Below are 72,089 nucleotides of genomic sequence, written 5' to 3'. Positions count from 1 at the left end.
CACGTTACCTCATACATCCTTCTTTCCCTCCACATCAACTATACTTTTCCCTTTCTTAGGTACCAACCCTTCAGCTTCTAGAATGTATAAGTCACTGCATGCTACCCATGCCAGCACCAAATCAAATACTGGGTTATCTTGTAGAAAAGGATTTGATGGAATGTTGGCCTACTGCTCTATGGATTAAGATATGGCTTAAGGTTATTAAATCTACTTGAGCAGCAAATACTACACAACCTCTTTTCTTTGTTTACCACTGTTTATTATTTGCTCCCATTACTCTAAAATCGTTTTCTTCAATGTCAATCCCCTCTTGTTGGTCCTGTTCATGCTCAAATGCTGATTTGAAACATATGCTGTTTGTATGTCCTTCCATTTTCCAGTTTTGGAAACTGGTATTGCAGCAAATTAATAAGATTTTCAAGGTCGAGATTCCGTTTTTCTTAACAGATGTTTTCCTGGACAGTTTAGCTCCTCAGTGACTTCATTTCATTCCAAGTCATAAGCTGATAGATTTATTATTAGCTGTTGCTTTCCATTTAATATTGTCCAATTGGAAACAAGCTCATAATGTTACTTTTCAATCTTGGTGGAACACTTCGGGCCTTATTATGACAACGGCAGTCCATCGAACTTGTGCAGTCATACCGCATTGGCACCACCACAAGCGTCAGGGATCAGAGATGTTACAGTGGTCTTGAGGGCGCAATATGCTTGGCAGGCCGCTGTGGACCCACCAAGCATATTGCGAGTTTCACATTTTTCATGGCAGTGCGACGGGGGCCCCTTGTGCCTCTCAGCCATAGGGGGAATGCAGGGAGGCATATATTGTGCTCCACTGTCTGTATGCACCGCCAGTTCCTGCAGGGCATGGACTTGACAGTCCAAGCCCTGCAGGAACTGCATCTCCCGCTCCCATTGCAGTGCCTTTTTTGAAAGGCACCACACTGGGACCACCAAAGAACTGTCCGTCAGAGACTTCAAATGTCGTACTTTGGCAGGTGTTTTTTATGGTTTTGGCATTCTCGGAGCGGGTTGGCGGCCCGCTCCGAGACCGCCAAAGTCATAATAAGGCATTATATGTTTTCATCATAGATTGCACACAAACAATATCTCTCCTATGTCGTTGGCTATAAAGAGAGATCTGTTATGGCTTCCCATGACTGCTTATTTATCCCACTCTAGTTCACTTGTAAAAAAAACACATTATTGTCTGCTGAAGTAAAGTCACCCCCTTGAACGCATTCATCTGCCTTTTTAAATTTATATTATTACATTATATAGTGTTACAAGTATGTATAAGTAATATTTGCTTTTCTCTTTTTTCATGCTGTCCGCAATTTCTATTGTTAATATTTATTTATCTTTCTTGCGTAGTTATATATATATATTCTTATTTCTCCCCGCTTTCCCCCCTCATGCACCTTAGACAGTTACATGTTTTTTTACAGCGTAACATGTATTTTTCTCCATACTCATATATATTTTAATAGGATTATACTTGCTGTGTATTGTATTTTATACTTTAAACGCTTGCCATATTTGAATATCTTTGCTTATTATGTGCTGTTCATTGTTCAGAATAAACTAAAAAAAACACACAAAAAAGAAAGATAAGCAGTGGTTTTCCCCTTGAAGAACACTGCACCATAATTAAAGGTTTACTATGGATCTAATATGCGAGCGGGATCTTGATTGTAAGCGTACCCGCAGTTCGCGCAAGAAGTGGGTGGAGGCGGCCAAACCCCAGAGACTAATGATAAAATCTATGATATTAACAGGTGACATATAATATCATAAATGTTTAACTTTATTTATTTTTGGATATTATGTATTTCAGACTGGAAACCCAGACAGATATTTATAAGGAGATGGCGCAACGCTGTACACAATTTAGTAGTGTTGTGCTGCGTCATTTCAAAAAACCCAGGGGGCAAGAGTACACTGTACCCCTGTGTTTTCCCCTGCACTGGTGCTAAAAAAAGCTGCATAGCATCAACTCAGGCACACTTCCACCATGGTGAAAAGGTGTCTATGTGGCAGGGTGGATTGTTTATGCAGGAAGAGTTGCCTTCTTGCGCATAAACATCTTTAAAAGCAATTTGCTCTTTCTATGTGTGCTGCAGAATAAGCACACACAGAGCAAAAACCGGAAGAAATAAAAGTATTTCTCCTTGTTGCGCCATTCTAGCGCCTTCTATTTAGTGGCGCAGCTTTTGGCACTGCCTCAGATTTACAGAACGCCCACAGCATCACCCATTGCACACCCCTTTCACGCAGATACCTGCATGAAAGAAGATTATATTTACAAAGCGGCGCTAAACCAAGCAAATCGGCTTGACGCCGCTTTGTAAATATGGAGGAGGGCATTATGCCACCGGAAGGTCGTAAAAAGTGAAGTTCTAGTGGTGCAATGCCTTTGTACATATGACCCTCTGGGCCAAATATTTTTATAAAACGAAAGCAGCGCAGCACCCAAAGAGGCTGCGCTGCGTTGCATGACAGAGAGGGAGCAGGAGAGAGTCATATCTACAGAAACATGGCACTCTCCTCCCCTCTCCATAGCGCCGGTGCTGATTTCAGCTGCCGAGTGCCATGCACACACCTTAGCGCCATATCCCTAGGGTGTGTGGGTGTGAGTTTATCATTGTTTTTGTACAGGAAGGGTGCCCTTCCTGTTCAAAATACAGTTAAAACGTTTTTCCCACTTTGTCTGTGTGCTGCACAGTCCGGCATGAATGCAAAGTCAAAAAAGAAAGGAGAAATAAAAGCATTTCACCTGTTAGCTCCTCCTTTGAAGTGGCGTTAACGTTTGGTGTTAACCCCTGTCTACAATTCTATTTCAGGACAGGAGGCTCCGATTATGCTAGTCTCATTTCTTTATTGAAATGCCCAGCAGCCAAGTAAAAAACCACATTACCCAGAAACACTTGGGTGATAACCATAGAGTCTGTACTATAATTATGCATGTAGACAATCCCACTTCCTCTTTCTTTGCTGCTCCGCAGCCAGTTAAGTGCTCTTACCTTACTCTTGTTATTGTTACTGTTGCTTATTGCTGCTGCAATTCCTGCATTGTGTATGCTTTGTATTGCGCTCTGCTTGCGCTTTTCGCCGCGTTTATTTGTTTGTTCGGTTCCGCTTTCCGTGAGCGGCGTGACGCGGCTGGGAGCGAGTGTTCTCCTCCCGGGGGCTGGGCGCTTTGTGCCTGTGTCCGGTTTAGGTTGTGGAGTGGAGATTAAGGGTCCCGACTGTCTCGCGCTGCTCGCGCGAGCTGTCCCGCTTGTTGGAAGGCAGCCGGTGTCCGTGCATGCGCGTTGCTGTACTTCCGGCGCTCCGTGTGTTTCCCTTCACGGAGCTTCACTGAAGGACGTCTTTATCAGCATTAACGCCCACAGCCTCCACATTTGACCCTTTTGACGCCGGAATCTCTCAAAAGTCTCCGGCTGTAATAATTTGCATAGGCTTTGCCTAGAGTGACAATTTTTTGTGTGGCAGCGAGCCCTCCCTCCACTCTTTATTGTTCTTTCAGTGGTTTACTCTGCTGTTTGGCTTGCTGTGAGGGTTTTTTCACTCCCCTGTGACCTTTGCCTTTGGCATTCCTTATTTCTCCTTCCTCATTTTGTGGGCATACTTCACGTTACACGTGCATTATGAGTGACTATTATTATGAGGAGGAAGGTGAGTTTGAAGAAGAGGCTCCTGAATCCCTGGAGCAAGATCTTGTGGAGGCATTAGATAGAGGAGTCCAGCACTCCATGAACAAAGCCCTAGTGCGTGCTATTACGCCTCTGAAGCGGCACTTAACCAAGTATGCCCAACAGCAGGGTTGGGTCCCTGCGGCCAAAAAATCTTCTTCTTCATCTCCTAGTAATCCGCATGCTTCGGACTTTAGGAAGTTGGCGCAATCTTTGTCTTCTGCCAAACCTGCTACTATTGTAGAGGATGATGAGAGTGAGGAACAGCAATCCTCTTCATCTTCAGATCCCGCGCCTCCCCCTCCAAAGAAGAAGAAATGTAAGGAGCATTTCGTTGATGCACCATCTCACCCTCCAGTTCTCACTTTCGAGCCTGCGGACATTGTCCATCCCCAGTCCACTGCATGGTTACCGTCCCCAGCCGTGACGGAATATGTTCAACAACATATACGTCAGCCATTCGAGAAGGAGGTACGTGCCCGCCTCCGTTCTGAATGCCCCCGACCTGACCTAGCAGATCACCTGGCTGAGACTCCTGAGGTGGATCCCACCATGATAACGTATTTGCGCAAATTTGCGAAGGATCCAAAAAAGGGTCTTGACAGGTCCTGGCGTGCCTGCCAAGACAAGGTGTTAGATCTCTTGGGGCCACTCACCAAGATGTTAGATCTTGGTTTTCTGTCGAAGAGTACCTCCAGGATGGTTGACCCTGATGAACTCATTGAATGGGCTCAACGCGCCATTTGCCAGTTGGGCAATGCCAACTGTGCGCTTTCTAGCGAGCTGCGCCGTTCCATCCTGCTCAAGCTGGACCCTAAGCTGGCTGAACTGGCGACTTCTGAGTCGGGCCCTGCTGCCCAGGGTCTGCTTTTTGGGCAACCCTTCTTAAAAGAACTGACCAATTTCGTGAATACTTTCAGTGGCCTGGATAAGGCCCAGGCATCTCTTCGCAGGACATTTCGTCCGGTTTTCACCAGGGCCGGAAGAAGTAGGGGACGTTCCTCCGGCCGTGGTCATCAACAGCCCTCCCAAAGGGGGTATCAGTCCCAATGAGGAGGACAGCAGGATTCGGGTTACACCCAGCACTCCAATTTCTATCCATCGAGAAAAGGCCGTGGCCAGTATAAACAAGCATTTACAATGCAATGGTCTCGGCATCATTAAAGGTGGAGCTATTGGCATTGCTCATGACATTTCTTTTTTTTCTTTAAATCATAAATAGATGGCATTGTCATTTACATTGCCAATACACAGCACTCTGCACTCAACAGCACACACCACTCTGCACCTGCACTCACTGCTCTGCACACTCACTCTGCACTCACTACTCTGCACTCACTACTCTGCACTCACTACTCTGCACTCACTACTCTGCACTCACTACTCTGCACTCACTACTCTGCACTCACTACTCTGCACTCACTACTCTGCACTCACTACTCTGCACTCACTACTCTGCACTCACTATTCACTACTCTGCACTCACTACTCTGCACTCACTACTCTGCACTCACAACTCTGCACTCACTACTCACTACTCTGCACTCACTACTCTGCACTCACTACTCTGCACTCACTACTCTGCACTCACTACTCTGCACTCACTACTCACTACTCTGCACTCACTACTCTGCACTCACTACTCTGCACTCACTACTCTGCACTCACTACTCACTACTCACTACTCTGCACTCACTACTCACTACTCACTACTCTGCACTCACTACTCCCTACTCTGCACTCACTACTCTGTACTCACTACTCTGCACTCACTACTCTGCACTCACTACTCACTACTCACTACTCTGCACTCACTACTCACTACTCTGCACTCACTACTCTGCACTCACTACTCACTACTCTGCACTCACTACTCACTACTCACTACTCTGCACTCACTACTCTCTACTCTGCACTCACTACTCACTACTCTGCACTCACTACCTACTACTCACTACTCTGCACTCACTACTCTGCACTCACTACTCACTACTCTGCACTCACTACTCTGCACTCACTACTCACTACTCTGCACTCACTACTCACTACTCACTACTCTGCACTCACTACTCACTACTCTGCACTCACTACTCTGCACTCACTACTCTGCACTCACTACTCTGCACTCACTACTCTGCACTCACTACTCACTACTCTGCACTCACTACTCACTACTCTGCACTCACTACTCACTACTCTGCACTCACTACTCTGCACTCACTACTCACTACTCTGCACTCACTACTCTGCACTCACTACTCTGCACTCACTACTCACTACTCTGCACTCACTACTCACTACTCTGAACTCACTACTCACTACTCTGCACTCACTACTCACTACTCTGCACTCACTACTCACTACTCTGCACTCACTACTCTGCACTCACTACTCACTACTCTGCACTCACTACTCACTACTCTGCACTCTACACTCACTACTCACTACTCTGCACTCTGCACTCACTACTCACTACTCTGCACTCACTACTCACTACTCTGCACTCACTACTCTGCACTCACTACTCACTACTCTGCACTCACTACTCTGCACTCACTACTCACTACTCTGCACTCACTACTCACTACTCACTACTCTGCACTCACTACTCTGCAATTTGCACTCACTACTCTGCAACCACTACTCACTACTCACTACTCTGCACTCACTACTCACTACTCTGCACTCACTACTCACTACTCTGCACTCACTACTCACTACTCTGCACTCACTACTCACTACTCTGCACTCACTACTCTGCAATGTGCACTCACTACTCACTACTCTGCACTCACTACTCTGCACTCACTACTCTGCACTCACTACTCACTACTCTGCACTCACTACTCACTACTCTGCACTCACTACTCTGCACTCACTACTCTGCACTCACTACTCTGCACTCACCACTCACTACTCTGCACTCACTACTCACTACTCTGCACTCACTACTCTGCACTCACTACTCACTACTCTGCACTCACTACTCACTACTCTGCACTCACTACTCTGCACTCAATACTCTGCACTCACTACTCTGCACTCACTACTCACTACTCTGCACTCACTACTCACTACTCTGCACTCACTACTCACTACTCTGCACTCACTACTCACTACTCTGCACTCACTATGCTGCACTCACTACTCACTACTCTGCACTCACTACTCTGCACTCACTACTCACTACTCTGCACTCACTACTCTGCACTCACTACTCACTACTTTGCACTCACTACTCACTACTCTGCACTCACTACTCTGCACTCACTACTCTGCACTCACTACTCTGCACTCACTACTCACTACTCTGCACTCACTACTCACTACTCTGCACTCACTACTCACTACTCACTACTCTGCACCCACTACTCTGCACTCACTACTCTGCAACCACTACTCACTACTTTGCACCCACTACTCTGCACTCACTACTCTGCACTCACTACTCTGCACTCACTACTCTGCACTCACTACTCTGCACTCACTACCACTCACTACTCTGCACTCACTACTCACTACTCTGCACTCACTACTCACTACTCTGCACTCACTACTCACTACTCTGCACTCACTACTCACTACTCTGCACTCACTACTCACTACTCTGCACTCACTACTCACTACTTTGCACTCACTACTCACTACTCTGCACTCACTACTCTGCACTCACTACTCACTACTCTGCACTCACTACTCACTACTCTGCACTCACTACTCACTACTCACTACTCTGCACCCACTACTCTGCACTCACTACTCTGCAACCACTACTCACTACTCTGCACTCACTACTCACTACTCACTACTCTGCACTCACTACTCTGCAATTTGCACTCACTACTCTGCAACCACTACTCACTACTCACTACTCTGCACTCACTACTCACTACTCTGCACTCACTACTCACTACTCTGCACTCACTACTCACTACTCTGCACTCACTACTCACTACTCTGCACTCACTACTCTGCAATGTGCACTCACTACTCACTACTCTGCACTCACTACTCTGCACTCACTACTCTGCACTCACTACTCACTACTCTGCACTCACTACTCACTACTCTGCACTCACTACTCTGCACTCACTACTCTGCACTCACTACTCTGCACTCACCACTCACTACTCTGCACTCACTACTCACTACTCTGCACTCACTACTCTGCACTCACTACTCACTACTCTGCACTCACTACTCACTACTCTGCACTCACTACTCTGCACTCAATACTCTGCACTCACTACTCTGCACTCACTACTCACTACTCTGCACTCACTACTCACTACTCTGCACTCACTACTCACTACTCTGCACTCACTACTCACTACTCTGCACTCACTATGCTGCACTCACTACTCACTACTCTGCACTCACTACTCTGCACTCACTACTCACTACTCTGCACTCACTACTCTGCACTCACTACTCACTACTTTGCACTCACTACTCACTACTCTGCACTCACTACTCTGCACTCACTACTCTGCACTCACTACTCACTACTCTGCACTCACTACTCACTACTCTGCACTCACTACTCACTACTCACTACTCTGCACCCACTACTCTGCACTCACTACTCTGCAACCACTACTCACTACTTTGCACCCACTACTCTGCACTCACTACTCTGCACTCACTACTCTGCACTCACTACTCTGCACTCACTACTCTGCACTCACTACCACTCACTACTCTGCACTCACTACTCACTACTCTGCACTCACTACTCACTACTCTGCACTCACTACTCACTACTCTGCACTCACTACTCACTACTCTGCACTCACTACTCACTACTCTGCACTCACTACTCACTACTTTGCACTCACTACTCACTACTCTGCACTCACTACTCTGCACTCACTACTCACTACTCTGCACTCACTACTCACTACTCTGCACTCACTACTCACTACTCACTACTCTGCACCCACTACTCTGCACTCACTACTCTGCAACCACTACTCACTACTCTGCAACCACCACTCACTACTCTGCACTCACTACTCTGCACTCACTACTCTGCACTCACTACTCTGCACTCACTACTCTGCACTCACTACTCTGCACTCACTACTCTGCACTCACTACCACTCACTACTCTGCACTCACTGCTCACTACTCTGCACTCACTACTCACTACTCTGCACTCACTACTCACTACTCTGCACTCTGCACTCACTACTCACTACTCTGCACTCACTACTCTGCACTCACTACTCACTACTCACTACTCTGCACTCTGCACTCACTACTCTGCACTCACTACTCACTACTCTGCACTCACTACTCTGCACTCACTACTCACTACTCTGCACTCACTACTCACTACTCTGCACTCACTACTCACTACTCTGCACTCACTACTCTGCACTCACTACTCACTACTCTGCACTCACTACTCTGCACTCACTACTCACTACTCTGCACTCACTACTCACTACTCTGCACTCACTACTCACTACTCTGCACTCACTACTCACTACTCTGCACTCACTACTCTGCACTCACTACTCACTACTCTGCACTCACTACTCTGCACTCACTACTCACTACTCTGCACTCACTACTCACTACTCTGCACTCACTACTCACTACTCTGCACTCACTACTCACTACTCTGCACTCACTACTCACTACTTTGCACTCACTACTCACTACTCTGCACTCACTACTCTGCACTCACTACTCACTACTCTGCACTCACTACTCACTACTCTGCACTCACTACTCACTACTCACTACTCTGCACCCACTACTCTGCACTCACTACTCTGCAACCACTACTCACTACTCTGCAACCACCACTCACTACTCTGCACTCACTACTCTGCACTCACTACTCTGCACTCACTACTCTGCACTCACTACTCTGCACTCACTACTCTGCACTCACTACTCTGCACTCACTACTCTGCACTCACTACTCACTACTCTGCACTCACTACTCACTACTCTGCACTCACTACTCACTACTCTGCACTCACTACTCACTACTCTGCACTCTGCACTCACTACTCACTACTCACTACTCTGCACTCTGCACTCACTACTCACTACTCACTACTCTGCACTCACTCACTACTCTGCACTCACTACTCACTACTCTGCACTCACTACTCACTACTCTGCACTCTGCACTCACTACTCACTACTCACTACTCACTACTCTGCACTCTGCACTCACTACTCACTAAGCACTACTCTGCACTCACTCACTACTCTGCACTCACTACTCACTACTCTACACTCACTACTCTGCACTCACTACTCACTATTCTGCACTCACTACTCACTACTCTGTTCTCACTACTCACTACTCTGCACTCATTACTCTGCAATTTGCACTCACTACTCTGCAACCACTACTCACTACTCTGCACTCACTACTCACTACTCTGCACTCACTACTCTGCACTCACTACTCTGCAATGTGCACTCACTACTCACTACTCTGCACTCACTACTCTGCACTCACTACTCTGCACTCACTACTCTGCACTCACTACTCACTACTCTGCACTCACTACTCTGCACTCACTACTCTGCACTCACTACTCTGCACTCACTACTCACTACTCTGCACTCACTACTCTGCACTCACTACTCTGCAATGTGCACTCACTACTCACTACTCTGCACTCACTACTCTGCACTCACTACTCTGCACTCACTACTCTGCACTCACTACTCACTACTCTGCACTCACTACTCTGCACTCACTACTCTGCACTCACTACTCTGCACTCACTACTCTGCACTCACTACTCACTACTCTGCACTCACTACTCTGAACTCACTACTCACTACTCTGCACTCACTACTCACTACTCTGCACTCACTCACTACTCACTACTCTGCACTCACTACTCACTACTCTGCACTCACTACTCTGCACTCACTACTCACTACTCTGCACTCACTACTCTGCACTCAATACTCTGCACTCACTACTCTGCACTCACTACTCACTACTCTGCACTCACTACTCTGCACTCACTACTCACTACTCTGCACTCACTACTCACTACTCTGCACTCACTATGCTGCACTCACTACTCACTACTCTGCACTCACTACTCTGCACTCACTACTCACTACTCTGCACTCACTACTCTGCACTAACTACACACTACTTTGCACTCACTACACACTACTCTGCACTCACTACTCTGCACTCACTACTCTGCACTCACTACTCACTACTCTGCACTCACTACTCACTACTCTGCACTCACTACTCTGCACCCACTACTCTGCACTCACTACTCTGCACTCACTACTCTGCACCCACTACTCTGCACTCACTACTCTGCACTCACTACTCTGCACTCACTACTCTGCACTCACTACTCTGCAATGTGCACTCACTACTCACTACTCTGCAACCACTACTCACTACTCTGCACTCACTACTCTGCACTCACTACTCTGCACTCACTACTCTGCACTCACTACTCTGCACTCACTACCACTCACTACTCTGCACTCACTACTCACTACTCACTACTCTGCACTCACTACTCACTACTCTGCACTCTGCACTCACTACTCACTACTCTGCACTATGCACTCACTACTCACTACTCACTACTCTGCACTCACTCACTACTCTGCACTCACTACTCTGCACTCACTACTCTGCACTCACTACTCACTACTCTGCACTCACTACTCACTACTCTGCACTCACTACTCACTACTCTGCACTCACTACTCACTACTCACTACTCTGCACTCACTACTCCGCACTCACTTCTCAGCAATGTGCACTCACTACTCACTACTCTGCAACCACTACTCACTACTCTGCACTCACTACTCTGCACTCACTACTCACTACTCTGCACTCAATACTCTGCAATGTGCACTCACTACTCTGCACTCACTACTCTGCACTCACTACTCTGCACTCACTACTCACTACTCTGCACTCACTACTCTGCACTCTGCACTCACTACTCTGCACTCACTACTCTGCACTCACTACTCACTACTCTGCACTCACTACTCACCACTCACTACTCTGCACTCACTACTCACCACTCACTACTCTGCACTCACTACTCACCACTCACTACTCTGAACTCACTACTCACTACTCTGAACTCACTACTCACTACTCTGCACTCACTACTCTGCACTCAATACTCTGCACTCACTACTCTGCACTCAATACTCTGCACTCACTACTCTGCACTCACTACTCTGCACTCACTACTCACTACTCACTACTCACTACTCACTACTCTGAACTCACTACTCACTACTCTGCACTCACTACTCTGCACTCAATACTCTGCACTCACTACTCTGCACTCACTACTCTGCACTCACTACTCTGCACTCACTACTCACCACTCACTACTCTGAACTCACTACTCACTACTCTGAACTCACTACTCACTACTCTGCACTCACTACTCTGCACTCAATACTCTGCACTCACTACTCTGCACTCAATACTCTGCACTCACTACTCTGCACTCACTACTCTGCACTCACTACTCACTACTCACTACTCACTACTCACTACTCACTACTCTGCACTCACTACTCACTATTCACTACTCTGCACTCACTACTCTGCACTCACTACTCTGCACTCACTACTCTGCACTCACTACTCTGCACTCACTACTCTGCACTCACTACTCTGCACTCTGCACTCACTACTCACACTCTGCACTCACTACTCCGCACTCACTACTCACACTCTGCACTCACTACTCACACTCTGCACTCACTACTCTGCACTCACTACTCTGCACTCTGCACTCACACTCTGCACTCACACTCTGCACTCAACTCTGCATGCTGCATTCACACTCTGCACACTCACTCTGCACTCACTACTTCACACTCTGCACTCACACTCTGCTCACTCACTCTGCACTCACTACTACTCACTCTGCACTCACTACTTCACAGTCTGCACTCACACTCTGCACTCACTACTTCACACTCTGCACTCTGCGCACTCTGAACTGTGCGCACTCTGCACTCACACTATAATAATCCTTATGCAGAATTCCTCTAAAGTATGTGCAGCTTGGGTTTTTCCTATAGGCGCCAAAGAGTCAATGATAGGAAAAGAGGGCAGAGAGTGCTAACCCCATCTCCCCACCCACAGACAACAAAAAATTATCTTCTGAGTTGCTTTGTTCTAATAATATGAATAAGGAATTTAAAGTATATGTATGGGCGAGTGGAAGGTGATCTATCGTATTCAATATATTTTAACACAATTGGTGTTCATGGTTACCTTTACAAACGTGAGATGAAGATGATGCTCACTTTTTAGTTATATAAAGATATTTTGTCGAGTACATTCAAGTTCAACCCACTGGCTGTAAGCAACAAGCTGAGGATCAATGGGCGCGAAACAGCGTGGTGGGCGCGCACGAGACGCAGCGTGGGCGTGCACATCACCTGAAGATCCCTGGAGAAGACACCGAGTCTGCCTGCTGCCATGACTGACCCGCTGAGAGGGAAAGAGCCCGGTGAGTGGGGGTCGAGGGGGGGCGGCAGAGAGGGAGTCGGCAGAGAGGGAGGGTGTGTGTGTGTGTGTGTGTGTGTGCATGCGTGCATGCGTGAGTGTGTGCTAGGGTGAAGAGCAAGAGATGTGCACGGCTCCAGGAGGCTCGGCGTGCGCGTCCACGAGATGCAATCGGCGCTCGTTCACCGCTCTGGCTCCGTTGAGAGTGAACTCAGTCACAATAGGTCTCGAAGCCGAGACCTAAAAAGGACGTTCCGGTGGCTCCTCCGGAGGATATCACGATTCCGCCACTTCAGGTGAGAATTCTTCCTGCATGCAGTGTTGTTCTGAGGGGCAGGATCCGCCATTTTCTAGACAATTGGCGATCAATCTCCAGCGATGCATGGGTGCTGGAGACGGTTCAGGGCTTCAAACTAGAATTCTATCACCCAGTCCGTCAGTCCCATCCTCCTTTTCCCCTCTGTTTCTCAAAACAAAGTCAAGAGTTCATCACAGAGGAACTCAGATCTCTGCCGTTGAAAGGGGCAATTGTGCCGACAGTGCGCCATCCTCAGGGTTTTGCCAGCTCAGTCTTCCTGGTGGAGAAGAAGGGAGGGGGATCGAGGTTAGTTCTCAATCTGAAGGAGTTCAATGCGGGAATAGTTTACCGTCACTTCAAGATGGAGGGCATCCATCTGTTGCGAGATCTCCTGAGGGAACGGGATTGGATGGTCCGTCTGGACCTCAAAGATGCTTACCTCTCTGTACCAATTTTCCCGCCCCATTGCCGCTTTCTGCAGTTTCAGTGGCTGGGGACTTGGTATCAGTATCAAGTTCTTCCCTTCGGCCTTTCATCAGCACCATGGTGCTTCACGAAACTGTTACGTCCGGCTGTGGAGTCCCTCCGCAGTCGCGGGAACCGTTTGATCATCTATTTGGACGACATCCTCCTTCTGGCGGATTGCCCGGTCAGGCTGATGATGCATCTGGAGTGGACTGTTGATCTTCTTCAGTCTCTCGGGTTTTTGGTGAACGTTCCAAAATCTGTGCTACTTCCTACACAAGTGATAGATTTCTTGGGGTTCCAGATCAACTCCCTCACTTGTCAACTACTGTTGCCTCGTCAAAAGATACGGTACATCAAACGGGAATTGAATTCCGTTATCTCGAGTCCGACAGTGTCATTGAGATCGTTAGCTCGAGTTGTCGGTCTTTTGGCGTCTTCACTGCAAGCGATCTTTCCCGCTCCACTGCACTACCGTGCTTTGCAGCGTCTGAAGATTCAGCATCTTCAGCGGGGTCTTCGTTATTCAGACCACATTACTCTCTCGGAGGAGGCGAAGTCGGAAATGAAGTGGTGGCTGGATCACATGGAGGCCTGGAACGGCAGGGCTCTTTTCGGATCCTCTCCGGAGATTGTGATCGAGTCGGATGCCAGTCGTTGGGGCTGGGGGGCCCGCTGCGGCCCGATCTCGACGGAGGCGGATGGTCTCCACAGGAACTTTCACTCCACATAAATTGTTTGGAGTTACTGGCGGGATCGTTCGCGATCAAGTGTCTGTCTCCTCTTCAGTCATGCTGCTGCATACTTCTCCGGATGGACAATGTATCAGCAGTCCGGTACATCAACAAGCTGGGAGGGACTCGTTCGAGGTTGTTGGCGGAGATTGCCAAGGAGTTTTGGCATTATTGTCTTCACAACAAGATCACAGTTATTGCGGAATACCTTCCGGGTTGTCGCAATCTTGTGGCGGATTGGAACTCCAGGTATCTGAAGGACTTCAGCGACTGGAGACTCCATCCGCGTGTGTTCCGCCAACTCCTCCGGGCTTGGGGCCCTTGTCAGATCGACCTCTTTGCGTCCCGGCTCAATACCCAACTTCCCCGGTTCTTCAGTTGGAGACCGGATCCGGATGCTCTGGCGACGGATGCTTTCCTTCAACCGTGGCCGTCCTCCCTATGTTATGCGTTTCCCCCGTTTATGATGATCCCCAGGGTTCTGGTCTATGCGACACGCTTTCAGGCGGAGTTAATTCTGATTACTCCTCTGTGGCGGGCTCAACCGTGGTTCCCTGTTCTCCTGGAAATGGCTTGCGCATTGCCATTTCTTCTGCCTCAGAAACGGAATCTCCTGTTAGATCCGCTTCAGAATCCGCATCCCCTGGTTCAGTCAGGCTCTCTCCTTCTCCTGGCGTGGCGGATTTCGGGGAACGTTGGGCGGTGTCAGGCCTTCTGCGGACGCTACCAGATTCCTCAGCAACGCCTGGGCCCCAGCTACTCACAAACGTTACAGAGGTTCATGGAAACGTTGGAGTGATTGGTGTGCTCAACGGCAAGTTGATCCGACATCAGCTGATGTCTCTTTGATTGTCAATTTTTTGGCTTCTATGTCTTCATCTTCTGGTTTGGCGTACCGTACAGTCAACAATTTCCGTTCTGCAATTTCGGCGGGCCATCTTCCTATTGATGGAAGACCTGTGGGGGAACATCCTCTGGTGTCTAAAATCCTTAAAGGTATTCGAATGGCTGTTCCTCCACGTCCCAAATATGTTTCTTTATGGGACGTTTCGGTTGTTTTACGTTTTTTGGAGGCCTAGCCGATCAATTCTTTGCTATCTCGTAAACAACTCTCGGCCAAACTTACCATGTTGCTGTGTTTGCTTTCCTGCAAACGGATTTCAGACGTTCGTGCATTAGATCTTGCTGGACGCAGTTTCACTCCTGAAGGGGTTACATTTCGCCTTTCCAGGCGCACCGAAACTAATACTGAGATTATTTCTTACCCTTCTTTTCCGGCTCGTCCCAACCTTTGTGTTGTCCAATGCCTTAAGGATTATGAGGTGAGTACTTCGCTTCTTCGCTCTGATATGCAAGGTCAATTGTTGATTGCATTGCAAAAGCCCTTCCGCCCGTTACTCCTGCTACTTTAGCTCGCGGGGTACGGTGGCTTATGGGGGAGGCGGGCATTGATGTTTCTGTATTCGGTGCTCATTCTGCTCGTGGGGCCATGGCCTCTAAAGTAAGCGTGGGCGGAAAATCCGTTCCGCTCGCGGATTTTGCGGATTTTCGGGAAATCCGCAATCCGCGAGATTTGCGGATTTCCCGCAAAATCCGCAAATTCGCACGCAGCGGATTTTTTTGGCGGCGCGCGGCGTTGGTGATACAATTTTTGCGGCGCGCGGCGTTTATCATCGTTTGCCGAGTTGTTTTTTTCGATAGTTTGCGAGTGCTGCGCCATTTTGGATCTTGCTGTGTGATCCCGCGGGAATTGGCGAGCGCGATTACGTCATCGCGGCTTGCCAGCGATAGCTTGTCAACGCGAGTACGGCGAGATCACGTCTCGCGGTACTTCGCAATTGCGAGATTTGAGATGCGGCGAGCGAAAATATAAATTTGCAATTCTGCGCAAGAAATCCACCAGCAAGCAGCATAAACCTTCTAGAAATGATGATTTTTATGTGAATAACTCCTTAGTTTGACATTTGCCTGCACTTTTTTAGCGAGGAGTCCATTTTGGGGAGGGGGGCAGGGGGGTGGGAGGAAGGAAGTGCCCCATAGTCTTCAACTTCCTGTTCCTGTTCAGCAGGCTCCTCCCAGTGCTTTGTCCATCTCCTGGTCACTTTTCATTTGGATGTGGACCTGGAAGGATTACTTTTTGTGGATGCTGCTGGATCTTTGGATTTGAGGCCTTTTTGACTTTCTTTGGATCACTGTTGGATTAGAAATTTTACAAGTAAGTTTGTTTGGGGCATTACAGTTGCTGCAACTAAAATTTTGGGATTTTCGATTTTTGGGCTGTTTTGGGGCCTTTTGCCCAGTGGTGGGTGGACTGATTCTTTCTGTGGGTTGTCTTGAACTTAAACATCATGGAGGCCATAGATGAATTGGGATTGTGCTGATTTTTCTGTGTTTTTCGATTTTTTTTTTGTTGTAAAATTTTGTGTTTTTCGATTTTTGACCTGTTGTTGGGGCCTTGACCAGGGGTAGTGAGTGGTGCATGGGCCTAGTCTTTCTGTGGGCTGTCTTGAATTTAAACATCATGGAGGCCATGGATGGAATGGGATTGTGCTGATTTTGCAGTGTTTTTCGATTTTTGGGCCTGTACTTGTGGCCTTTTCACCAGGGGTATTTGAGTCTAGCATGGGCCTAGTCTTTCTGTGGGCTGTCTTGAATTTAAACATCATGGAGGCCATGGATGGAATGGGATTGTGCTGATTTTGCAGTGTTTTTCGATTTTTGGGGGTGTTCATGGGGAGGGACATGCCATGTGGCTGGTGGCCATTTTGAGTGCAGCTACACGCACTGGCCATGTGCTGGCAGGCAAGTGGCCATTTTGAATGCAGGCTTTGTTGTTAGGCCTCCAACCATTTTGCCTACTTTTCAACCTTTATTTATGCCCAGGGGTAGTGAGTCTTGCATGGGCCTAGTATTTCTGTGGGTTGTCTTGAATTTAAACATCATGGAGGCCATGGATTGAATGGGATTGTGCTGATTTTGCAGTGTTTTTCGATTTTTGGGCCTGTACTTGTGGCCTTTTCACCAGGGGTATTTGAGTCTAGCATGGGCCTAGTCTTTCTGTGGGCTGTCTTGAATTTAAACATCATGGAGGCCATGGATGGAATGGGATTGTGCTGATTTTGCAGTGTTTTTCGATTTTTGGGCCTGTACTTGTGGCCTTTTCACCAGGGGTATTTGAGTCTAGCATGGGCCTAGTCTTTCTGTGGGCTGTCTTGAATTTAAACATCATGGAGGCCATGGATGGAATGGGATTGTGCTGATTTTGCAGTGTTTTTCGATTTTTGGGCCTGTACTTGTGGCCTTTTCACCAGGGGTATTTGAGTCTAGCATGGGCCTAGTCTTTCTGTGGGCTGTCTTGAATTTAAACATCATGGAGGCCATGGATTGAATGGGATTGTGCTGATTTTGCAGTGTTTTTCGATTTTTGGGTGTGTTCATGGGGAGGGACATGCCATGTGGCTGGTGGCCATTTTGAGTGCAGCTACAGGCACTGGCCATGTGCTGGCAGGCAAGTGGCCATTTTGAATGCAGGCTTTGTTGTTAGGCCTCCAACCATTTTGCCTACTTTTCAACCTTTATTTATGCCCAGGGGTACTAGTGAGTCTTGCATGGGCCTAGTCTTTCTGTGGGTTGTCTTGAATTTAAACATTATGGAGGGCATGGATGGATTGGGATTGTGCTGATTTTGCAGTGTTTTTCGATTTTTTTTGTGCTCTATAACTGAACTGATGTTCCTCTGTCTTCCATTTTTTTTAGGTGCATAAGACTCAAGAGAACCACCAGTGCCAGGAAGAAGTCCTGCAGCGGTGTGTGTGTGCAGCATAACGTCACGCGACGTCACGTCTGGCCTCAGACAACTCTACAATTCGTGCAACTGCGGCCTGCTCTCTGACCTGCTCTGAAGAAGATGGCCCCGCCCCCAAAGAAAGTTCTCCGTAGCTCCTCTAGCAAGAAAGTTGCTAGTAAGGAGCAGAAGAAGCAAGGTACCAAGGAGGCTGGTGTGCCACCCGCCACGTTTTTTGGGAGCAAAAAAAAAAGTACGCCTGCTGCAGCAGGTTCTGCTGGGGACCAAGCTGGGAGCAGCACCCCTGCTCCATTGGGTTCAGTGCCTCCACCACCACGCCAACTTAAGTCAAAGCCCTTGAGTGCTTCAGAGGCAGTCAGTGTACTTCTCCAATCACCATCGACCAGTGATGTTGGCTCATCGCAAGAAAGTAGCAGCAATGTCCCTGAATCAACACAGCCGCAACAACAACACCATGTGCAAGTACACGCCCAAGTACATGTGGAAGGAGAGGCAGCAAAAGGAGATGCGCAAGCAAAGGTGCATGGAGGTTCACAAGTGCCCACAATAGTTGTTCCTCCCGAAGTAGGGGCACATCAGGAAATCGACAATGAAGCCGAGGTATCATTGGAAGCCACTCCTCCTGATGATCATTCATTGTCTTCCACATCCCTAGCAAGGAAAAGATCAAGGGGGGTGTCTACATCTTCTTCAAGCCCACCTCCTTCTGATGAAACAGATCCAGCTTGGGAACCACAACTGCGGTCTGACAGTGAGGCACACCATGATCTGACACCGGAACCTAAGCGTAAAAGGAAGGTCGTCCAAAAACTCAAACCTATGGAGTGTGATGAGGCTCAACAAGAAGTGACAGATACTGCTGGTGATGAAGCCTCTCACGATGACGACGAGCCAGTCATCACAAAGGTCACTGCAGCCCCACCGGGCATGCAGCAAAGAGACATTTTGACCTTATCCCGAGAAGCTGCTGAGCGTGATGATGATGTCGGCGAGGAGGCAATGGAAATGGAATCATTAGATTTGGAGTTAAGTAGTACACCAAAACCTACCGCTTCCATATTTCTTCGCAAGAAGGTACCCACCTCGTCCTCGACCTCAATTCGTGGTGGTGAAAGTGCAAAACGTACTGAAGTTCGGCAATCCACATCCTCCACTTCATCTGTCATTAGCAGCAGGACCACCACCACCAGTATCGCCGCCTCCTCCGGCCCCCGAAGACATTTCAAGTCTCCAGTTTGGGACTTCTTTAGTGTTTGCCCAAAAAAGGAAAACGTAGCCATTTGTAGCCTTTGTAAGCTTTGATTTAGTCGTGGTAAGCTTGGTTCTAACTATGGTACCGGAGGCCAGAGAGGTCATCTTGAGAGAAGGCACGCTGTCGAATGGTTTCCGCACCTAGAGGCGGTCAAGAAAGCCGGAATTGCACGTAATGAAAACGTTGATTTGTCATCTGCTGATGACGAGGAGGTAGAAGAAGACGATTCAAACACTTCACTTACACCCAGTTCCCATGTCAGCAGCACACCCCATGGGAGCCACACTAAGAGTGTGGGAGAGAGTGAGACATCAATGCGGAAAAGTTCATCAGCGAGCGTAACTGGGTCGAAGAGATCATCATCATCCCGTAAATCATTGGTCCAGGGCAACATTAAAAAGATGTTGTTTACAGAAGCGCAATATGAACGCAACCACCCAATGACCCGTCTGTATAACACTAAGCTGGCTAAAATGCTAGCTCTGGACCTTCTCCCTTTTTCTTTTGTAGAAGGGGTTGGTTTTCTAGAATTAGTGACAGCGCTCTGCCCTAAATGGAAGGTTCCTAGCCGGTTCTATTTTACCCGAGTTGCGGTTCCAGCACTACATGAAGATGTTCTGAAGGTGATTGGGGCAGCTTTGCAGAAGAGTGCTGTTCACACTATACATCTGACAACAGACATGTGGACCAGTGGCGCAGGCGCTGATTACATGTGCATCACTGCACACTGGGTCTCTTTTTCAGGGGCTAAAGCAAAGCTAAACTCAGGTGTTGACACTAACATTGTTTTTAAAGGTGCTCGGAAACATGCAACACTAGCCATGTTTGGTTTGGAGAAACGTCACACAGCAGAAAACATTTTGGATGTCTTTAACACAAAGGTCCTTAACTGTCTGTCCCCACTAAAACGCAAGGTTGGTTATGTTTCCACGGACAATGGCTCCAATATAGTTAAGGCCATGAGGGACGGTTACTATTTCAGAGTGCCGTGTTTGGCGCACTGTATAAACCTGGTTGTCCAAAAATTCTTGGGTAATAAACGCAGTGCAGCGTACAGTGTATTGGAGAACTGCCGAAAAATTTGCAAGCATTTCAGGCATTCTTTTAAGGCCCGCAAGCAGCTGAGGAGCATGCTATATCAATGTCAAATGCCAGTGAAAGCACTCATCCAGGAGGTGGTAACACGTTGGAACTCAACCTTCTACATGCTTGAGCGTCTGTATGAGAAGTATACGCAACTCGATCAATATTTCTTGAAAGAGGGTATAGAGGAGCTGAGGATGGGTGGGCCGCAATGGAACATAGTTGAAAGCCTAACACGCATGCTTCGTCCTTTTGAGGTCTTCACGCGTGCAGTCAGCAAGGAGGACTCTAATTTGGGAAAAGCTATCCCATTGTTGTACATGCTGGAGGACCAACTGAAGGAGGTGTGTTCTGTGTTTGGAAAAGATGACAAAAAGAAAGACTCTTTGCTTCTGGCTGAGCAATTATTAGAGCTCCTACAAGGTGATGAACGTCTTAAAAAGATCCACTCAGAACAGCATTACATTTGTGCTACTATTCTGGATCCACGCTACAAAAAGGCGCTGGCAGGCAGAGCATTCTTTCCTTTTGGTGATGAAGATGTTACAAAGTACAAACGTTGGCTAGCCTTGTCAGCCAAGAAGTTTGAAACAGAACGGCTGGAAATTGAAGGAAATGGCAGTACATCAGCAGGCCATCCCCAGTCAAAACAATCCACTTCTGCACCTGTGGCTGTGGCACAAGTGACCTCTCAGCCGTTAAAGACACCGGCAACCGGATCATCTGCACGAAAGACAACAGAAACATTGGAGGCTGAAGAGGATTGGCTAGCTCTGCGTGGGTTTGGTTCTCAAAAGGTCAGAGGCACAGCAAGAGCTACGCAAAGTGGAGGAACCTTGGAGGAGGACCTTGAGTCGATGGTGAAGGACTATCTGAATGACTCCACAGAGGTCTATGTTAATTCTGACCCATTGGCGTATTGGCATGGGAAAAAAGAATTGTGGCCACAGCTCACCAACCTGGCTTTAAACTACTTGTCTTGCCCACTCACAAGTGTGTCTTCTGAACGGGTTTTCAGTGCGGCTGGTGGGATTGTAACTCCCAAACGGAGCCGCCTCTCGCCCAAAAATGTGGAGAGGTTAACAATGATCAAGATGAATCAGCACCTCATACCACCAGATATAAGAGTACGAGAGAGCGTGCCGGATGAAGAGGAGGTGGCCAGCACCATAGATGAGGGAATTTCTACTCTGTCAGGTGGCACTGACCTCACCCTGGCTGAATTCGCAGAGTATGATGACGAAGCCTTATTCTTATTCCTGGACCGTGATACCGACTTCGAGCCCTGAAAATGAGACAACGAATCAATAACTTTCTTTTTCATCCTTATTCACTTTTATTCCTGTGTGTCTGTCTTTCTTTGTTGTGCACAGTTAATATAATTCAAACTTTAATCAGATAATCACAAAAACAAGCCCATCAGCAGAACTGTCTTCACTTGTTTGCTAATTTATTTGAAGGTGCCGCAGTCTGCATTCCTCAGGTTCACAAGTTCAGAAGAACATGCTCCTCTATCCTCCTCCTCCAGACTCCTATTTCCATCAAAGCAGAGGGCTGGTTTACGCCCAATGAAGAAAGACTCAGCACTTGTGGGGGTGTTGTTCTACCTCTTTGCAGGTGAGTTGACGGGTCTGGGGCCATTGCTGGGAAGCACTAAAAGTGGTTTGTGCCAAATCCGAGGCGGAAAATTTTTTGTGTTTTTGATGACTTGCTTGCCTTTGAGGTGCTCTTAGGGGGGGTTCCGTCTGTTTGTGGGTGCGTTTCGTGGTCTGAGAGCATTGCTGGGACACTCTAATCTTGATTGCATTTGCTTTTCAGGAAATCCGTCGTGCCAACCCCGACTTATGGCCTAGCTACGCAGCGCGTTTGGACCGAAGGCCCAGAAATGTTGCAAGTATGAGATTTTGCTTTTGGCCTGTTTGGGGGTGTTATGCTTCTTGGCGGGTGGGTTGACGGGTCTTGGGGCATTCCTGGGAAGGTCTAATACCGGGTAGAAGTGGTTGGGACAAAATCCAGGCCGATTTTTTTTTTGGCTATTTCTGACATTTTGCTCTATGTAGCGTTTTCGGGGGCCTGTTTGGGGGGCTTCCTGGTGTTTGCGGGTGAGTTTCGTGGTCTGGGAGCACTGCTGGGACACTCTAATCTTGATTGCATTTGCTTTTCAGGAAATCCGTCGTGCCAACCCCGACTTATGGCCTAGCTACGCAGCGCGTTTGGACCGAAGGCCCAGAAATGTTGCAAGTATGAGATTTTGCTTTTGGCCTGTTTGGGGGTGTTATGCTTCTTGGCGGGTGGGTTGACGGGTCTTGGGGCATTCCTGGGAAGGTCTAATACCGGGTAGAAGTGGTTGGGACAAAATCCAGGCCGATTTTTTTTTTGGCTATTTCTGACATTTTGCTCTATGTAGCGTTTTCGGGGGCCTGTTTGGGGGGCTTCCTGGTGTTTGTGGGTGAGTTTCGTGGTCTGGGAGCACTGCTGGCTATATATACTTTACTTTGCAAGAGGTTTGAAGCAAATCCATGGTGGCAGAGGGGACTTAGGGCCTAGCTGCAGAGCGCGCGCGGAGTGATTTGGGAAATTTGTGAAAAATTGACTAAGTCCCCATTTTTGTACTTTTGCTCTTTGGCTGTTTGGGGGTCTTCTACTCGTCTTCTCCTGGGTTGACGGCTCTGGGGCCATTGCTGGGAAGCTCTAATACCGGATAAAAGTGTTTTGGACCAAATCCCAGGCGGAATTTTTTTTGTGTTTTTGATGACTTGCTTGCCTTTGAGGTGCTCTTAGGGGGGCTTCCTGGTGTTTGCGGGTGAGTTTCGTGGTCTGGGAGCACTGCTGGGACACTCTAATCTTGATTGCATTTGCTTTTCAGGAAATCCGTCGTGCCAACCCCGACTTATGGCCTAGCTACGCAGCGCGTTTGGACCGAAGGCCCAGAAATATTGCAAGTATGAGATTTTGCTTTTGGCCTGTTTGGGGGTGTTATGCTTCTTGGCGGGTGGGTTGACGGGTCTTGGGGCATTCCTGGGAAGGTCTAATACCGGGTAGAAGTGGTTGGGACAAAATCCAGGCCGATTTTTTTTTGGCTATTTCTGACATTTTGCTCTATGTAGCGTTTTCGGGGGCCTGTTTGGGGGGCTTCCTGGTGTTTGCGGGTGAGTTTCGTGGTCTGGGAGCACTGCTGGGACACTCTAATCATGATTGCATTTGCTTTTCAGGAAATCCGTCGTGCCAACCCCGACTTATGGCCTAGCTACGCAGCGCGTTTGGACCGAAGGCCCAGAAATATTGCAAGTATGAGATTTTGCTTTTGGCCTGTTTGGGGGTGTTACGCTTCTTGGCGGGTGGGTTGCCGGGTCTTGGGGCATTCCTGGGAAGGTCTAATACCGGGTAGAAGTGGTTGGGACAAAATCCGCGCGGAAAAGCCTTTAGTTTTGGCACTTTTTGTAACTTAGGGTTCGTTAGGGTTAGCCCTAGCAGCAGGATTGCATGTGTTTCGGGGTGTTCTAGATTTTTCAAACTGAGTTCTGGGGTCTTAGAGCACTCGTGAGAATGTGTAATTTTGGTTGCAAGTCATTTGAAGAAAATCCATGGTGGGAAAGGGGGGATTTGGCATAGTTAAAGAAAGCCTTTGCCACTATTCTTAACTTAGGGTTCGTTAGGGTTAGCAGTATTTCTATTGCATGTGTTTGAGTGGGGGGGATTTCGAGTCTTGGAGCGATGCTGGCTATGGCTACTTTTGCTTGGTTGCTTGCAAGTGGTTTGAATGCAATCCACGGTGGGTAATGGGTAATTAGGGTACTTCGGCCTACTTTTACTTTCAAAGTAAGTTTTGTCACCAGTTTTCTGCTAGGCCTCGTTTTTTGAGATTTGATTGGGGGTCTTCTACATTTTTGCGACTGGCTTTAGTAAGGGTCTGGGTGGGAGCACTGCTAGGAAGATCTAATTTTGTTCTAAAACACAGTTTACAGTACACCTAGCTTGAGGGGCAAGATCCGCTACATTAATTTGCCCATACTTATTTATCCTTCAAAAGGTGACTCAGAGTACGCACTTTCAAAAACATTGTACTGTCTACTAGGAAAAACAAATTGTGACTTTTTGCACTCCACAGCCTACATACCTTATATTTATTTATCAGTGGTGTTGTAATATTATATCACTTCCTGTTTTTCGTTGAATAATTACAGGCCGGGTTTCAGTCTCTGCAATGGGGAAAAAAGGATGGAGTCAGGCTTCACAGTAGCGAGCCACAATTCAGCATCAGGCAGGCAGTGGACAGGGTGTCTTCTGGTGACCAACATCGATGGACGAAGCGTCGGCTGCAATGGAGGAGTGCCGCTAATAGGAGGATTTTTTTTCTGCGGGCAACTTACTTACCACTTCCAACAGGACCACTACAACCACATAGATACAGTATCCCTTGCCTTTTTCTCTGACTGTGACTGCATTTCTTGCCTCTCTCTCGGCTTCTACATTGTCCCTTAACACATCACTTAGTCCACTCCACTATCACATCTGCACCACACATAGTCATTTGTAAGTGCTCCTACGTAATTCGCAAGTCGCAGCACGCCCCAGCCCGTAGAGGACTGGGATGGCCCCAATGATGAAGCATGTCACCAAGGGGCAACCCTGGTGAGTGAGGGGACACCTAGAAAAAAAGCAATTTCTCCTTTTCTATCTACTATACCTTCTGTCAGGTTACGCAGCCCCTAAGCGCCTACCGTACTATGAAACTACATTTCCCATGAGTAGGCGGGAGACTTGCAGACTATTTAGTGAGACTATATGAGAGTACCCTTGTATGTTAGGACAGCACTTCACTGATGCCTGTCTTGTCTTCTGTTACAGGTATCCTTTCCCTGCTGACCCTACCTTTACCCATCCCACATTTTTTATTTTAGTTTGTTATTTTTCTCCCCCGCCTAATGCCTCGAACACCCTGTGTTTACACTTCTGGGTGTTGGTGACATTTGGAGGTGGAACCATATTTGCATCGACTGGATCACGGGGAGTAAACCTGACACCTTCCAGACCAATCCCATTGAGTGTTGTTGTGAATGGATTTATAGTGACCAGCAAGGCTCTCGGGTATCTGGCTACAGAGACCTTATGTTGAATATAGTTATCAATATTTCCACCCACGCCCTGTACTGTCGCATTCTTTCTTCCACAGTTGTCGAAAGTACTACTTACTTTTAACTGACATGCATGCAGTAGTGTATGCACTTTCAAAGATTGATGGATAGGTTTGTACCCAAAGATTTGTTTATGTTCACAATTGTTCGTCCATGCTGTGCTACTTTTTCTTGTCTCCCAAAACCTTTCCCAAAAACCCCCGTACCCATCCATTTTTCAAACCCTAACCCTCTTCCCCCGGGCTGTGTGGTTTTGATTGATGTGTGACTAAATTACAGCAATAAATCCACACACTTGCTGGGGAGGATAAGGTGATAGCAACAGGCTGGTGAAGAAATCCGAGGATATATTCTTACTCTGCTTGACAAAGACCCATGGCTAATGTCAAAGAACTTCAACCGAATTAGTTATACTTTAACATTTGTTAGGCTACAACGTGGCACTGTTCTAGTGTACTTCTGTCACCTGCTATATTCTGTATTGTACCTTTGTATTGCTCAGGAGGACAAACCAGATTTCATTTTCTTTTTTTTCATAGGCAAGCAACTGCCACTGTGTCACACCACTAGTACCACCGCTATGAGGAAATTTTATCCGCCCAGGATTGCCAACCTTATTTGCTGTTTCCCGTGGAGCCAGCCCTGGGCGTAGCCCTACTTGCAAACAGAAATTACAGGTAAGATAGGCGTTTGGTTGGAGGTAGTATAATGGAGTATTAGGAGAGACGAGAGATTTGATTGACGGTAGTACTACTAAAGTCCTAGGACTATTCAGGAAAACAAACTTACTGTTATGTTAAACCCCCACCCACCAGACTCAAAAGCAGTAAAAAACAGGTATGGTCAGATAAAGTTTCAAAAAGTATATTTTTATAGCCCTAACAAAAGAATCTCCCGCAAGACCCTCCCTAACCCCAACGATTGTCCTTCAAAAGTCCCCAAAAATCACAACTCCCAATTCCCACCCCCCAAAAGTCTCTAAAAAAGGGGCAAGGGACACTATGGCAGGGTGCTGTTGGAATTAGCAGCCAGGGCATCATGCTCCTTGCGGAGGGTGGCAAGTTCGAAGCGGAGGCCCTCCACCACGTTCTTATAATTATGGACCTCCTGCTCCAGGTAGGACAGTCTGAGGGATAAGCGGCGCCGGTGTGCCTTGCAAATCCTGTGAGGGGCAGCTGCTTTCTTTGCTGCTGGGCGGTGGTGTTTGGCTTTGGTAGCCCGGCTCCGTACCGCTGGAGCACTGCGCTGGCTGGCAGCCCGCACGGAGGAGGATGCAGCTGTCCCAGTGGACGTTGTTGTTGTTCCAGACTGTGTCTCCTCCTCCTCCAGGGCCACCAGCCGCCGATATTCAGCAACAGTGGCATCCAGCCTCCGTTGCCGGGCCATTCGAGCCAGCTCCTTCCTCCTTGATGGTGTCTTGGATTTGGAAGGAGCAACTACATGAAAAAAGAAAGACATAGTCTGTAACCAATGCTCCTTAAGATTAACACAAAATGATTGAGCAGAAAGTTGTCACAGTACAAGTAGCAAATTGAAAGCACAGTGCATAACTATTGAGGACAGTATCTATGTAACCTCCGACTTCTTCATCCTTGCTCTAACATTAGTGGGAGTTTAAGGAACAAATTCTACGAGCACTATGGACTTCTATTACAGTCGACTATGACAGTACACCACTCTTATTCTTCTTCTTCTCTCTTGTTTAGGAAAATTGGTACGTTATCTTATGCAAGCCGGCATAATGCCAGCGCAGTGAACTTGCACCCGAGAAAAACAGACGCACACCATGGTGAGTGAGACAGACTTGCGTTACTGTACCGGTCCAGTACATGCAGGTGGTGAAGCTCTTACTTTTCTATTACGGGTGGCACTGAGAATACTCTGTTAAAAGGGCTACTGCTTAATTAATTTAGCTTTCACCCTACAGTGCAAATGAGTATTAGAAAAGGAAAATGAAGAAGCTAAATTATCTGATTATCTATCACTTCACATTGGATGTATTTGATGACATATGGGATGACTTTAGGTGCTTTGCTTATTATTGAGTGAACAGTGATACCCCCACACATGAATGACGTACTACTACTAAACTAAAGTTATTAAGGGAGGTAGGGAGTGTCCACCGTAATAACTGGATATATGCTGTGCTTGCAGTTGCAATACAAACTACTGCTACTATTCATGGTAGTCTTTGGACAACGTTACAACTTCTTTTCCTTGCCTTTCCTACACTGGAACGGACGTGCGGGTGCGGTGTTACATGCTCTTCAAAGTAACACTTAGTTCATCCAGTGACCGTCTACTCTCTCTAGATTCACATATGCTATCTAAGAGTCAGATAGTACCATGAATGATCCAGGCATCCATCCATTCAAAGTATATTGCACACATACAGTTTCTGTCTCACCCACCCAGGCTGTTCTCCTTCCACCCATCCTTGCTTCATCATTCACCCAGCCATGCACCATACCATTTTCTTACCTTCCCAGCCACCTCGGGGACCAAGCAAACACATATCATTCTTCTTTGCCAGTCATCATTACATTTCTCGTGCTTCCACACTTACTTACACCCTTCTTTCGCTTTTCGTTCATCCCATCCATCAAGTTCACCTCAGATCTGATTGGGATTCTTCTCGCCAAAAACTTCACAGCTAAGTCGAAGTACATTTAGAGGAGGCTACTACCTGCTTTTTTTATAATACACCCGTGCAGAAAGCACACTCTGCAGTCTTCAATCTCAATGACTAAGGAATGTATAGCTTACCTCTGCCCGCCACCACCGTTTGAACCCTCACAGGCATGTCCTTTTCCGGCACTTGCACCGCCTCCTCCCCAGAGTTGTCCTCCTCGTCCAATGCCACCACCTCCGCGCTGGCCCCGTCTCCAGATGTTCCACCTACAAAGTACATTTAATAATGTTAGAATACACCACTCACTACTATATAATATTTGGTCTAGGAGGAAGAAAGAAATGTGAAAAAAAGTGTACAATTTAATAATTTTTGACTGTGTACTCTAGAGTAAAAATGTCCCTTTTTCCAGGGAAGGCTGTTGTCTTGCTGCACTTTTTGGCACAACTGATGAATGTTTGCTTTTTACTTTTTAACACGCACCACTTTTTCTCCTAACAGACAGAACCTTGACTTCTAAGAACACGAGCAGGATCAAGTTCAAACCAGGTGAGAGCTCGGCTCGACCACAAGAAATGTGTCCAATTAATCGTCAGCACTAAGCACTTTTCCATTTTCAGTTACACGTTCACTTTTATGACAAACTTGAATTTAATAAATGTGTTTACTTTTAATAAAGCTTTTAAACTTAAATAGACTCTGTGGTTTTTGGTCCTCCAGACTAGAGTGGATGAGCTAAAGGTTTTCGAATTTTTGCAAGCATGAGTCCGTGCCTCTGCCATCGGTGACTTTGGGAGCTAAATGACTCTGCCACACTATCTAGTCAGTAAGGAGATTGGGGGTTCAACTACAAAGTCTGTTATCACTGAGGTATGTGGAAAGTCTAACAGTTACAGCACCTATTATAATTGATAAGCTAAGCGATGCATTATTTAGTGTCCATAGTTCTGTTTGTGCAGATTTGTCCCTGCAACAGTAGTCGAATGGATTGTCCTCCTATCCAAACCAAAAGTAAAGTAGTATCTTATTATTTTTTGGTGGTGGTCATTCACCTTTTTATTGTTGGCAATGGTCAAAGCATAAACATTTAGAATACTTGAAAAGACATTATGGACAATCCCAGAGGACTACACTCAGTGCATAGAGCTATTGCTGACTAGAATGGGAGTCCAATGGAAATGCCAAATGTGCAATCTTAGTTAGCTACACAGACAGACTAATAAGAATAATCTAGTAATACCACACGGAGTCATAGTCGAGGCAGGATAAGAATTTAGATCCTGTCTACAAGAAGATCAAAGACGATTTAGAAAAAATCGAATGAGGAACGCTAGGAAAAAATAAGTACTCTATATTAAAATTAAAACTTACTGGGGCCAGCAAAGGAGCCCTCGACTGCCCGGTCCTGGCCTGCATCGACAACAGCACCCTCCTCCTCCTCCTCCTGTGTCCTCCTCTTGCCCCTGGGGGAAGCTGATGTACAACATGAAAGAAAGAAAAACAGAAAACATGGATGATATTTCTCAACCAAATCAAACATTTAAAAAAGAACTAACAAAGTAACAAAATATTTTTGCGAAATAGCAAATAGGGAACGACTCCACGGGATATATTATTGACCAATCTCATGTGGTCGACTACGTCATTACTTTAGTATTGCTTGATTTGCGGACCGTCGAATTGGAAACTACCCTATGTAACTCACTAAACAAAGTACTAAAAAGGTTTGCCTAGGATTGGCAGGCAGCAGTCCGCAGCACGCAAAGTGACAGCCAAAGTCCATCGTGATTGAAGATCAGCGACAACACTAAAGTTTCCTACTACATTCACCAGTCATTAAAATACTCAAACTATTAATCCACCACCACTATTTCTTCTTATCGCCATGTGTACAAAGGAAGGACTGGACTTGAGTCTGTAGGGGCTGATTTATAAGGCCCTTGCGGCTCTTTTGCTCCATTGTTGCGTGACTTTTGTGACGCAGCGACAGCACAAAAGAGGCGCAATGGTGCGGCGTATATTAACAACGTGACGCATCTGGGAGATGCATCACGTTGTAAAGCCCTGCGCCAATAGGGGTGTTCCGGCGCAAGGGAGGGCGTTCCTGCGCAGGAACGCATCCTAAAAGTGGCTGAGGGAAATCTACAAGATTTCAATCAGTCACTTTGAGGACAATGATGCGTGACTCAAACCCTGCGCCTGCTTGAAGCAGACGTACGGCTTGACGCAGCATTGGGGAGATAGGGCACCCCAGAGAATTGATGGAGCTGCACCATCGTTGCGACGCAACTCCAGCAATGCGCCACCTTTACGGCACAGATGCGTAACGCTTTGGTGACGTTTTGGGCCCATGGCGCGCCGCATTGTAAATACGGCGCACCATGGGTGATGGTGGCGTGACGCACAATTACTGGCGCATCCCTGCAACTTTGCAGGGATGCGCCGGTAATTAAAAATCTGAACCTTAGTGTGTAGCATTGCGCAGTTCTTTCAACTACACTCATACATAATTTCACAGGCCAATGAAATGAACACAAAATCTAAAACAAATAAGCATAGTAGCAACACTACTGAGAAGGAGAGCAGTGTACCTGAAATGCACAGAAGATTTTGAAATAAAATGTACCTACAATGTAATGAGCAGCATTATTGCTCTTGGTAAAAAACAAAAATTTGCAATATAATAACACAGCAGGAGAAAACATAGTAGTAAAGACATAGCTACTACTACTCACCAAGCCCGGGGATCTCAAGGCCAAGGAGGTCGAGCAGATCTCGCTCACGGGTCAGGACATCCGTCCAGCGGTGGGTGGCCTGGTTGTAGGTGCGCCAGACCCGAGAGTGGTGGTAAATGGCCTGGCACACCTTCTCCCACCGCTTCCGGCGCTCCCGGGCCCCGTACCCGGCACTGATCTTGCCGCCTCCCATGATGGTCCTGGGGAGGCGGCGCTGAACATAAAAAATGAGTTGGGCCACCTCCTCCGGGGTAAAGATCTCCCGTGGCATCACTAGCTCCCCCCTCAAACGCCCGCACGGGAGCCGGACACGGGGTGCGGGACCCTTCCCCTTCTCGGGATGCTTCCCGGCTCCCTTCACCATGGTCTGGGCGGAAAGGAATAAAGAAAATAGAATAGGGAAGAGAAGAAAAGAAAAGAGTTTACAAAAGTAGTTTAAAATTAACCAAAAGTAGCAGTAAACACAAAAATATAGGGCTAGAAAAATAGAGGGATAGATAATAAGTAAAATAGATAAAAAAAAACTTCAAACAAGCAAAGGATGGCAGAGATTGACAGAGGATACAAAGACCATGCCCAGAACCATAGCAATGAATGAGAAACAAGATGGCCGCGCCCGTTCACGACCGCGCGGGTAAGTTCGCGCGAGATTTTCCTTGCGAACACGCGCGAGACTGTACTGGCAAGCCGCAAACTTTGCGAGATTACACTTCGCGCCCGGAAACGGAAATACGTCAGGCAAACAAGATGGCTGCGCCCTTGAACGACCGCGAGGGTAACTTCGCGTCTTGCGCTACGAGCGGCTCGCAAAAACGCACAAAACCTTGCCAACTAACACGCCGCAAAAAAAACAAATAGCATATTCGCACGAATTTGCGGCTTCCGAATCCGATCTTGCGAGTGTTCGCACCCCGCGAACCCCGCGAAATTGCAGAAAAACGAGTTTTTCAAAAGTGAAAGCACTCGGCAGGGGCAAGAGTTCAAACTCATCATTAGTAACAATTCCCGGTAGTGCTTCCTGACTGGGGCCCCTCCAGAATTCAGTTGCTAGTTGCAACAATTGTATGACCCTGCTCTGACCCTCACAGCAGGCTCATACAATAGCTACAAGTAGGCCACAAAGAAGGTCCTGGGGAAAAAAAATGCACTGCAACAGAAAGCAAAATTACAGATAAGGAAGCAGGTGCCAGACAGTGACACATTAATAAACTAACCCCAAATTAATTCATCTCAGTTGAAGCAGGGCTGGTGTGCTTGCTTTTCCCCCCCATAATCTACAGTAATGATGAACCAGAGGGTGGCATTGATGTAACAGAGGGTTGCAGTGGTGAAACAGAGGGTGCTGGGAACCTGTGATGATGAACCAGACGTAGAAACAACATAATTCGCGACCGTTGCGCGACGAAATGTAAGTTCGCAATTGCGAACTGGTACGAAACCCTCGCGAACTGGCAGAAATCCTTGCGAACACAAAAAAAAAAAAATCCGCAAATTCGCAAGAATTCGCGGATTTTGCGGATTGCGAGTTCGCAAATCCGCAAATTCGCGAACGCGAGATTCGCAAAATTCGCCCATGCTTACTCTAAAGCCTTTTCATTGGGAGTCACCTTGGGGGACATTATGAAAGCTGCTGATTGGTCAACAGGTTCTGTGTTTAAGACTTTTTACTTTAAGCCTGTTGCTACTGTTGCTTCTGTGGTGTTGGATGAGCTTTAAACAAGCATAATCGAAGCCTCCTGTCCTGAAATAGAATTCAAAATTTGCAAACATTTGTGACAAGAATTTTCAATTCTATTAAGGACTAGGAGGCGAGGATTATCCCACCCGTGGTTTATACATTGTGTTTACTGACAAATGTTTATGCATTATTCTGTTACAACAGTATCTATTGCCTTGTTTTTTTTCCCACCCTTGTATCGACATGTTCCTGTATATGCTGGACGTGTATTACGGCTTTGTGTCTCTTTTCAGGCTCTGATCCCAAGTGACATGCCTACAGTGCGACGTGGAAGCTCCTGTTTTCTTCTTTGAAGATGGTTCCTGTTTTCTGCCTACGGCTGTTGCGGTTTTGGACCTTTCCGTCATTTTCCCTGGACTGGGGTTTGCTGTTGCATTGACTTTCTTGAACTGTTTGCTGTTTCCTGGATTTACTCCTCACCAAAGAAAGAGGAAGTGGGATTGTCAACATGCATATTTATAGTACAGACTCTATGGTTATCACCCAAGTGTTTCTGGGTAATGTGGTTTTTTACTTGGCTGCTGGGCATTTCCATAAAGAAATGAGACTAGCATAATCCTCGCCTCCTAGTCCTTAATAGAATTGAAAATTCTTGTCACGAATGTTTGCAAATTTTGAATTCTTTGCAGTTAGTGTTTTGAGTCAAAAGGCACAGGTGGTTGCATGGGAATGCCCATGTAACGCCCCCTTGGTGCTAAGTAATGCAAAGAGACTACTTTAAGGGAAATTTACTGCGCAAAAGACGTTTTGCGCTGGAAAGAAAATTCCCCCAAAAACATTTTGTGCACGCTAACCCAGCGCAAAATTTTTGAAAATCTACCCCTCAGTTTCCTAAGATACCTTCCCTAGCCTAAAGAACTGACCATGCACACCACTCAGTTCGTCAGTATTGTTAATTCTAACCCTGGGCGTAGTTCGCGGAGTCGGACTCCGCGGAGCTACGCGAAGACGTAGTTGCACTCCGCGAACTACGCGTAGCTCCGCAACCATGCGGAGTTGCTTGCTGGGCCCGTTCGCGCGCCGTTTTTCGTCTTCGGGAGCGCGGTGCGCGTGTTCGGGGCGTTGCCTTCATGCTCGGGATGGCTAGCGCGCTAAATTACCCCAGAGGTTTGTCCCGCCTGCTTGCGTTCCCTTATTTCCTGTTCCGGGTCACAATTAACGTGGTCGCGCTTCCAATGACGTTATCGCGTTTGCACAGTCGCACGGGAGGGTTTACAAACATGGTGGCAGACGCGACCGGGAAAAAGCGAACGCAGAACCAAGGTAAGCCATTGCCGCGCACGCGATAATGTTATTTAGCGCGCGACAACTACGCTCCGCACCGGATAGCGGAGTTATCGACAGCTACGCGAACTCCGCGGAACGCGTAGTTGCCAAAACTCCGCAAACTCCGCAAACGGAGCGTAGTTCTTCGCCCAGGGTTAGTTAATTCATTCTCTTAATTTTGGATGTTACCGACACACAATGTTGATCTTTAATTTCTACCTGATTTATCGGAAAGTAATTTTAAGTAATGTGCTGACTGGCACTTTTCACAAAGTTTGACTAACATACAAGTTGCTTCAAACAAAGAGGTATCAACGCAGACTAACAGACCCTCTAAACAGCGCGTGGCTGATTCTGCAAGCAGCAACCTAAAAGAGGAATCACGTTCTGCTGTGTGTAACTTGAGCCTAGCGCCAACTCCCACTGCACTTGAAAGGAATCACAAAACTGTAAAAAAAAAAAATGGAACCGGGAACTTCCTGTTGTATAATACAATACCTCCTTTGTCATTAGTATTGCATTTGAAAAACAAGACTATATTATTTCGCATTGGACAGACTGCATTCCTTGTTTGTCTTCGCTGGCACAACCTCGGCAGCCGTGCAGCATTTATTAAATTTTTGAGATTGGCGTTTGACGTTGAAAGTTTTTTTCTTACAATAACAATCCTGTTTCCGTCACGTTTTTTCTCCGTAGGGCAAATCTTTGAGAATGTCTTTGCTGTATATATATAAACATACGTGCACCCTCATCCCTGTCCCGTGAGCGCCCTCTGCTGCTTGACCAGAGTTTAGATTGTTCTTCCGTTTAAAAGCTAGATTGAAGCTTCACAAACCACTGTTTCCATGGAAATGGACGACACTTGGGGTCCCCTCCGAGACAAGAGCGGTAATCGATAATAACAGCGGTTTTAAGCATCATTAAAAAAAGAGAAGTTTCTGCTCACTAATCCGCCAGGTTATCCCGGGGAAAAAATAGTTAGTGCCGGTGGTAAAATGGATTAAATGAGCCCAGCAATCCCCATTAAAAGAAAACACCAAACTAAGATGATATCCAAGGTAGTCTGTTAAATTTACCATTGGTATGTATGTGTTTACATTAGAAATAAAGGCAACCTACACAGGTAAAAACAATCACACAGCCCATGGTCCAGAAAGAACAGCTACATCATAATGAATGTAAATAGTAAACAACCTAACCTATAGTCCATCAGTAAGAACGGTGTCTTTATAACCATCAATCTTTCCATCAGACGGGCATTACCAAGAGTATTCTTCCACTTCTCAAACATGCCTTACTGACTTTTTCAGTTATCGCTTTTATTTATGAAGGCAGCCGTGACCATAACATGAAGGTTGAGACCCTGTCCCTGAAGATTCTGATACAGAGAGCACCCACAGTCCAACACTGTCCCGCAGGGGCTGGGACACAGGTGGCCCATTACGCGCTTCTGTTCCCCTGGATGATAGGAGAGACGGTGGGCATGAAATATTTTGGTGCCTGTTGATGGTGGCTCAGATTCGGCCTAAAAATACACTTTGTCCCATCAGATGGTGCGGCAGTCTGTGACCATAATGCACTTCTGTCCTCAGATGCCAAGACAGACAGCGGGACATAGGCACAGAGGAAGACAATTTCAGAGAGACTAGATAGAGACAGGGACAGTACTAGGATTTTTGGGGCCCTGGGCAGAAAGGGAATGGAAGAGGCCCCTCATATTTGCATATGGCGTGACATCACATTAATACTATACCTTAATCCTAGGACGTTGTTGAAACGATTTTGCATGAAGCAACTTTACTGATGCAATATCAACAGAAACATAAATAATTGCACTGAGAAAATAAGTTGAAATATTTTAAAACTACGTTGTGTAAATACATTATATTATTCACTCTGGGAGAACAAACGTGGCCCAGGTTTCTACAAAATATATATATTTACTCCAGTGTTAACATTTCTTCCAGTCTAGTATGTTATTATATGTTTAGGTATGTGGTATTGATATAGTGTAAACCAAACACATACCCCTGCAATGCTCAGGGTAGGGGGCCCTTTCTTGTGCCTCGCAGCAATTGTGTAGTGCTGTGAGGCCAAGGGGAGAGGGCCCCCCTTAGGCCTGCAGTGATGGCGACCAAGACAACAAATGAGGATCCCTTGTGAGCAGCAGAGACAGTGTGGCTGCTGTTTCCTCCTCCCTGCCCCTGACTTCTGTGCAGGGTGTTAATCTTCATCCCCACCTCCCCATTCAATCTACCTTGCCCTTTGACGTGGGAGGTACGAGACCGAGCCACACCTGGCTGCTAAACAGTGCATAGATTGGAGGGGGGGGGGGGCACAAGAGGAGCACACAGCATGTGAGAAGCGTGCTGTGTGCTGTGACCAACTGATGCGGGCCCCATGTGGGTACTGTAAAGGTGGGGCCCTGAGTAGACAGTAGGTAGGATCAGAAAGAGAAAGCAGGGCAAGGGGAAGTGAGAAATACATAGACAGAATCAGAGAATAGCACAGAAAGGCCGGGAAAGACCGATAGGCAGTAAGAGACAGAATACAACCCGAAGAGACAAAGCGAGAGGAGAAAGAAAGACGGATAGCAAGAGAAAGACCTAGAGAGAATGGGCAGATAGGAACTAAGGAGTAGACAGAACCAGAACCAGCTGGAAAAAGACAGACAAAGAAAAACAGAGAAATGGAAACACAGTACAAGACTGGTGAAAAAAACAGAGAAGGGGAAATAATGAGGGATAGGGAGAGAGGCAGAGTGAAAGAAAAAACAAAATAATTAATAGCTTTGTCATTTACAATGCCAATAGTTATAACTTTCGCAAATGTGACACTTATAGCATTTGTAATGCAATATGTGTTGTATTTACTTGACTTACATGTATTGATATTACAAATAACAATGGCTTTTAAATTTTTTTCAATAATTAATACTTAAATAAAAGTTATTGTAATTTATAATGGCAATTGCTTAAAGTTTTGTAAATAACTTTTGTGAAGATTATGTTCAGTATATTTTATTGTGACGAAAATCGAAACAGAAGTGAAATATTATCATCTTTTTGTTACATTTGTAATAAAGATTGAAACATTGAGAGAACATATTTGAACCAGGTGTTGTTGAATGGTTGCACAGATTGATGCTGTAGTGGCGCTGAGTGATATTGTGATGGCTAACGAGTGATGCTGTGGCGTTTAGTGATGCTGTGGTAGCGCATAGTAATGTTGTGGTGCCCCTGAGTGATGCTGTGGTAGTGCGGGGTGATGCTATATGCTACGCTATGTTTTGTTCTGCTATCTTATGTTTTGTTATGCTATGCTATGTTTTGCTATCCTATGCTTTGATTTGCTATGCTATGCTGTGTTTTGTTAGGCTATGCTATATTTTGTTATGCTATGCTATGTTTTGCTATGCTATACTTTGTTATGCTATGTTTTGCTATGCTATGTTTTGTTGTGTTTTATTATGCTATGCTTTGTTTTGCTATGCTATGTTTTGTTATGCTATGCTAAGTTTTGTTGTGTTTTGCTATGTCTTGTTATGCTATGTGTTGTTGTCTTTTGTTATGCTGTTTTGTTATGTTATGCTATGTTTTGTTATGCTATGCAATGTTTTGTTTTGCTCTCCTATGCTTTGTTTAGTTTTGCTATCCTATGCTTTGTTTTGTTATGCTATGCTATGCTTTGTTGTGTTTTGTTATGCTATGCTATGTTTTGTTGTGTTTTGCTATGCTATGCTTTGTTATGCTATGCTATGTTTTGTTATGCTATGCTATGTTTTGTTATGCTATGCTATGTTTTGATGTGTTTTATTATGCTATGCTTTGTTTTGTTTTGGTATGTTTTGTTAAGCTATGTTTTGTTATGTTATGCTCTGCTTTGTTATGCTATGTTTTGTTATGCTATGCTAAGCTTTGTTTTGTTATGCTATGCTATGTTGAGTTTTGTTATGCTGTGCTGTTGTGTTCTGTTATGCTATGCTATGTTCTGCTATGCTTTGCAATGCTATGATTTGTTATATATGCTATGATGTGTTGTGTTTTGTTATGCTATGCTATGTTTTTTTGTGTTTTGCTATGCTGTGTTATGCTATGCTTTGTTTTATGTGATGTTATGCTATGTTTTGTTATGTTATGTTATGTTTTATTCTGCTATGTTTTGTTATTTTATGCTATGTTTTGTTCTACTATGCTATGTTTTGTTTTGCTATGCTTTGTTATGTTATGCTATGCATTGTTTTGTTATGCTATGTTTTGTTATGCTATGCTATGTTTTGTTGTGTTTTGCTATGCTATGCTATGCTATGTTTTGTTGTGTTTTGCTATGCTATGCTTTGTTATGCTATGTTTTGTTATGCTATGCTTTGTTATATGTTATGTTATTCTATGTTTTGTTATGTTATGTTATGTTTTATTCTGCTATGTTTTGTTATGCTATGCTATGTTTTGTTCTACTATGCTATGTTTTGTTTTGCTATGCTTTGTTATGTTATGCTATGCATTGTTTTGTTATGCTATGTTTTGTTATGCTATGCTATGTTTTGTTGTGTTTTGCTATGCTATGCTATGCTATGTTTTGTTGTGTTTTGCTATGCTATGCTATGCTTTGTTGTGTTTTGTTATGCTATGCTATGCTTTGTTGTGTTTTGCTATGCTATGTTTTGTTATGCTAAGTTTTGTTTTGCTACCCTATGCTTTGTTTTGTTATGCTATGCTGTGTTTTGTTATGCTATGCGGGTGAGGGTGTGTGAGTGTGTGTGTGAGGGTGAGTGAGGGTGAGGGGGTGTGACGGGGTGTGAGGGTGAGGATGTGTGAGGGTAAGGGGGTGTGAGTGAGGGGGTGTGAGGGTGAGGGTGTGAGGGTGAGGGGTGTGAGGGTCAGGAGGTGTGAGGGTGTGTGAGGGTGTGAGGGTTTGTGAGGGTGAGAGGGGGTGAGGGTGTGTGAGGATGAGGGTGCTGATGGTGTGTGAGGGTGAGGTGGGTGTGAGGGTGAGTGAGGGTGTGTGAGGGTGAGAGGGTGAGGGTGTGTGAGGGTGAGTGAGGGTGTGTGAGCGAGGGTGAGTGAGGGTGTGTGAGGGTGTGTGAGGGTGAGTGAGGGTGGGTGGGGGTGAGGGGGTGTGAGGGTGAGGGGGGTAAGGGGTGTGAGGGTGAGGGAGGGTGAGGGGGTGTGAGGGTGAGGGAGGGTGAGGGGGGTGAGGGGGTGTGAGGGTGAGGGAGGGTGAGGGGGGTGAGGGGGTGTGAGGCTGAGGGTGTGTGATTGTGAGGGGGTGTGAGGGTGTGGGGTGTGGGGGTGAGGGGGTTTGAGGGGGTGTGAGGGTGAGGGGATGTAAGGGTGTGTGAGGGTGTGAGGGTGCGGGTGTGTGAGGGTGAGGGTGTGTGAGGGTGAGGGGGTGTGTGAGGGTGAGGGGTGAAAGGGTGTGGGGGTGTGAGGGTGAGGGGGTGTGAGGGTGAGGGGGTGTGAGGGGGAGGGTGTGGGGTTGTGAGGGTGAGGGTGTGGGGTTGTGAGGGTGAGGAGGTGTGAGGGTAAGGGTGTGAGGGTGAGGGAGGGTGATGGGGGTGAGGGTGACGGGGTGATGTTGAGGGGGTGTGAGGGTGAGGGGGTGTGAGGGTGAGGGGGTGTGAGGGAGTATGAGGGTGAGGGTGAGAGGGTGTGTGAGGGTGTGTGTGAGGGGGTGAGGGTGTGAGGGGGTGTGACTGAGGGTGAGGGGGTGTGAGGATGAGAGGGGGTGTGAGGGTGTGTGAGGGTGAGAGGGTGTGTGAGGGTGAGTGAGGGTGAGAGGGTGAGTGAGGCTTTGTGAGGGTGAGGGTGGGGTGTGTGAGGGTGAGAGGGTGTGTGAGGGTGAGAGGGTGTATGAGGGTGAGAGGGTGTGTGAGGGTGAGAGAGTGAGTGAGGTTGAGGGTGTGTGAGGGTGTGTGAGGGGTGTGAGAGTGAGGGTGTATGATGGTGAGGGTCTATGATGGTGAGGGTGTGGGGGTGTGAGGGGGTGAGGGTGAGGGGGTGTGAGGGGGTGAGGGTGAATGTGGGTGAGAGGGTGTGTGAGGGTGTGTGAGGATGAAAGGGTGTGTGAGGGTGAGGGTGTGAGAGAGAGTGAGGGTGTGAGGGAGGGTGAGGGGATGTGAGGCTGAGGGGATGTGAGGGTGAGGGGATTGTAGGGTGAGGGTGTGAGGGAGGGTGAGGGGTGTGAGGGTGAGGGGATGTGAGGGTGAGGGGATGTGAGGGTGAGGGGATGTGAGGGTGAGGGAGCGTGAGGGTGAGAGGGGATGAGAGGGTGTGTGAGGGTGAGAGGGTGTGGGAGGGTGTGTGAGGGTGTGAGGGTGAGAGGGTGTGTGAGGGTGAGAGGGTGTGAGAGGATGTGTGAGGGTGAGGGTGTGTGAGGGTAAGGGTGTGTGAGGGTGAGGGTGTGTGAGGGTGAGGATGAGGAGGTGTGAGGGTGATGGGGTGTGAGGGTGAGGGGGTGAGAGGGTGGGTGAGGGTGGGTGAGAGGGTGAGTGAGAATGAGGGGGTGTGAGGGCGAGGGTGTGTGAGGGTGAGGGTGTGAGGGAGGGTGAGGGGGTGTGAGGGTGAGTGGATGCGAGGGTGAGGGGATGTGAGGGTGAGGGGGTGTGTGGGTGAGGGAGGGTGAGAGGGGGTGAGAGGGTGTGTGAGGGTGTGTGAGGGTGAGAGGGTGTGAGAGGGTGTGTGAGGGTGAGAGAGTGAGTGAGGGTGAGGGTGTGTGAGGGTGTGTGAAGGTGAGGGGGTGTGGTGAGGGTGAGGATGAGGGGGTGTGAGGGTGATGGGGTGTGAGAGTGAGGGGGTGTGAGGGTGAAGAGGTGTGTGGGTGAGGGGGTGTGAGGGTGAGGGTGTGTGGGGGTGTGAAGGGGTGAGGGGGTGAGGGGGTGAGGGTGAGGGGGTGAGGGTGAGTGAGGGTGTGTGAGGGTGAGTGAGGGTGTGTGAGGGTGTGTGAGGGTGTGTGAGGGTGTCTGAGGGTGAGGAGGTGTGATGGTGAGGGTCCAAAGTAAATGGTGGCAGGGCAGACATCATAAGACAGAGAGAAGAGACTGCGTGGTGACTGCGTTGGTCAGTTTCTGAATCAGGAGGGTCAGAGTCAGCACAGTCTGCGAGGGATCAACGTGTCTAGAGGCAAAGCTAGCAGATGTAGCTTTGCAGTTAGCAAGTCGAGTGTTTTCAAGCTGAGTGTCCCTAGAAAGATGGCTACACAGCAACAGCATTTCAGGAGCAAGGCTACTGTAAACAAGCACGGTAGGCTTTCACTTTTGTCCAGAAAAAAAACCAAGAAAGGTGCAGAGAACGCCAAACAAAACACAGCTTTCTGGGAAATGGATGCAAAATAAAAACAAGCTCTCTGCGTTGCTGTGGCTGGGGGGGTGGGGGAGTCGGAGGAGCGGGAGCGCATTCCTTTGAAGTCTGATGCCTAGGCTCAGACAAATGGTGTTGTGCGATGTGCACTCGGGGGGCGGGGGAGCGGCAGTCTTTGAAGTCTGATGCCGAGGCACAGACAAATGGTGGTGTGTCTCGTGGCTGGCTCTGTGCATGCGCATAGCTCACATGAACTGTACGTGATCCGCAGTTTGGTAGACTTTTTGAAACGCTTACTATAAATCTCGCCGATTTATTCCTGCAGGATATAATAGGCGAGACCTAAAAACATGGGAAGATAGATTTATGGGCAGGCAGAGAAAGACAGAAACAGAGAAAGACCAAATGTCAGGAAGGCAGAGAAAGTGAGACTGGGAGAGTCAGAGAACGAGAAGAAGAAACAGATGAGGAGAGATACAGTGGAAGCAGGAGAAAGACAGACCTGTGAGAGAGTGGGAAATAGAGATGTAAGCTGTAGTGAAATGCCCACTTACCCTTCTGTTTGTGGAATGTGTATGCATAAAAATTTGTTACAACTGTTACTTGTTGAGGCTATTCAGATCTATGACTATATTTGACTGCCCTGTACAGTTCCTAGTTCCTTGCCACAATAACTACAACCATCCCGAAGCGGGGGCGGTAGGTGAGGCACTAGCATATGGAAGCCTTCCTGTAAGGCTCCCGCAGTCCGGCGCAATTTATCCGATAAAAATCCTGTTAAAGGCAGCTACAAGGGCTATAACTGCTGGCAACAATACATAACGGTATCCGACAACTGTATGCCGTGTTTGGTGGGAATCGGAGTACAGTGGAGGTGGTGAGCCGCTTCGGAAGTTTCGGCAGAAGGGACAGTCGGAGGTGACGGCGTGCTCAACTGGCCGCATAGTCCAGGCAAGCCCGTTGCTGTGAATGCGGCCCTAGGCCACGAGATCGGGAGCAGCACGTGGCGCGTGGCGCGCCCTTGTCACATCGCATTGCCGGGAGGCCCGCAGGGGTGTTTGCCTAGGGTGGTGACGGCACGGCTCCCCCCCCCCCCCTAAAAGCAGCTGACGCTATCACCAGGTCTGTTTGTGGTGCCGATCTTGATTGGGACTTCTGAGGCCCAACTATTTATGGCGCGAAGATTGGAGGGGTCCTCGCCTAACTGACTAATCAGGTGTGAGCGCCCCCCAGTCACCTCCCCGCAGGAGGCGAAGGTAAACTGCCGGGAGCCCACACGAGGGGTGAGTGAACCGCCGGAGACCCCAAAGGGAGACTGGGGAAAGAGCTCCCGGGGGCAGACTGGTGACGGGGCACCGAGGAATTGCGTGAGCTGGCGTCACATCGATTCTTCATAGTGCACCCAGTGCGACTGGCGCTGGACGATCTTGATACCCCATCAGAGATCCCTACCACTTGCGAGAACCCTAACGTGAGTGACTATACAGTCTGGCGGGAGGCGCCTGGTGCTATCTGAGAGGCCACGCTTCAGACATACTGGTCGTGATAAAGACAGCTGAGAGTCAGAATATTTGTTGGGAATGCTTCGTTGATGTCTGGCCAGAGATATTGACCTGCTCTTTAATCCTACATACAGTGGGCAGAGTGCTGCGGGGTCTGGACTTCAGCGCCCAGGAACTTAGTCAGTGAGCCAGCGCCATTTTGGAGCTGGAGGCGATTAGATGAGTTCACGCTCCTTGATTGGCACAGCGTACGGTGCTGCCCTGGCACTGCTGAGTATCGAGGGCGGGCAGTTGAGCTGCAAGTCCGGTTCCAGGAGTTGAGGGGCGGAAGATCAGAGGCAGAGGGACGTACCGTGCTCCTGGTATCTCCTATTATTTGGGGATCCTTATACCCCCAACTCTTCCTGTGCACCACACCACTTTCGGACTGCTGGCTGAAGACTTGCAGTGTGGCCTTCGACAGAGTGTGATAAACTGCACTGCTACGCCGTAAGGATGGGGCGGCCGGACACGAGACAACCAAAACTCACCTTTGACTCTACCAAGAAGACGACTCAAGCTGGAAGGGTCCAACATAGTCCGGTTGGAACGAATGGAGCGGCGGGGGAATCATCGGACGCAGCGGGGAACCTCTAATAAAAGAGAGAGGGACCCCAGAACCAAAGGGATAGGGTTCCACAATTGACACAAGTCAAAATATAATTCCGTTTGGGCGAATTACCGTAGAAAAACAAATTCTTACAAACATATACATATAAACTCATCAATATCAAATCAAAACAAGGAAGCAATATAAAATATATTAAAAAAAAGCAGTGAAAACACTATAATAAAAGTAAATCTGCACAGTTTATTAGCATACACTATATTTTGTTAAAAATGGGAAAGATATACAAAACGGAACACTATAAAAGATATACATCCAACATTCCTATAAAAAAGGTGGTACAAGTAAAGGACTAAATTCCAACCAGAACTCTGAATTTTCCTTAATTTGTCTCTCTCGTATTACTCCTTGTGCATCAACGCGTTTCGGCGGTTGTTTAATGTTTAACCACCTTCATCAGGACAATTACAATAAATGTTTCCCAATGGTTCTGAATTATTCTATGTCACTCAGTAAAAGATCAGGGGTGCTCTGCCTCCTTCTCAGTCTCAATAGATATTCGTCCAGCGAAATATCTCTTCAAAGTTAAAATAGTGTTGTCCTCCTAGTGTGTCTTGATAGTGATTAGAGGGCAGCAACACTTGTATTCTGCGTCGTTTAAAAGCTTCGTAACTGGCAACATGTGCTTATATAAATATCAATGTAGAGTAATAAAGCCACGCACGCGGTATCAGTGTGGTCGTTCACACACACTTTATCAAAGCTTGTATTTAAAAATCCATTGCTAATTGGCAATACCAGGATCAGGGAACCATTGGTGACATGTGACTTTACCAGCGTGCACTCTCTATCGGCGCTCAAGCAAAAGCGTCCCGCGTGCTGGCAAACGAAGCTGGAAATGGCAAAATATAGTGTATGCTAATAAACTGTGCAGATTTACTTTTATTATAGTGTTTTCACTGCTTTTTTTTATATATTTTATATTGCTTCCTCGCCGGGGGGCAACCTGCAAGAAGTTCTGAGAGTGATGCGTCAAGGATTTGCGACGATTGCTGACAAGGTTGATAGAATATCGTCGCATATGGATGCAGTAGTGCATAAATTGGATGCCCACGAGAACCGTCTAAAAGAAGCGGAACAGCGAATCTCGGACTCGGGGGACACTACTACGCGTCACACCGCACAGCTCTCCAGAATGGACAACCTACTGCGGGTTATTGCGTCCAAGAACGAGGATTTGGAAGCGAGAAGTAGACGTAATAACGTATGCATCGTAGGCCTTCCAGAGACAACCAATGTGGGCAAGATGGAGGAATATGTAGAGAAGATGTTCTTGGCGGCGATTGGCTCAGAAGTTTTTTCTCCGCAATTTATAGTGGAAAGAGCGCATCGATCCTTGGGCCCTAAACCAAAACCAGGTGCACCTCCTAGCCCTATCATCGCTTGGCTACTGAATTATAGGGATAGAGATGCGGCCTTGTGTGCGGCCCGCAATGCGAAATCACTCACATACAATGGCAATTCCTTTACCATATACCCAGATTTCACGCCGATGGTACAGGAGGAGCGGAGGAAGTTTCTGGCTGTGAAAGCCAAGCTGCGGAATTTGCAAGTGGACTACGCATTACAATACCCGGCTCGACTGAGGGTCACATACCAGGGTCGACAAAAAATGTTCTCAAACCCTCAGCAGGTAGAAGATTTCATTAAACAGTACAGGCGTGCAAACAGGAAAGCTGAGGGGGCGGAGGAAGTTCCGGATCCACTGCACGAGGAGATGGAGGAAGATAAACAGTTAGTTGGAGGACATTGGCCACACATAGTGACTGGTGTTCTCTGTATATGAGTATGGGACAGGACGTATAAAAATGAGGTTACTGGCCGAAAAAAAAGAGATTGCACTGGAGCACTAATGTCTGATTCTCACCCACATATATGAGTATTGGGGTGCACAGGTATTTTTGTGGGCCCCACATTCTTTGTTGCTTCTTTATCCTTTTTATATTGACTGTTGGCAGTAGTGCTTGCTGATGCGGTACCCAAGTTGCCTATGTTTGTAGCGCTGGATGCCCCTCAGGGTCACTGGACCGAACTACAAGTCACATTGTGGTTTTGGCTAAAGTGAGGGGGATTAGTGATTCCACCTAGAAATGGTCCCTGAAGTGAAATACCCACAAGTTTCTTTGTTGAGTGGGGGATGCACTAGCCCTAGTTCTCGGGGCAATTGTGGGAGGGATGGGGAGGGTACATGGGTGGCACGTTGGGGTTTGATTCAGTGGAAGTGGGGAGGGTTTGAAATGCTAGAAGAAGAGCATGCAATTAGGAGTTCATTGAGGGGGAAGGGTAGTTTGGGATGGTTAGGGTTTTTTTCCTACAGAGGGGGGTGGAGTGGGGAGCACATTGGAATGCTGTGTTGCACAATCATGAATGTACGTTACTCTGGTTGCTGGGGCCAATGTTGATACGAATGCGGGTTCATGTGAAAAGTACAATGCTCTGCAATATATGGCTGTTCAGATTTTGGGATTTGTTGAGAGATGGCAGATACTGAACGCATGACGAAACTCTCGGTTTTGTCCTGGAATGTGAGGGGGTTAAATGACGCCAGAAAGGGCAGGAAGGTGGTGGCTTATCTGGAGCGGCATCATGTACAAATCGTATTATTGCAGGAAACACATCTGAGCCCACGCACTACTTCTACCTTTGATGGCAGGTGGGCAGCGGTCAGAAGTTTTTCTTCATATTCCGCATATGCCAGGGGCACTGCAATCTTAATTAAAAAGACTGTGCCTTTTGTGAAACTGGGTGAGCATACGGATACAGAAGGGAGATTTGTCATATTGTGGGGCAGGCTAGGTACTGACACAGTCACAATTGTAAATTGTTATGGTCCTAACATAGATTCGCCTGAATTTTTCACGCAGCTATGGGGAAAAATACTGGACATTGGGTCGATGCATCTTCTATGGGGAGGAGACTTTAATGTTGCAATGGCCTCTGGTTTAGACAGGTCTGATGGAAGCCCTCAATATAATAGGCGAGCCAGGGATGCATTGGAGGGTATATTGGAAGAAGGGGGACTCATAGATAGCTGGAGGTTTGTACATACTGGGCTTCGGGAGGGAACACATTTTACCACACACGCCAACACATGGGCCAGACTTGACTACTGTCTCCTGTCTCGGGGATTGGGGGTTAATTTGGGCAGAGTTACTCACTTACCACCGTCCTACTCGGACCATTGCCCGGTACTGGTGCAGATATCGATCCCGGGATTTGATATAGCCGCACCGGCGTGGCGTATGCAACCCACGGCACTTCTGGAGGGAAACATCCTTTACAACAAACCTTTTACAACGCAGTGCTATTACAACGCAGGTTTTACAATGAAAACCATTACAACGCATTGCGCTGAGGGGCGCTCTAGGATAGGGAATAGATTTAATTTACTATCCAACACCTTCGCTAGTGTCCACGGGGACTGGAGTTGGAATAGTAAATTAAACTATTCACTATCCAGCACCCCAAAGCACTATGCGTTGTAAAGGTTTGCGTTGTAAAACTGGTGTTGTAACAGCATGCATGGTAAAAGCATGCGTTGTAACGTCATACATCCCTTCTGGATGCACAGTTTAAAACGGAGTTGGGGGAGGAAATTGCAGATTTTTTTCCACTCAATCGCCGATCGGTAGATAGTGTAGAAACCATCTGGGAGGCGTTCAAGGTGACAGTCAGAGGCTATTACATCTCAAAGAGCTTTGGGGTACTGAAGGAGATTCGAGGAACGCTTGAGAAATTAGAGAAAGAATTGAAGGGGTTGGAATCTAGGATGACTCGGGAACCGATGGGTCCCATACATAAGGAATTTACAGACAGGCTCACGCAGTATGAGGAAGAAGCTGATAGGGAGGCTAAGTTTAGGGGCAAACATTGGCGGGCACGACGATACTGTGAGGGAGAAAGGCCTGGTCGAGCATTGGCAGAAGTCACTAGACCACCACGATACAACACACACGTACTGGAAGTGCGCACACCGGAGGGTGGAATAGGTCGGGAGTCGAAGGGTATACTAGGCCTATTCACAACACATTATGAGAGGTTATATGCCACGCAACAGGCTGGGGAGATTCAATTTGGGAGCTTCCTGGACGATGTAGTCCTATGTTGGCTGAGTGACACTCATAGGCAGTTCCTTGGGGCCCCACTCGAGCTTGATGAAATACGTGATGCAATTATGTCCCTGAATAATGGCAAGGCGACTGGATCGGATGGTCTGCCGGGGGAATTTTATAAATGTTACATTGATATAATGGCCCCGGTCTTGAAGGAGGTCTTTGAGGAGTCTTTGGAGGTGGGCATATTGTCGAGATCGATGAGGGAGGTGGTAATCACTTCTTTGTTGAAGCCAGGTAAGGAGCCCGATGACTGCGACTCGTATAGACCACTTTCATTAATAAACTGTGACGCAAAGATACTGGCGAAAGTACTAGCTACTAGGCTCTCCTTGCTTATGACCCGGATCAAGCAGGGTTTGTTCCAGGACGATCCACGGCCAGTAATTTGCGTACTCTTTTCTCTCTGATCCAACCGATAACGCCAGACCTCCCTGTGGCCGCCATATTCCTTGATGCGACGAAAGCATTTGATTCGGTCGAATGGAGCTACCTGTTTACCGTGTTACACAGGATGGGGTTCCCTAAAATATTCGTGGCATGGATAAAGCTACTTTATACGGATCCAATGGCAAGAGTGCTCATTAATGGCGAACTGTCTGACCCGATTTCCCTCACCAGAGGCACCAGACAGGGGTGTCTGTTATCCCCGCTAATATTCGCGATGGCGATTGAGCCCTTAGCATGTCGTATCCGACAACTGCACAAACAAAGCGCATTTAAGTGTTTTCAGCGGCAGATAGACATTTCACTCTATGCCGACGATTTAACGCTATATGTAGTAGATCAACAGGCTAACCTCAACTCATTACTTAGGGAATTTTTGGTGTTCGGTCGACTATCTGGCATACAAATAAACTGGAGGAAGTCACAGTTTTTTCCCCTGACCCCTGCAGTGGGCCGATTCGCATTGTATTACCCACTGGAATGGTGTGACTCTGACCTAAGGTATTTAGGGATTCGGATATCGACTGTAAGGGAGGAGACACTGAGACTGAATTATGGCACTGCCATCACTAAACTGACGGAGGATGTTACAAGGTGGATATCTTTGCCTTTCACCATGGCTGGTAGGGCTTCACTAATTAAAATGGTGGTCTTACCTCGTTTTTTATACTTGTTTCAGAATATCCCGTATTATCCAGGTGCATTTTTTTTTAAAACACTACGTTCGGAACTGTTGCGACTGTTTTGGGCTGGCAAGCAACCCAGATTGGCATGGTCGATCATCACTCAACCTTACATAAGCGGGGGATTTGATGTCCCTGATTTTTTGGTTTACTACTTGAGCGCTCAAGCACATTTTGCCTACCATTGGTTTACACCTACTCCATTTATGCCACAACTGGCTGTGGAGGACTGGATAGCCAGACCTCTCCTGCTGAGGGGCATTATTCATGGCCCAGTAAATGCAATAGAGACACCGGATACCACGGTGACATGCACGGTTGATGCGTGGCGGCGCATACTACACCAGCTACCAGCTACCTTTCTGTATGCACCGGTTCTGCCACTGGTTTATCATCCAGGTCTCTCCCTATTGCAGGAAAGGGGATTCCAAGTGATGTGTACTAAGCTGAAAATTTTCACCTGGGGCAACTTGTTCGAGAATGGTAAGTTCAAAACACGTGAACAACTGCTTCACGGCTGTCAACCTACACCACTGGAAATATTCTATTATGTCCGGCTACGGCAGGGACTGAGGACTGTTCTACCGCAGTTTCCAGAGGAACCTGAAACGGTACTTCCATTGCAAGTTCTGCTTACATCTACGGATGGAAGACATCTGGTTTCTTACCTATACCGTAGCATTCGAGAGCAATGTGAGAGGGGAGAGTGTGGGGCACTCAGGCCCTGGTGTACTGATATTGGCAGGGATATCACTGAGGCACAGTGGACATATTGCTGTGATCTCACTTCCCAGATATCGGCCAGCTGCAGACTGCGGATTATCCACTATAAGTTTTTGCAAAAAATGTATTATACACCCGAAAAAAAAATGAGGTTCAACCTATCGGATAATGACAGATGTGAGCGGTGCAACTCGGAGGGTGCAGGTTTCCTACACTTGGCATGGGTATGTCCGGGGGTGTTTGAATACTGGACTCAGGTACACACGGCACTACAGGCTATGGTGGGTGATACGATTGAAAAAGATCCACTTACTATGCTACTGGGATATACTATGCAGATACCCAAATCGAACAGGAATTTTGTTAACGTTGCACTTTTGCTAGCGAAGCGGAGGGTTGCATGCAGGTGGGGGAGGGGTCGCGCCCCGAAATTTAAGGAATGGCTGACTGATTTCGTATACTGTCAGGAGCAGCACACGGTATATGCTGATACACAACCACTGAACAGCAGGGCTAGGGACATATGGAATCCACTAAGAGAGTACTTGCTAGCCACTGCGCAGTCTTTTGATGATGGGAGTCAGGGAGGAGCGGATACAGAATTGGATATAGGAGAGGAGGATCAAATAGAGAGGCCCCAGTGAGCCCCATGAATGCTGAACATAACGGCATAGGGTTGAGTTCTGCAGGGATCCTGTGCTTGAGTATCCCCTGGATCTGTCATCCTTATTGATATATCATAACTGTGACAGGTCAAACGAGGGGCTGTACTGTTCTAGAGCGTTGCTATTTCTCTGGACCTGCTATGTATGTAACTACATGTATCTGAACTGGCAAGATTACGGCATCCACATGAATATGTGTAGCATGATAATTGTGGGAAAATCATACCCCAGGTGTACGTTTACCGTTACTATGTTTTAAAAACGCTTCATGGACCTTGGACTAATATGTACCACGCTACAGTGATTAGAAGAGTCAGCTATTGAATACTGCCGCCGGGCCTCCGGGTTATCGGCATGTTGGCTGTGTATATTTATAAGAACAAATTACATGTTTCATTGAAAGCAGCCGGCCCATGGGGTTGTAGGCATTGTGCTGTGGTAATTTGTGTTGGTACAATAAAGGTCTTTGAAATAAAATAAAAAAATTTAAAAAAACATCCCGAAGCCCAGTGTTGTCACTCAAAGCTACCTGTGGTCCTTGTCTGACCATATGCCCCACCCCAGGCATCCTTGAAGGTGGAGAGTGTTACATGCCGAGCCGTCTGCACCTACTGTTTCCAGTCGATCTGAAAGAACTTACTCCTCCACACCCATCAAACAGGGTACGACGGCTTACACTAGGTCTCTAAATAGCACCGCTTGTAAGGCCGCGTGCTGTGTTTCACAACATCCTACCAGTTTTGCACTATAGACATACTGCATCAGTGTGGGGCAGGGGCATGAGGAAAGCATGCAATGCTCCTATTTTTGATCTGCATATTTTGTATGTGTATTAAGGCTCAGACAGGCTTGCCTTCTGCTGATCCATCGACCCAACATAGGCTATGAACGTGATATGCAGGGATACCACCCATGTTCAGCACCTACCACTTCCTGTAGGCCAGTCGCAACTGGCCGTGCCACACACATCAAAGCTGGGAATGCTTAGAGGCCACCATTTTTAACCGTCACTTCCAGCTTGCCTCCGCAGTCGACTGAAAATTATTAAATGAGAGAACTTTGGGTTTTATATTGTGAGACCTCCTTTGGTTCAAATGTTTTAAAGCCTCTGGTGCTTTGTCCTATTTAAATATCGGTCTTGGAAAAAAGAATCTTTACTTGGGATCTACAAATGTTTCTGCATTAATGTAATTTAGAACGTATTCACTTTGAATTTGGCCATGAAGCCACCCATTTGTGCACTCACTCAACCGTTTCTGCACCTGTTCATGCACTCAACCATCAATGTATCCATGCAATCACTCGTATACACACTTTTCTGCCCATTCACAACATATAGCATGGGCCCGCTTACCCTTCAACACTAAAAACACACACAGGCTAACGAATCAATCAACAAAGAAACAGAAAACCCAGACCTATTTGCTTTCCCCCTGCTTGCTTGTCTTATTATGGTGAAGGTCCAGAGCCTAAGAGGTGGCATAGAGCTGCCTGGGTCATTTGACTCCTGAACAGTCCTGCACACTGTGAACATGAGCTGAGTAACAGTGCCTGTTAAAGGCCACTATTTATTTTCACTGGAAACTGAGTGATGGCCCAGTTACTGGCAAACGTTAGTCCTGTCATCCTTACATTGTCCCAGTCCGTAAGTACCAGAGGTGAGACTTCACCCAAGATATAGAGCCCAATTCACAAAGGTAAACTGAGCCAAAAGACAAACTTTACGACTTTCGGTATTCACAAAGAGCATTTACAATTAGTAAACTTAGACCTTTATCTCAGTTTAACTTAAGTTTCGGTCTTAAGTTTAACTGAGACCAAGGGGTCGATTCCGATTCTGGAAAAATCGATCCGAATAGACGTTCGGAGCGTTTTTCCCGTACCCTGCAATGTCTCCCGTACGTAGGACGAAGTACGATTCGTACCAGGAGCTGGACTCCGTACGAATCAAATCCCCATACAAATCTCCCTCGGAACCCGCTGTACGCGACATCTGTATGGTTCGCGGCTGTTTTTTCCGACCCAGCAAGTACGATACGTGTCGGGTACGCACCGTACGACCCTTTTTCTACGGGAGCTGAAAACAGCCGTAAAAACAGAGTTTGCTCTGAAACAGGTACGAATGCCCCACCCCGGGTACGGTGCGTACGGTGAGTACCCCTGCGATCATGGGGTGTACGCACCGTACCCCATGTTCGCTGGGTGTACGGTGCGTACACCCTATGATTGCAGGGGTACGGTGCGTACACCCCTTGATCGCAGGGGTACGCACTGTACCCCGCGATCATGGGGTGTACGGACCGTACGGTGTGTATGTGATTGTGTGCTTTTCCGTACGAATCGCCCTTACCTGACATGGACCGGACGAATCGCATCCTCATACCCCGGTCCGGATCGTCCTCGTCAGGTCGTACGGCATGTTTACGAATCGTATGGACGGTTTTTTTCCAGGATCGGAATCGACCCCCAAATGTCTATTCTCAGTGAAACTTAAGACCAAAACTTGAGTTAAACTGAAAGTATAACTTTACTACTTGTAAATGCCCTTTGTGAGTACCGAAATTTGTAAAGTTCACATTTGTGAATCAGACCCGTATAGCATTCTGCCTCATAGCTAGGAAGAAATAATTTCCACTTTCAACATAGAGGATGCCTCCCTTACTAAACAATTTTATAAAATCAAGCTCAACCCTCTCCTTTTATGGCTGAAGATTTGGGGAACAACCGAAGCAAGGCTCTCAAGAATGTTTATTACCATCTGCTTAATATTAGATAATATAGCTGATATACCATGGCTGGCATATGTAAAGAGAGCGTTTACCAGACTGGTATATTCAGAGCTCTTTTATAACCCTGGAAGCATAAGAAATGACTCAAAGAACTTGGTTGAGGAAGATTTTATAAATTACCAACAAGTGGCCCGTTTGACTAAATTTGGCAAGACAAAGAATGGAAGTCATTGCGAACTGTTTTAAATTACACCAGGTCTATAATTGTATTTCTTTTGTTTTTCTTTTTTTTTACATATATATTTTTTCCTCATTCGCCTCCAACCCCAGCCAACTTGGAGATCAGAAGGTCCTCACTGTTACTCAGTTAAGAGAAATAGGCCTTTGAGGTAGCACTCCTCTTCTCTGTCGCCCGCCTACCAGTAGCAAACCAACTTCCTTCCTGTTGCTGGCCTCTTGTTGTCAATGAGAGGGTGGTCGGGCTCTCCACTGATTACTTAAAACTGAAGACTGTTGCTGATGCCCACCTTAGATCGAAACTGGCATTATAATCAATAGGGTGACCCAGTATGTGTCAAAGGACCTGGGTACCGATCCGAAAAGAAAACAGTGGTCGTAGAAAATTCTTATTCAAACATATTGTAGGGTAGTTCCTATATTCCCAATAGGCTCTGCGCATTGGAATAACAAATCCTATAGTTCTGAAGTAGGACTTATGTCTACTAGGTGTCTATCGAATATATTAGACTTAATTGTGAGTGCCAGCTAGCTCAGAGATCACTAGAAACTTTCTCTTGAATACACAAGAAGGGATTAGCTTTTGATAACCGCATAAACATGACAATTTTGTTTCTGAAGAATAAGAAATGTATCTCTAGAGTCACGGATACAATAGATAGTTATTTTACTCAGTCAATGGTGCATGCTTCGTTTCACCAGAGGTGCAGAGAAATAGAGAGGCAGGCGTTTTCAATAAAATTATTTATTGAACAGTCTTCTTTCTCATGCAGAAGAAATGAACTGCTACAATCGTAATACTGGTTGCAAAGTACAATGCATACAGTATGAAGAGTATTATAAAATAATACTGTAAAAGCATGATATGGTTTCTAAGCCATAAAATACATAGAATACCTACATTAATAAATTAAGACTAAAAAAGTACTCAACTGTTGCTTCTAAAATACGCCTACCCCGGTGTACCTAACATAGGTCTAGTATAAGGGAAGAAGTAAGTGAGGTGTAACTTAGTTTCAGTATTCTTTGCCAAGAATCTATCCAAAAATTCTCTAAGGGTCTAATCAGCTCCGTATCTTGGTTTTAAAATGAAGGAGGTCTGGTATCTCTCTCTCAGGACTCGATTTCCCAACAACCCACAATGGTAGCTTAAAAACACTGGAGTTGAATTTCTCGGCAGGAGAAAATACAGCGTCTCTCTCAGTGCGTCTGCTGGAGGGTTGGCTTCCTTCGGCACTTGCTGCAGCGAGATGCGTCGGGCGGGTAGATAGTCGAACTGCTCCAAACCACTGTGTGTTTGCTTGGGCAAGTGTGGGCATATTTATACCTTGAAGGTGCTGAGTTTGACGTAAGGTTGGACATAATAACGTCATCAAAGAGTCTCAGTTCATTGAAAACTCCATGAGTTCTTGGACAAATCAATATTCAAGCAGGGGGAAGTCCCTGACTGCTGAAGGCGGGTTTTTCCAAGAAATCGTTGTAGATTTTTGGAACTAGTGGAAGTAGCCATGCCGGATTAGGACTGCATGAGCTATGTCTTAATATGGTTATGATTTCTATGCCTATATAAGGATACGTTTCTTTATACCTATATAAGGGCATGAATTGGGACAATTACACTAGGGTCCTAAAATGCTATACAACACCCACTCCACGTTTTATTTTCGATATTACTAAACCTATAAGCATCTAAAACATAACTAAAGAATGCGTTCACAATCCCACCCAAAATACATAAAATGTATTCCAAAATGGTTGTACACATAAATGAGTATTTGCACTGTACGCATTTTAAAAGCGATAGTTGTCATTCAAAGCATCTTCAACGACAGTGGCAATGCTATATGAAATAATCAAAAATGACATTTATGAATGTCTCTATGTTTACAGAAGAAAAAATTCGAGACCATTCCATAGCAGAATATATAAACTATTATTATTTTGGAGGACAAGGCCCAATATTGTCTCTAGAAAGTGTTCAAAAAGAATTTCTTGTTCTCTAAGAATGGTTCTACTTTAAGCAGATTACTTAGTGCCAGAAAAAAGTTCAATTTAGGAAAAAAGTCTTATCAAAAAGTAGAAAAAATAGAGTTCCAGAATTAGAAGTTTTGTTTTGACAAGCGAAGGTCGAATTCAGAATTCATGGAACGCTGTGGGCTAATTTCAAAAGTTATTCTCGGTGTCAGGAGAAAACATCAAATTGTCTAAGCTGGCAAAGAAATCGTCTACCACAGAAGGTGAAAGTGGAACTACTTCATTAAGTAGATCAATTGTGCACAGATGAGTAGCATCGCCGTCAGCGGCATTCGCATTAGCAACGTTCGCAGTAGATGGTACCTGTGTGCCTGTTGTTCTACGTACCCCATCATTAGCTGGAAGTGCCGGTGAGATCTCAAAGAATGCCGTCATCAGGACTGGCAGCCGTTGGGGGCAACACGATGCATGAGCCGTTACCGAACCTAGCAAAGTGTCAACATCCGTTGGCAGTGCTGATGGAAGTGTAAGACAAACGTCCAACACGCATTCTTCTCCGCAAAGCAGGCATCGTAGAACAGATAAGATGCAATCTTGCCAGATTGGTCTAAATGAAAGGAACCATGTGGTATTCAGATCTCTTAAACGAGCCAAGCCAAGAATCTGAGTAATTCTGTCACGGTACCGCATGGCTAGGAGAGTGTTCTCCATGGTAGTCTGGGTATCGCTGGTGACTGACTTTTCATATCGGAGCAGAAGAAATAAAAACAGTATCCCTGCTACGAGTCCCAAAATGAGAGGCAGACCGCCGAACACAGAGTGCACGAAGTTTGGAGGAATGCCTAGGACTGCTTCAAAGGGTGCTAACAGTCCCGAAAAAACTGTTGTAAATACATGTACAATACCACTCGTATCAGACATGTTTAAAATACGACCTAAAATTTCTGCGAAATGTATTGGACAGTTTGTTGATAATAGGGCATGTATCCCCGCAGAAGCCTTGCGACTTGCAGATCATACGTTTCTCTGGACGAGGTCAGTGGCACCGTTTTTTGCAAAAGAATGGCTTTCATTCTGCTTAAAGTATCAATTCGTATAGAAGAGATGTTCAGTGAAGGCCACAGCGATGACTGCCCATCTGTCTTGCTTTTTGGAAACAATACTTGCATACAACAAGTGACCCTGGCTGACACACTAACTAGATAGGCTATACCTGGCATCATTCCACAACAGCTGTGATCACTCAACATTATGTAGCTACCAATGGATAGCTGCCTAAAAACTGGATCTATCACTGCTGCTGGAGAACCGTAGAGGTGGCAAGAAAGATTATTTGAAGAACCCTCGCAGGCTCCGTGTAAATTAATACCTTGATACAAAAGCGTACTGCTTAGCGCCCCCACCCTCAGCCTATTTAACTCTTTCACCCATCCCGCGTCGCGGGACGCGCGCGGGGCTAAGCCCGGGCAAAGGGCGGGCCCTCTGCGGCCCTCCGAGGCCTGAGGAGGACGGGACGGGCCACTCCCTTGACATCTCGTGAGGAGGAGGTACAGAGACTTGTATTTTAAATAGACATTATTTGGACTTTGCTTGGTTAGCTCATCCCCGCATCACCGACTAATATTATCTATATTTCATCACCTCTGTATCATGACGAGCAAGGGGTCTCACAAAAAATTCATTCCTCAGCAGGGTGTGGGGCACGGGACACAAGACCATACCACGAGCTGTAGACAACTGCCCACCCCCAGTGGATCAGACAGCGTTGATCCTTGCACCTCCTTAGACAGCACCCAATCCCCTCCACTTACCTCCGAAAGACCACAAAATTTGTCTATCTGGGATGAACTTAGTGCCTTGTGTGGTACTAAGTATGTCCCGGTGACATCACCCTCACCTACAAAAGACATTATTTTAGTAAACTCAAAAGGCAGTCCGCGGGAACTAGCTTTACCACCTAAAAAAGATAAAACACAAGCCACAGTACCACCTCAGGGTCAAAAGCTTAAAAGGAAACATGATGGGGAAAATGTAAATGAGAATCAATTAAAAATTCAAAAACTGTGCACTAGTCCCATATTACTCCCCAATATCCCCACCGTACCTGAGCTGGGTGTGGAAAAACCAGAAGACCCAGTACCGTCCCCCCCAACTGGCTTTACTGTCCCAGTTTGAGCAATTGCTATCATCAATCATATCACCTTTGATAACAAAAATTAATAATTTGGGGGGTAGGCTTACAAGCATTGAGGAAACCATTAAAGCGAACTCCTCACCTACTAACAACACGGTAACACCTAATTGCCCTAACCCGCCTATTGCCCTCGAAAAGTCTAAACCAACCAAGACATGTAAGAATGTTCAAACTCAAACTTTCACTTTAACTTCTAATGTACCCACCACAATAGGTCCTATAGACGCCCCTAAACCTGTACTAATTAATCACACAGCTCCCAGATCGGACCCAATAAAAGCGTCCCGCATACACTTACCACCAGAAGCCGCCCCTTTTGTCTCTGTTCTTTCAGGGTTACCTCCACTTACTCGTGGGAAACATGAATCACATCAGGACTTACTCAACAAGGTTATATTCTGGTTAAAAAGCAACAGACCCCTGCCACCCGATCAAGATGGTGGAATCTTGAGCGTCAGCAGGGTGGGATGGCTAGGCTCATTGCCCAAAGACATCCCTGGGGACCTGGTGTTAATCAAATTTAAGAATAGGAACGTTGTCCCCCATATACGATCATGCCAGCCTAAAAAAGGCGACGGCCCCATATGCACTTGGGATCTATACGATTTCTACCCGAGCTCCCCACACAACCCTTCAGTAAGACTAACAGTTGAGCACAATTATTTGTTGGGTAGGGGATCTTCTGTATTTTAACGCCAGTAGCCTTTTAGCTCCTAACAGATTTGAATCTATGATGAAAAATTGTATCTTTTAAGAATCCTCTATAAGAGACCAGTCATATGTACTAGAACAGGTGGTACTTGCAGTACGTAATTAATAAAGTAGCTATTGACACAGGGCGGCCATTCGTTTCTATCAAACCATGAGCTACATCTTGGAACTGTTTACTTGTCCATTCCCGTATTAGATTCTTACACTTTCACAGGGAATGTTTTTATAACGATTAGCTGATTCGTCGTATTGATTTAATCCTATTTTAACAGATGTCATTTAATATGTAATGAAATATTATGCTGTATATTTATATATTGTTGCTGCTTTTATGATTTTTTACCTAAAATCGAATAAAGCTAATCTGAATCTGAATCTGAATCATTGAATATAAGTAAAAACATTTCTAGGGTTTGCGGATTTGTGCAGATAATGGTGTCCATAATGATTAAAACAATACATTTGTTCGTAATGTGATTAACCTTCTAAGTATTCATGGTTTGTGAATTTAGCTGACATTTCTAAATCTGTCATCATGTTATTAACAGTCTCAAAGTCCCAATCATCAGAAAATGTGCTGGGTGAAACAAAGTCACTCAAAGAAACCTTAAACTGGTGTGGAATCTTCAACAGTTCCACCGGGCCATAAATGTCATAATCAGGTGTGTCCCATGCTATACCACCAGATATAGGAACGGCTGTGATGTTCACTGATGACAAGTCTCTTCGCTCACGATGAGATGATTTGTGTGGTTTCAGGAGCAAATTGATATTCTTACTCGCTGTGTCCATTGTACTGTATTTTCCATCTATCATCTTTCTCAAACTTAAAACAAGAATGAGCCAAAGTAGGAGAAAAAGCACACCTAACACAATCCAAAATTCAACCCATGATGAAACCAGATATATTTTTTCAAGTTGATGAAAGAGTTCTGTTATTTTTTCTTTGAAAGCTTTATTTGCTGGTGTCGTTTCAGGTTCACTGGGATCCTCAGAAAATGTATCAAAGTTCATGAAATAGCCAGAGGCAGTTCTGTCAATTGTTGGGATTGCATTCCGGATTTTTCCAAATCGCTGGGGCTGCTTCATCCTTTGCTATGTTGGTATAGTCAGAGGCTATATCATTGTAGACAGGTGTTTCTTGACGAACTGTTATTTGGTTTTCAAGAGGCACAAGTTCCATGGCTTTGTTGCATAGTCCTTCTTTTCTCACTGTAGGTTTATCAAAGGTGATAAGTCTTTCAGTTTGAACCTCTTGGATTGTAGCAAGATTTGGTTGTCTGCTACATCTTGGGAGTCCACTGGGCCTACTACTTATTATCGGCCACTTGAAGTGGTTTGACCAGGTCGATGGACACAACTCAGTTCTCCTTTCTTCCAGCAGGGGGCGGCAGTAACACTGATCTTGCTAAGATTGCTAAGGCAGGTACTGGGTGTCTGTACGAATGTCCAAATTCCTTCTTCACCGCGATCTTTTCTCTAACTAGATCCCCAATCTTTGGAATCCATACAGGTCTTGCTGGGACAGGTGGTGTTTCTTCAGTGGTCGATGGCTTTTGTGTTGTGTTGCTTAGACTTCTTCTTGTTTCATTTAAGACCTGCAAAACAGCCAAACGGTCTTTGATATCAAAGGGTTTTTGTTCTACCACTGAAGTGTGACAATCAAGATCCTGGATGAGCATTCTAGTACCAAAAAGTATTTCATGTGGAGTGATTCCGCCCAGAGAATTTCTTGGCAGATTATTAAGACTACGTTGGACACTTATTAGATGTTTGACCCACCTGTCACCCGAGCCTAATACCTTAGCTGTTATAGATTGCTTTATGTCCCGTTTTTTTCTTTCCACTACCGCATTTCCCTCAGGATGGAATGAACTTGAGTATCGCAATGCAACTTACCAAGCTGGCCATGAATTCTTTGTAAGCTCGAGAACTAAACGTCAGGACCCTGGTCAGAAAGTAGCGTGCTGATTGCGTATGTGCCAATAAAGACTCGCAAATCTTTTATAACAGTTCGGGCGTCAGCCGAGGGCTGAGGCCACATCCAAATGAATCTTGAGCAGAAATCAACTGCGACCATGATATATTCATAGTTGCCTTCCCTCTGTAAGGAACCACAGTGGTCCAGGTAAACACACTCTAACGGTTTATCTGAGGTAAGAAGGGGCGTATGTGCAGGTCGTTTCATGGCTGGAACTTTCATTTTTTGGCAGATTTCACATTCTAGAACATAGTTTCTAGTTTGTTTCCTCATGCGTGGCCACCAATATCTCTGTTTTAATAATGATACTGTGGCGGAAACTCCTGCGTGTGCGGAGGCAAGCCCTTCAAGTGCTGCTAAGATTAGTCCTAACCTATGTTCCATGTTTGGAATTGCCCTATCCCCACTCCAGGGATTCGAGCAAACAGAACATTATTTGCATCCATTATATATGAGTTCTTTACTGGAAAGCCTTTTGGGAGTGTTTTACCACTGTGTTTTACTGAAGCGGTGACAGCTTGCATTATTTTGCTGTCTATTTTTGTTTTTGAACGAGTGATTGCACAGCTGCCTTTGCGGCTTCATCAGCCAATGAATTCCCTGCAACGTGAACGCCATTAAGTTTTGACTCAGTGTATGGATCGCGTGAGTCTTTTGTAGTTCTTTCTGTAATAGAACTACTTGTTCCCAAAGCATTTTATGCTTAATTGTGCCACCTTTTGCATCTTTGAAACCGTTTTGAACCCAGTTCTGCAAATATTCATTGTAAGATTGGATGCAGTAATACGAATCGCACACTATGTGTGTGGGGAACTCGCGATCAGAATTTTCAAGCGCCATCTTGAAAGCCTGCAGTTCAGCTCGCTGAGCTGTACAGTTTCCTAGTGATTGAATTTTAGTGACCATAGGTCGAAAATTACCTTCGCATCAGAGACCTTTAACAATCACGCACGCAGCACTATAGGCTTGTTTACCCCCAATTGGGGGTTGTGCTGATCCGTCTGCATAGATTATACATCTGTAATGTTCTAGAGGCAGAATCTCAATGGGCAGAGGACATTCTTGTTCGTATTATAGAAATTCTTGTGTTTTCAAGTATGGGTCAAAAAAGTATTCTACGTTTGTTGTAGCAAGGGAATTACCCAATTGTATCCATCTCGGATGTAAAGCTTTAGCATTTGGAAAGCTTGCTTTTGTTACTGCCTCTAAGGCAGGTACAGGTGTAACAATCATTATGTGTTTACCCTGCGCGAGGGCTCTCTCCTTTGCTACTGCAGTTTGAACCACTGTCAGAATTTTTTCAGTTGAAGTGAATTTTATTTCAGCTTGTGTGTACAAGTGTGATTTGTAAGCTATTGGTACCTTTTCACCTTCATTAAATGTTAGGTACGTGAATCCGCATCTCCCTGGGATGATTCGGATTACAAGATTGCGCACGTTGTCGCGTGTATTGTAACTGTGTTTTTGCTAAAATGTCTGTCTGCACTGAACGCAGTGTTTTTAGTCCAATTTGAAATCAGGTTTTATTAGTTCGTAGAGAGGTTTAACCCTTTCTGCGTAATTTAGAGCGTAAGTTCTTCCGAAATTCAGGAAACCTAGAATTGACTGTAAGTTTTTCAGCGTCTTTGGAGTTTGGAGCAGCGCACATTTCTCTAGACATTTTGCTGCCAGGCTTTTACCTTCACTTGAAAGTTCGTATCCTAAGAATAGGACATTGAGGTGGGCAATTTGTGATTTTTTTTAAATTGAATTTGTACCCTTCAGAGGCGAACCCAAGTATAATGGTGTTCACTCTTTTCAAGTGCCTGTCCAAGTCATCGTCTGTAAGATAGATGTCATCGACATAAGATACTGCCTCATCATCATACATTTGTAGTAATTCTGTTACTCTGGCTGAAAATAACCCTGGACTATTCTTGAATCCCTGAGGAAGATGGCAAAATTGTCGCTGTGTCCCCATGATTGAGAAAGCGGTCAAATACCTGCTTTCTGCTGCAATGTTTTGACAGAAGAAACCGTTAGAAATATCTAATGTGGTTTTATACTTTTTGTGCACGATGTTATTCATCAGTGCGGCACTGTGTGCATTTTGTACTGCTAATGTTTTGCAACAAGTGTTTAGATGTCTGTTGTCCAAAACTAGACAGTATGTATTGTCCGGTTTGGAGACAGGAAACAAAGGATTGTTTATAGACGAGGGGCATGTTTCAATCACACCCCTTGGTATTCAAGTTGATCTAAGATCTCCCTGACCTGTTTTTTAGCTTCCTGTTTAACAGGATATTGCCTTTGCATTGTTAGTTGATTTTTTAACTAGATTTTATGGTGAGGAGAGTCCTCATCCCAACCCATATGATTTTTATATAATGCTGGAGCCTGGGCCACAGCCCATTTTCTGGCATAGGTGTATTATTTATGAATTGGAATATGATTAGAGAAGGCTGGCATAATGATTTCTTCGCCATGTGGGCAGGGCACTCCCTGACAAAGTCAGGTGGCCAGTCTTTTTCAGCTAAAAGAATGTCATAACCCTTAGAAAGCTTCTCCCAAAAGAGCGCTTTTATTTTTCTTAATATGTCCCCCTCCAACCGGAGTGTTACTTCATATAACTTATGTGGTACGCTAACCCTGGTGTCGGCAGTTTCAACTTGAATGCATTCATTCAAGTCCACTGTCTCCAGATGATCCTTCAGGATCTTGCGAGCTATGGTGACTTCTGTTGCGCTGTCTAGCATTGTCTGGGCCCTCTCCCCGTTCTTGAGTTGTGTCTTCAAGATCCTCGGCATGTCTGATCTTTACACTTGCTACCTTCTTCATGGTGAATTGAGTTTTCTTATTTTTTGGAACGTGCTGATCGTCTTTGGACTTCACATGTTCTTCCTTTTGTTCTGACCGTCCTCTTCTTTCTGATTTCAGCGAGGAAGTCTGAAAGGTACGAGAGGAACGTGTGTCAGTATCTTGATATCTATCAGGTTTTCTCAAATTATCCATGATATTTCTGAGGTTATACCTCTTTTAAGAGGGCTCCTGTTGAGAAGACCTTCCTCTGGACTGAGAACGCTTCTCTTTAGGAAGTGTCTGTTTAGTGTTTTCCACTTCTTTTTAGGAGAAGTGAGATTATTTTTAATACAAACTTTTTCCAGATTTTCAGTTAGTTGGGGTTTTACTGGTTTCCCACCCAAGCTATCTCTGCCTAGTTCTTCATAGGATTTCTCAATAATGCTTGCAAGTTCATATGGCTGCTCAGTTATATCTGTTTCTTTTAGTTTTTGGCGGATTGCCACGGATGCTGCTTCACCTTTGATGTTAGCTAATAGTATAGCCGAGACCTCTATGAAATCTTTTAGTAACTTTATACCAAGATTTAAAGCAGGTTCTGGTCCGTATTCATTTTGAATCTGTCTTAGGACGTCTGGCATTATCGCGTTAGGCGGAACACCATGTTTTTTTGTGTAGATTAAAGCAAAGACTGTACCCCAAGTGTCACAGTCCTCCACGTGTGGTGCAATCCCCATTGGTAAACAGATTGTTAAAATTCTGTGTTTTTCATGAGGTGTACTATCAGGAAATACTGCCTCTATTTGAATAATTGTTTGAGCTAACCAGAACGTAATTTGTTCCCTTTTAGCAGGCAATTTACCAATGACTGATTGTATAGTCTGTGGTGTAATTTTATTTGTCTTCCCCTGATGAGAGGTCTGCTGTGGAATTCTTACAGCAGGTTGGACCATTAAATTCTGCATGACATATTGAACCAACTGTCTATGTATTTTAATTAGCTGTTTTAGCTGAGCTAATAGTTCTGGACCTGTCATTTTCTCAATGTCAGGATGTGGTGTATAGCTGGCTAGTACCGGCCATGTTGCTCCTGGTCTACCTAGTGGACCGAGCCTGGTAATGTGATTTTGAGGTTGTAGGGCGCCTTTAAACCAGAGCTAATGCTCTTGGTAAGTGAATGGAATTTCAACATCCTCGAAAAGAATGTATATTCCGCTGGAGGTTCCTCTACTTTGTAGTAGTGGAACTTGGGTGTTACTGGATTTTCTGTAGGAAACAGAATCCATGTATAGAATACCTCTGTCAGTCGATATTCATGTGCCTCTATAACAAATATTACTTTACCACCTCTCGATGATACTCCAATATTTATAAGCTTTATAGTGATTGTTTTTCCTATATTTACCGGGATGAGCATAGCATCTATGTAATTCTGTTGGAGACCTGTGTCGTCTAAAACTGCTTGAGCTGCTGCTGCAGCTCTCTCCCTTTTGTCGTCACTCTCCGTCATTTTGTTGACCGAAAGTTTGCAGAGCAAGTTTCAAGTAAACAAAGATAAGGTGCACAATATTTTTGGAACAATGTAGCCTTCAACGTTGAACAAAACAAAAACTAATACATAGGATTTTCGTCCTACTCAGTTATGGCGGATATTATATCCTTTTATAGACGTCTATTGGAGTATTTTATGGGAAAAAGGGGTCTGTGTGAAAAGCACGACTGAGTTACTCTAGTATCTAGTGTTAAATTAGTGCCTTACAAAATGTTGGGCGCCATGTAGTGTAGGTCCTATATCCCCAATAGGCTCTGCGCATTGGAATAACATATCCTATAGATCTGACGTAGGACTTATGTCTACTAGGTCTCTATCGCATATATTAGACGTAATTGTGAGTGCCAGCTAGCTCAGAGATCACTAGAAACTTTCTCGACTACACAAGAAGGGATTCGTTTCTGATAACCGCATAATTAGTTTCCCAAGAATAATAAATGTATCTCTAGCGTCGCAGAAACAATAGATAGTTATTTTACTCAGTCAATCGTGCATGCTTCGTTTCACCAGAGGGGCAGAGAAATAGAGAGACTGGTGTTTTCAATAAAAGTGTTTATTGAACAGTCTTCTTTCTCATGCAGAAGAAATGAACTGCTACAATCGTAATACTGGTTGCAAAGTACCATGCATACAGTATGAAAAGTATTATAAAACAATACTGTAAAGGCATGATATGGTTTCTAAGCCATAAAATACATATAATACATACATTAATAAATTAAGACTAAAAAAGTACTCAACTGTTGCTTCTAAAATACGCCTACCCCGGTGTACCTAACCTAGGTCTAGTATAAGGGAAGAAGTAAGTGAGGTGTAGCTTAGTTTCAATATTCTTTGCCAAGAATCTATCCAAGAATTCTCTAAGGTTCTAATCAGCTCCGTACCTTGGTTTTAGATTGAAGGAGGTCTGGTATCTCTTTCTCAGGACTCGATTTCCCAACAACCCGCAAGGGTAGCTTGGAAACACTGGAGCTGGATTTCTCAGCAGGAGAAAAGACAGCGTCTCTCTCAGTGCGTCTGCTGGAGGGTCGGCTTCCTTCGGAACTTGCTGCAGCGAGATGCGTCTTCCAAGTAGATAGTTGAACTTCTCCAAACCACCGTGTGTTTGCTTGGGCAAGTGTGGGCATATTTATACCTTGAAGGTGCAGAGTTTGACGTAAGGTTGGACATATTAACGTCATCAAAGGGTCTCAGTTCTTTGAAAACTCCATGAGTTCTTGGACTAATCAATATTCAAGCAGGGGGAAGTCCCTGACTGCTGAAGCCGGATTTTTCTAAGAAATCGTTGTAGATTTGCAGAACTAGTGGAAGTAGCCATGTCGGATTAGGACTGCATAAACTATGTCTTAATATGGTTATGATTTCTATGCCTATATAAGGATACAGTACTTTATACCCATATAAGGGCATGAATCTGGAAAATTACAATAGGGTCCTAAAATGCTATACAACAATATCACTTAGTGACATTCAGAAGGCACACAAGAAAAGGCAAGGCAACGGGCCACTATAAAGTGATCAATTATATTTCATTTATTTTTGTCATAATTATCAAAACTTGTTTAAATCAAAAAAGGTTCAAGCGCACGACATGCAGTTATACATGTACTAGAAGGTTGTCCACAGGAGAAAGAAGCAAGGTGTGGGGAAATTGTGCTCTAGTGAGGAGAATGGAAGGAGAGTGAAAAGATTTCACAAGGGAGATAATTCGATCAATTCAAATATAAGGGAACCAGTGATATCTTCAACAGAAAATGGTCTCCCTTTCTGAGATTGCGGCCTACCCCTATACATTAAATACAGTATTGTTTACACAGCATTAATATTCATTTGTTGTCACAGTGTAGCCACATCTGTGATTCCAGTATGAGGGGGGGTCACTGTGGGGTTTGGCCAATTAAGGGGGAGTTCGTCGACGTTTTGACACTGGCTCAAAAGGGGTTATTAAGATCCTCTGCTGCGGGTCTTCATCAGGATGGGGGATGGGGGTATCTGAAAATAACCGTCAGATTTCAGAATAGTGGCCAAATGTATTATAAAATTAGCCTAAATGATTAAAGATGTGCCAAGGTTAAAAGCTCACCAAAACATTAATGCAATAGAAATTCAGTAGAAAACTTCATTGTTGTATAATTCATATTGAGTCACACTTGTACTCAACACTGAAAAACAATGAAGATACAGTGTGTTAAGGGGATGAGGGGCTGATTGATCGGACTCGCCATGAAAAAGGAAGGGGTTAGACTCACTCGCCTTCTGAGAAGGCTGCGCGTAGGCGTTTGGGCAAATTTCAAAAGGTTCTGTATGGATAACGAGAAAAAATATAATGAGCAGCGCGTCTCGCTCGTCATGTATTGCAACCAGTGACTAAGAAAAGGAGCGGTTGCTGGTGGAGCCAAGGCTCAAAGAGCCTATGTAAATACCTTAGTTGCGAACTCTCAGTAGTGAGCTCAGCACGTCGCATCCATCTGCCTCCCTATCGGAGTGACAAGTGAGAGCGGGCCTCATCCAGTATTTATATTACTGGCGAGAACGTTTCAGTGGCGTACGTGCTCCGTGAGGCGTGGCATGAGATGGAAATAAAGCGAGGAAAGACTTAAGGTGCGGTGATGTTGGTGTAAATGAAATTTATACAGTGAGTGCATAAATATACAACACAAAACCTTGGATACATATCAGCAATTGCACATTAAAGTGAAACAATAATCATGCCCATCAAATTAGTACGTGACAAAATAGGAGAGAAATTACATATACATACAGTGTGGGCATGATCAAGTTACAGACGATCATGTCAGCAACAATTAGCGCTTAAAATAAACGGTACAGATCAAACAGTAACGATATATACATACAAATAATAGTTAAATAATCAAGGTGCAATGGTCCCACCCGCCCCCTGGAATCGTGCATTGCTGCTCATGTGTTGTACCTTGCCACTCTCTTTCTTTTAATGTTCCTTTTTTGTTGATTCGTTAGGTTCTCATATTTATAATATAAAATAAACCTGATGTGCTCCTCGATTTGATTTGGGCGCACCTCTTCTCCGTTTTTGCAATGCTGCCTAGCCTCAGGGATGTAATAGCTGTGTGCCTTGAATTTTCAATAAAGGTTTTCCAAAAAAAAAATAATAATAATCAAGGTGCATTTTAGAAGGTGTCCACAACGTGTGATGGTATGCGGTGTACACTATCCTCCAAACGTGCTCAGCTGCCCTAAGTGATCTAATGGGCATTGTGTAATATGTTGTGTATGTCCAAGACTTGTATATGGGGCATACAGCATATAAAACAGAACTGGTCATATGTGTTCCCAACTACAGACATGTACTACCCATTATTGAGTGTGGATATCTGTTTAGAAATCTCCTCTTGCTCATTGAGGCCTTTTCTTACACTGTCGAAAATGTAAATCCATTTGCACTCACGGGTATTCAAAACATTAGCAAAATTACCCCCTCGTAGGTTAGTCTGCACCTTCTCCACCACCCACCATTGCAAACTTTCTGCCGCGTGTCCAAAACTTGTGAATTGGTCTACCAAAGGGGCACCCTGGGTCTTACGACGTATCCTGCATGCTGCAGGATGCGGCATTTAACTTTTTGTACTGTTTGTCCTATGTACAAGAAGTCACAGGGGCATACTATGGCATAAATGACTCCAACAGAATTACAGTTGGTGTGCTGTCTCATAGTGTGTACATAGTTGTTGTAACTACATTGTTTCAGTTCCTTAGCGAGTGGGCATGCCTTGCATGACCCACATCTCTAGTGACCCTGGATAGGAGGGATGTTCCACAGCGTTAGTTGGCTCTCTCTGGGTTTGACCGGTAACAGCGACTTTACCACATAATCCCTCACATTCCTGCCTTTTCTGAATGAATGCATGGGGGGATCAGGTATGCCAATTTCATCCGACACAATGTGCCAGTGTTGGTTGACAATATTTTTTACCTCACTGTTTTTAGTACAAAAGGTGGTTGCACACACAATTCTTTATGTTTGGATTGTTTGTCAGGTTTAGGTGCCAGGAGGAATTCACAATGGCAGAACCACTCACGCTTCTGTGCTTTTTTAATAGGTTTTTTGGGTAACCCCTATCCCTGAGGCGTTCCATGAGGTCAGCCGATTCCTCAATGAAGTCCGCCTTCTTACTACAGTTCCTCCGCAACCTTAGGAACTGACCAAAAGGTAAATTAGCCCTAAGGTTGCGTGGATGATGGCTCCTGTACCGGAGGAGGGTATTCCTCTCACTGGGTTTTCTATAGAGAGTGGTCTGGAGTTTGCCGTCTTCTGCTTTGATGGAGATATCCAAAAAGCTAATAGACCTATCACTAGATTCCAGAGAAAATTGAATATCCTGGGATTGGGAGTTCAACCATGTATGCAACTCCAGGAGCTCCTGTTTACTGCCCCTCCATATAATTAAACGTCGTCAATATAACAACGTCATAACGTTATATGGTCTCTGTGGGGGTTCATATCACTGAGTACATGAGTGTGTTCATACATGTCCATAGAGATAATGGCTAAATCCGGGGCGAAACTCGCCCCCATCACCACACCCTTAGTTTGCACATAATGTTGTCCCTCAAAATAGAAGAAATTCTTAGTCATGGCGATCTCCAATAACTGAATCAGGAAATCAGTCCAGACCTGCTATGGTCTGGGGCGTCTGTCTAGTTCTATTCTGATAGTGTCTAATGCCGCTTGTTGTGGGATATTTGTATACAGCGACGTTATGTCCATTGAAACTAAAAGGTGTTCGCTGGGGTTGAACAACCGTTCATCCACCAGCTATATCGTTTGCATAGTGTCGCATAAGTATGCCGTTGTGTTCTCAGTGATCGGCGTTAAAAAGACATCGATATACCTACAGAGGGGTTCTAAAACAGATCCACACACAGATATGATAGGTCTTCCGGGTGGGTCAATGAGCCGTTTGTGCACTTTCGGGAGGGCGTATATGGTGGGCATTCTCGGTTGTTCATTATGGAGGTATGCAAATTCATGTTTGGCTAAGAATCCTTGGTCGCTCCCAAATTCAGTGAGACTCCTTATGGTAACGGCGATGTCTTTGGTAGGGTCAGTTCTAAGCTTGCAGTAGTTACCCTCTACTCCTAGTTGCCTCCTCCTTGTCTGCTGGCTTGATTACTATGTCAGTGTTTTTTTTTTAGTGATTCCAAAGCTTGCCGTTCCATTTTGGAGATGTTATATTTGACATAGTGTTTTTCTTTCAGGAGTCTGTTGATATCCCTCATCACTGTCTGTTCGTAGGCCAGAACCCTGTGGCACATCAGCTGGGATGGTGGAGTAAAAGTGGATGGGAGCGTAGACCAGTGTTTGAGAAAATAGGTTTGTAGGGTATTTTCTTGAAGTAGTGCTTAAGGCAAATCTTCCTAAAGAATTGGTGGAGCTCAATCTTAAGGTTAAAGGTATTAGGTGTGTTGGTTGGCATGAAAGATAGGCCTTTTTGTAGAATCATTTGTTCCTCTGGTTTTAGGACATAAACAGGTTGATAAGGGGGCTGTTATTTTTCACCACCTGTAGTGTTGATATCTGGTCTTAATGTCCTCATGTGTGTCCTGGCGGAAATGGACCTGTTTCTCCGCTCTCCCTCTGCCTTGGTTCCATGTAGCATGGGTCACCCTCCTGGAGTGTACTAGTCCCCTGGGTCGTCCCCTCCCTCGGTGGTTCTCCCATTATCCCTCATCTAAAAAAGTGTTATTGTTTGGGAAATCGGGGTATTGCAGAGCTTGTGTTAACTCTCTCTGGTTCACAGTCAGACCCGCTGGCAGCGGAGGAGTCAGAGAAGGTTGTGTACCTCCTATATCCCCTGACCTCTGGTGGTGTATCTTCCTTGAGTTTCCTGCTTATAGTAATCCTCTTCTAAGTAGGGGTATGTTACTTTCTTATCATAAAACATGATATCCTTCACAGGTTTATCAATTTGTTAGACTAAGCGTAGGTATCAAAGTCTTTTAAAGTCATTTCAAGACATTCTAAAGCTTCTTTGGCGTTGGTCAAAACTTTATCGTCTGTTATCTCCTTCCTAAGGTCAGAGATTTCTTTCATCTATCGTTCCACCTCTTCCAATGCTGTTTCTTCCCCAGGCACCATCCAGTGCCTGGAGCAATTGTTGGAGATGAAACTAAAGTTACCCTTAAATTTGGGGTTGTCCACAAAAATGGCAGGCTCGTTATTTACCTGCAGGCCCACAGGTATCACATTTGCCTGCAGATATTTGGTTAGAGCATGCCCGTTTAACCTAGTTCTTCTCAGTTTCTTCTCGAGCCTCTCTAGTTTGTTAGTTTTCTAATTTAGTGAGAGTTCGATACTGGTAGTAGTAGTGGAACCAAGGAAACTTGTTCCACCCTGGGTTTGGAGGAGTTTGTCAATGTATTCCTCACTGTAGGATAATGTCTCCTTTTCAGACATATCCAATACGGAAGTTACAATAGTGCACAATTGTGTGTCTTACTCAAATGAATCAAACAACACAAATATACAAAAAAAAATGCAACAATTAAACATACAAGAAACAACCCTCGCAGGAATTCCTGCTCAGAAATACCATTATAATCAATGGGGTGACCCAGTATGTGTCAAAGGACCTGGGTATCGATCGGTAAAGAAAACAGTGGTCGTAGACAATTCTTATTCAATCATATCACTTAGTGACATTCAGAAGGCACACAAGAAAAGGGAAGGCAATGGGCCACTATAAAGTGATCAAATATATTTTATTTATTTTTGTCATAATTATCAAAACTTGTTCAAATCAAAAAGGTTCAAGCGCACGATATGCCGTTATACATGTACTAGACGGTTATCATCAGGAGAAAGAAAAAAGGTGTGAGGAAATTGTGCTCTAAGGAGGAGAATGGAAGGAGAGTGAAAGGATTTCACAAGGGAGACAATTCGATCAATACAAAAGTAAGGGACCCGGTGACATTTTCAACAGAAAATGGTCTCCCTTTCTGAGATTGCAGCCTACCCCTATACATTAAATACAGTATTGTTTACACAGCATTAATATTCATTTGTTGTCACAGTGTAGCCACATCTGTGATTCCAGTATGGGGGGTCACGGTGGGGTGTAGGCCGATTAAGGGGGAGGGTTCGTCGACGTTTGGACCCTGGCGCAAAAGGGGTTAGAGCACAATTTCCTCGCACTTTTTTTTTCTCTTGATTATAACCGTCTAGTAGATGTATAACTGCATATTGTGCGCTTTAACCTTTTTGATTTGAACAAGGTTTGATAATTATGACAAAAATAAATGAAATATAATTGATCACTTTATAGTGGCCCGTTGCCTTACCTATTCTTGTGTGCCTCTAAGTGAATTGTCTAGGACCATAGATCGAAACTAGGGCCCAAAATGATGCAGCGAGACCCATCACAGTCGGAGAGCTTCCCATGAGGCTTAATCAGAGAATAAAAGGGATTATATGGATTGTCTTATCAAAACATAACAGTAATAGCTAT

The 72,089-nt window shown here is 45.7% G+C and overlaps 1 protein-coding gene across 1 annotated transcript; it reads right to left on the bottom strand.

Moving 5' to 3' along the window:
- Positions 1-26,977: 26,977 nt before the first annotated feature.
- Positions 26,978-43,725, bottom strand: LOC147667583 (uncharacterized). The gene is made up of 4 exons (XM_086948807.1): positions 43,680-43,725; positions 29,982-30,083; positions 28,745-28,876; positions 26,978-27,414 (listed from the first exon to the last, which is right to left on the bottom strand). Exons 1-4 carry the CDS (start codon positions 43,723-43,725, stop codon positions 26,978-26,980), a joined length of 717 nt encoding a protein of 238 aa, XP_086804933.1.
- Positions 43,726-72,089: the final 28,364 nt, after the last annotated feature.

Source organism: Lissotriton vulgaris, unplaced genomic scaffold (assembly GCF_964263255.1).
Source record: "Lissotriton vulgaris unplaced genomic scaffold, aLisVul1.2 SCAFFOLD_1038, whole genome shotgun sequence".
In the NCBI taxonomy this organism is placed as follows: domain Eukaryota; kingdom Metazoa; phylum Chordata; class Amphibia; order Caudata; family Salamandridae; genus Lissotriton; species Lissotriton vulgaris.
The sequence above is the reverse complement of the archived record's forward strand: the minus strand, read 5'-3'. Positions and strand labels throughout refer to the sequence as shown.

Coding starts and splice junctions, on each gene's coding strand:
- LOC147667583 (XM_086948807.1), bottom strand. CDS start 43,725: ATGTTGGACCCTTCCAGCTTGAGTCGTCTTCTTGGTAGAGTCAAAG. Junction 28,877..29,981: donor GGGCTCCTTTGCTGGCCCCA/GTAAGTTTTAAT, acceptor TGTACTTTGTAG/GTGGAACATCTGGAGACGGG. Junction 27,415..28,744: donor AACGGTGGTGGCGGGCAGAG/GTAAGCTATACA, acceptor TTTTTCATGTAG/TTGCTCCTTCCAAATCCAAG.